Raw genomic sequence first — 72,089 nt, 5'->3', positions numbered from 1 at the left:
TGGAATAGTCATTTTAACCCCTAAGCTATCTGACACTACCCCTACTGTTGCACCCTCTGAAGTTGGAATAGTAATTTTTACCTCTACGCTATCCAACACTTTCCCTACTGTTGCACCCTCTGGAGTTGGAATAGTCATTTTTACCCTTACGCTATCCAACACTTTCCCTACTGTTGTGCTCTCTGGAGTTGGAACAGTAGTTTTTACCCCTACACTATCCAATATTTACTGTTTTAGCTAATGTACTGACTAATTTCTTTTAATTATTTTTTTAATATATTATATATAGTTTTGATATTTTTAATTATATTATTGTTGTATGTGTATGTATTTATAATTTATAAAATGTTTTTTAACAATGTATAAGTTATTAAAGTAATTAATTGTAAATATTATTAAGTAAGTATATATTATATTTTATGTGTATATGTTTTTTACATTATATGTATAACTTATAATTTTAAATATATTTTAACTATGTTTATTTTAATTACATGTATTTATTTATTTTATATTTTTTTTAAACATTTAAAAAACGATATTTTTCACAACAATATTTTTACAATATAATTTTTTTCAATATTTTAGTATTTACCTTAATGTAGATAGGAGTTCAATATTCTTGATGTCGACATTCCGCCTCCAATATTTTTGACGTCGATATTTTTGACGTTGATATTCTGTCAGTGATTCAAATCAATCATACTTAATAGCATGTGTGTGTGTTCTAACATGTTGATGTTCCTAGTACGTAGATAGTATTTACATGCTCTTAAACCATCATCATGTCTAATGCTAGTATACAAGCTTTCAACATCCACACAAACTAACCAACATTCCCTGCCCCAGAATAATTTCTGGATCTTTTGTAAAAAAATCTTTAGTGTCTGTAACATAAGAATTAAGGTTTCGTACAAAGGGAAAGAGAAACTGGTGTATGCAAATTTAAGTATTCTCAAAAAGACTGTTCTTCGAGGAGAAAATCGGTCTTCCCGGAGGATTGATTAGATATTTGTGAACCTTATAAAGCAGGTAGAGGGTTGGTATAGTCGAAGTAGTGTTTTTAGAAAGTGTAACTCATCCCACATTAGGAGGTGTGTTTCATGCCCACGCTGCAATGTTTTATGATATACATCCTACAATTTGACAAGATAGTTCATCTCAACTTCAGCATACCATTTGGTATTTCCTAGTTGTCGTAGGGCTTCCTTTACATAGTTTTCTCTACACAGGAGGACTATGTTGCGCCCCTTGACAGAAGGTTTGTAACATCTGTATGTCATTGATGGACAGGTTAGATTGAGGAGGAATATTGGGAAGGAGGTGATTGTGTTAGTCAAATATTTCTGATGGCGTACCTTATAGAGTTTGAGCTTACGTGCAAATTTATATAATTTGATTCTCATCTGAGCATATTCAATCCCCTTAGTAGGACAAGAAGACAGACCTAGATGTAACATTTGGATCTCATTATCCGATAATTTACGTTTTGATAGATTAATTACCGTTAGTTCTGAAGTTTGTCCTCTCATTATTCTTTTTTTTTATCCCTGGCCTCTTGTTTCCACACCAGCATTTTGCTCTCTTCCTACGCTCTCGTTGTTTGTTGATTTCAATTTTCCACCTCTGTCACAGCCTCTCTGTTTTCCTTTGTTGGCCTGTTCATGTTCCTGTTAAATCATACAGTATTTCTCAGAAAAAGAAGCCCTGCGTGTTTGATTGATTGAAAGGTCATCAGTTGATCCCAAATCCCAGCTTAAGTCAGTACTTGATTTTCCTCTGTCTCTATCCTTTGCTCCCATGGTGTTTTCTTTGGTTAATGCTCATCAGCATTTGTCAAATATTCAGCGAAGGTTATAATATTGCTGCTTGCATAGTCATGTTCATCGTGTCAATAATTCTTGTTGTTTCCTCTGGATAATATTCTTTTCAAATATTTAAATTCTCTCTCCCACATTTTCTAATGTGACTTCTACTACCTCTTAAGCATCTTTAGTTTTGAACTCATCCAATATAGTTTGAGTCTGCCTCATTCATTCTTGTGTTCTTCACATGCATGGCGGAGTCAAATCTCCAGCATGACTTTAGAACAAGCAGTGGTGTTTTCCGGCCATTACCTCAGTAGTTGTGGCTAAGGGTTGGTCAGTGTTGGAATAATGAATACCGGAGGCCTCTGGTCATATGTCCAACTTCCATATAATTTTGCAGTAAAGTTGACTCCCACCACTGGTGTATTTCGCATTTCCGTAGTGTTTCTAGAAGACAACTTTTTTGCTTAATTGTTGCTGCCGATCCCATTGTTCCGATATATAGCGAAATCGACTTTTCTGCGCATCCGCCGCTGAAAAAAACAAAGGTTACAGTAATGTTATAGGTAGGTGAATACGTCAGTAACAAAATTAACATTATTAACAAAAAAAAACACAAATTCACTAGGTATAGTTATCAGAGCTAACTATAACTTGCACCCCTGCTATGCACCGTTTATGACCTCATGTATTACATCACTGAAGACATGCTGTATGACATAATTTATGACATCACTAATGACATCTCAAATTACATCATTGATGACAAGGCCTTGCAGTCAACTACCTGGAGGCATCCAATCCTCTCCCCTTTTCAGGCAGCCATCCTTATGCTGCACACGCCCTTTTGTCACATGCAGTGTGGGGTTGGTCACAGGGCTTGGCTTGCAGTCAGACCCTATCTCTAACTCCAAGCAGGCAGCCACCCGGCGGCAGCCAACCCCTACTCTGCAGGGACTTTGTTTGTGTGTGGAATGGGGTTACCCACAAAGCCTGTGTTGCAGCCATGTGGCGACTATCCCCAACTCACAAAAGACGTTGGAGTCTCCATCCCACAGTGCCATCTTTTTTTAAAAGGTGATCGGAGGCAATGTCCCCCCCCTCCCCAAACCTCATTAGGCCATGGGAACTCCATCCCCCAGGGCAGCATTTTTAACGGGGAGGGGGCCATATGACCCCCACTCCTGAGCCTTATTAGGCCCTGTGGACCCTATCATTTGGGCCACCTATTTTTTTAAAAGGAGAGAGGCCTCATGGTCTCACTTCTCAAGACTAACTAGGCTCTGGGCACACCATCCCCCAGGGCCTGTGGCCAATGACCTGGTGGCAACTAACACTCTTGACTGGGTAGGAGTATTCTGCATCATTCAGAAACTCTGTCCATCACCTTTTCCAAAATTGGCAACTAACACCCCAGCAGGCAGCCAACATCACGCCGTGCATGGCCTTTCATTGTAGGCAGTGTTGTATTGGTCATAAGGCATCGAACTCCCCGCAGGCAGCCCAGAGACAGCCACTCACACCGCGTACTGCCTTTACTCATGCAATTATGGGGAGTTAGCCACAGAGCCCACCTCCCCCAGGCGCATTTGGCTCTTGGCACCCCATCCACCTGGGCTGTATTTATTTTAAAGGGGAGAGGGGTGAAAATGGCCCCTCCCTGAGCCTCATAAGGCTCTGGGGACCACATTCTTCAGGACCTTGTATATTTATAAGGAGAGGGGATCCGCAGGGCCCTGCTCCCCAACCCCATACCTCAAGGCTGCCATATATATATTTATTGGGAAGGGGGGTGGCCCCAGGGTTTCATTAGGCCCTCTGGACCCCAACACAGAGGCTGTATCTAATTTAAAGGGGGGGGAGCCTCAAGGCCCCCATCTATGAGCCTACTTTGCCACAGAGACCCCATCCCCAGGGGCCTTCATTTTAATTAGCTGAATTCCTACCCAGGGCACCCATACACACATTGAGGGTCACGAGAATAGTCCCAGGGCCCTTGCAGCTACAATCTGCTCCCTGCATGCTGTGTGAGTTGACATTGCTCCGATCCGGAGGAGGATCTATTTATGCTGCTCCCTTCAATGGGAGCAATCTATTATCCTGTTACCCTCCCCCCATTAGTGCGAGCAGGGAAACTAATCGCAAATCTGCTCCCAGCCAATGGGAGTATTTTTAAAGCCTCCACTTATTGAGGGAGGCTTTGTGTTTGCTCCTGTTTGGCCGGAGATTAAAAACTGCTCATGCCAGGCTGGAGCAAAGCGATACCAAAGGGGATGATAGTCGGAGCGTTTGAGCACATCAAACACTCACCCCCAGTCAACTAATCTGGCTTTAATCCATCATCATTCTTTAGCTCACTCCTCCACCCCAGTTCAGACATGGCCATATGCAAATCAGTCCCAACCTGTGCCTCATTGGAACAGTCCAGCCCGACCTGCCAAGGCTAGAGCAAACATGTTTTCCTGCCTGCGTCAGTACGGGAAGTAAAACTACTGTGTCTGGTGGGTGGGCTCCCCAGGACACAGCAAGTGATCCGGCCTGCGGAATGGAGTCCAAAAAGCACTACTCCCGGTTATCCAGTCACACTGACGAGGTCAAAGTCACAAGTTCAGGCCAACCTTTATGGAGCGTGGATTGGATACAGAGACTAAGGGCCCCATTAGGATGTCGGGCGGACTTTGTCCGCCCACCATCCCGACGTAAAATGGGACTGCCCGCCATAAGGGCAGCGGTCCCGTGGGGGGCATTAGGATGCACCTGCCACCCTGTCTGGTGCATCCTGCATTTTTAACATTGCTTTGGGTGGTGCAGAAAGCGCCGCCCGCCGCAATGCTAAAAATACATATTGCGCACTTCAATGTACAATGTAACAGGCACCATCAGGTGCCTGCCACGTTGTACAGTGAAGTGCAGGGGGGTAGCATAGGTACCCCCCATGTGCACCCCACACCCCCCAGAGTCCCTGGAGGGCCACAACAGGCCCCCACAAGACATTCCCGCATGCCTTTCCGTGGCAGCAACGCTGCCACGGAAAAGCATGTTCCCGCCCACATTCTAATATGGATGGCAGTGTCTAACAGACACCGCCACCATATGAAACCCTTTTCCGCCCGATCAACTCGTTGACCGAGCGGAAAAGTGGCAGACGATCTCTCTGTCTGGCCTGGTCCCTCGCCAAAGTAATATGGCGGGTGAAAAGGGTGGCGGGTGGGGAAGGATGTCGGGCAGATCGCCACTGCCCGCGTGGCGGTGGCAATCCCCCTGACATCCTAATGGGGCCCTAGGTTTGTCCCTATGAAGAGCCTAGCTTCTCACACTGTCAACGCCCATTTGAGAAACTTCAGCCAGAGCTTCACATTGCTGGAAGCCACAAAGAGATAATTTACTGCATGAAGAGCAGATCGCTGCTGGAGTTTTGAGTTGGAGGGAGACATAAGTGGGCATTGCTGATGTGAAGAGCAGTTAGTCATTGGATCTTCACGATGTAGGAGACGTGCCGGTCATTGCTTATGCGAGGTGCAGATCATTATTGTACCTTGCATAGCTGGTTGTCAGTCGCAGAGAGCTCAACACATATTGACTGAAGTTAATTTATTGCAGATTTGAAGCAGAAAGAGTACATTCTGACAATAGCTAAGGCTACAGGTTAGGCAGGTTCAGTTGCTGCTGAGAGCTGAGCAGTTGCAGGGAGGACGCTGATAGCTTGCTGTGCCACTGAACATCAAACAGGAGATCAGTCAATTGACCCTTGAAGTCACTTATGGGTTCCTTAATTGAGGGCAAGCTGGTCCTTTGTTCCTTCTTCAGACAGCCGGGCAGCCCTTCATCTGAAAATTCCAGCGGTCCAGGAGTGTTCTGAGATAGGTTTTGAGGCTGCCATTTTTACACTTAGTGCTAGTTTGTGCGTGCTGATACTTCTCTTTTTCTACAACTGAACTGGTTCTAAAAGCTTTGACCCTTACACAGGGTAAGCGTAGGTATTAGCTGCATTTGCTAATGACAAGGTTGCCATCTTCAATCAATCAATCAATCAATCAATCAAAGACATTTATAGAGCGCACTACTTACCCGTAGGGTCTCAAGGCGCTTGGGGGGGGAGGGGGTGCCGTTACTGCTCGAACAGCCAGGTCTTGAGCTTCTTCCTGAAGGAGAGGTGGGGGGGTCAGGCGCAGGTCGGTCGGGTGGGAGTTCCAGGTCTTGGCGGCCAGGTAGGAGAAGGACCTTCCTCCTGTTGTCGCTCTTCAGATGCGGGGGACGGCGGCGAGGGCGTGGCTGGCTGATCGGAGGTGGCGTTTGGGAGCGTAGAAGTTGATGCGGTTGTTGAGGTAGCTCGGGCCTTGATCGTGTAGGGCTTTGTGTGCGTGGGTGAGGAGACGGAAGGTGATTCTTTTGTTGACGGGGAGCCAATGCAGGTCTCTCAGATGTCCGGAGATGTGGCTGTTTCGTGGGATGTCGAGGATGAGTCTGGCTGAGGCGTTCTAGATCCGCTGGAGTCTCTTCTGGAGCTTGGCGGTGGTTCCGGCGTAGAGGGCGTTGCCGTAGTCCAGTCGGCTGGTGACGAGGGCCTGGGTGACAGTCTTCCTGGTCTCGGTGGGGATCCACCGGAAGATCTTCCGTAACATGCGCAGGATGTTGAAGCACGACGAGGAGACGGCGTTGACTTGTCTGGTCATGGAGAGGTAGGAGTCCAGGATGAAGCCCAGGTTGCGTGCGTGGTCCGTCGGTTTGGGTGCGGTGCCCAGGGCGGGGGGCCACCAGGAGTCGTCCCAGGCGGAGGGCGAGGAGCCCAGATTGAGGACCTCCGTCTTGTCTGAGTTCAGTTTCAAGCGGCTGGTCGTCATCCACTCGGCTACATCTTTCATCCCTTCGTGAAGGTTGGCTCTGGGGTCGTTGGCCAGGGAGAGGATCAGCTGGGTGTCGTCGGCGTAGGAGATGATGTTGAGGTTGTGTTGGCGTGCGATGGCCGCGAGGGGGCTCATGTAGATGTTGAAGAGGGTGGGGCTCAGCGAGGATCCTTGAGGGACGCCGCAGATGACTTCGGTGGCCTCTGACTTGTACGGTGGTAGGCGGACTCTCTGTGTTCTTCCGTCGAGGAAGGAGATGATCCATTCCAGTGCCTTCTCCTGGATTCCGACGTTGCTGAGGCGCTGCACTAGGGTGCGGTGGCAGACAGTGTCGAATGCCGCGGAGAGGTCTAGGAGGATGAGGGCCGCTGTTTCTCCGTTGTCCATCAGGGCTCGGATGTCATCGGTGGCAGCGATGAGGGCGGTCTCGGTGCTGTGGTTGGCTCGGAAGCCAGACTGTGAGGGGTCGAGGGATCCGTTCGTCTCGAGGAAGGCGGCCAGCTGTTTGTTGACTGTCTTCTCGATGACTTTGGCTGGAAACGGGAGGAGCAAGATGGGGCGATAATTCTTGAGTTCGGTGGGGTCCGCTGTTGGTTTCTTGAGTAGAGCGCTGAGTACGGCGTGTTTCCAGCTCTTTTTGAAGGTGGCGGTGTCGAAGGAGGTGTTGATGATGTCCCGCAGGTGGGGTGCGATGACAGCGTCGGCCTTGTTGAAGACGTGGTGAGGGCAGGGGTCGGTCGGAGATCCGGAGTGGATGGAGTTCATCATGCAGACGGTGTCTTTGGTGCTGATCGGAGTCCAGGAGCGGAGGGTGGTGGTGGGCGGCGTTGCTGCAGTCATGGCGTGCGTCGGTTGAATGCTGAAGCTGTTGTGTATGTCCGCGATCTTGTTGTGGAAGTAGGAGGCGAGGGAGTTGCAGAGGTCTTGCGATGGGGTGATGTCGTTGTTTCCGGCGTTGGGGTTGGAGAGCTCTTTCACAATGTTGAAGAGTTCCTTGCAGTTGTGTGCGTTGTTGTTCAGCCGGTCCTTGAATGCAGTTTTCTTGGTGGCGCGGATCAGTTGGTGGTGCTTCCGGGTGGCAAGCTTGAGGGTGGTCATGTTGTCCGGTTTTGGTTCCCTTCTCCAGACTTTCTCGAGGGCTCGGCAGTTCTTCTTGGAGCTCTTGAGTTCGTCGGTGAACCATGGGGCTTTCTTGCTGCCGGGTCTGCTGGGCGGGGTCCTCAGAGGGGCGAGGTCGTCCGCGCAGTTGCTGATCCACTTCGTGAGGTTGTCGGCGGCCTGGCTGGGGTTCGCTGAGCTGGCAGGAGGGTGCTGGCTCAGGGAAGCGCCGAGCTGGTCGGCTGTGATCTTGTTCCAGCTTCTTCGGGCAACCTGTTGCTGGTGGTGGTGGATCCTCGTTCTTCTGAAGGTGAAGTGGACGCAGCTGTGGTCCGTCCAGTGGAGTCCTGTGGCGTGGCTGAAGGCGATGTCTTTGCTGGATGAGAAGACGGCGTCGAGTGTGTGTCCAGCGAGGTGGGTGGGGGTGGACACCAGCTGCCTGAGTCCGAGGTTGGCGAGGTTGTCGAGCAGGTTGATGGTGTTGCGGTCGCTGCTGTTCTCCAGGTGGAAGTTGAGGTCCCCCAGGAGGATGTAGTCAGCGGAGGGGGGGGCATGCGGGCTGACGAAGTCGGCGATGTCCTCGCTGAATTGTGTGCGTGGTCCCGGGGGTCGGTAGATCAGGGTGCCTCTGAGGGTAGTCTTCGGGTCGGTGTGGATCTGGAAGTGCAGGTGTTCGGCGGTGGTCAGGGTGTCGTCGGTGTTGGTCGTGGTGCGGATGGTGTCCCGGTGGATGATGGCGATGCCTCCTCCCATCTGGTTGGCGGTGCGGTCCCTCCGGGTGATCTTGTAGCCCTCTGGGATGGGGATGTCGGGCGCTGAAGAGTCGTTCATCCAGGTTTCCGTGAGGAAGGCAACGTCAGGGGCTGTGGTGTCGAGGAGGTTCCAGAGTTCGATGGCGTGTCTGTGGACGGAGCGGGTGTTGAGCAGGATGCACTTGAGGTTGTTGCTGCTGGTGTTCGGCTTGGCGGGTGCTGGTGCGAGGCAGGTCCGGATGCAGGTGAACTTGCAGGCGTGGCAGCTGAAGGGTCCGTGGGTGCGTCTCGGGGTTGCTCGGTAGCATCCTGGGATTCGGCCGGTGTTGAGTGCGTTGATGGTGGCGGCGGTGTACGTCAGGCGGGTGGGCAGGGGTCCTCGAGGGCCAGGGGTCCTGGCACTGGGCGCGGTCCTGGCGTGGACGGGCGCAGACGGGCTTACCTTTGGCGCGCCTTCGGCGCACAATCAGCGCTCCTGCCGCGCGTGACCGCTGCGCGTGACCGCTGCGCGTTCGCATGGTCGCCATATATGGCGAAGTGCGAGGGGGGCGGAGCAGCTGGGAGGCGGGAGCGGGGAGGGTACAGAAGAAAAAAAGGGGCGTGGTTAGCGGCGGTGGCGGGAAGCGGGGAGCGGGTAGGGAAGAGACGGGGGAAAACAGGCAAACGGGCAATCAGGCACAAAAAACAATATAACAACACAATAAATTACAATAAACAGAGGGGCACACGTCGAGAAAGCGGGGAACAGGAGCCTGCAGGACAGGCGAGCTCAGCGCTACACGGAGACCACGCTGCTCGGTGGCAGGGGGCGTGGTCTCACAGCGGCGGCCGGGGCAGCGAGGCAGACAGGCGGGAGGCACACGCAGCAGCAGGTGGCCGTGCGACGCGGGGGGTTTCCTAGGCTAGGTCACACTCACCTGCGTCGCACGGTCGCCATATATGGCCAAGTGCGAGGGGGGCGGAGCAGCTGGGAGGCGGGAGCGGGGAGGGTACAGAAGAAAAAAAGGGGCGTGGTTAGCGGCGGTGGCGGGAAGCGGGGAGCGGGTAGGGAAGAGACGGGGGAAAACAGGCAAACGGGCAATCAGGCACAAAAAACAATATAACAACACAATAAATTACAATAAACAGAGGGGCACACGTCAAGAAAGCGGGGAACAGGAGCCTGCAGGACAGGTGAGCTCAGCGCTACACGGAGACCACGCTGCTCGGTGGCAGGGGGCGTGGTCTCACAGCGGCGGCCGGGGCAGCGAGGCAGACAGGCGGGAGGCACACGCAGCCGCTGGTGGCCGTGCGGCGCGGGGGGTGTCCTAGGCTAGGTCACACTCACCTGCGTCGCACGGTCGCCATATATGGCCAAGTGCGAGGGGGGCGGAGCAGCTGGGAGGCGGGAGCGGGGAGGGTACATACATCAATTAGGAGGTAGGCCCAGACCTCGCACTACCCTTTGAAGCTCAGGAAGATCTGAGTTCAATCCCACAGGCAAGCCCAGTACTAGCATTCCACTTATGGGCCTGGGTACATATAGTACTATACACTAGGGACTCACATGTCAATTAAATATTCTGATCAAATGTATACCAATTTTATGACGTTTAGAAGGGAGAGTTCAAGCACTTTATGACTGGTTAGCAGGAGTAAAGTGCACAGAGTCCTAAAAGCCAACAAAAGTGTATTCAGCAAAGGAAGGCAAAAAATTGAGGCACGCTAGCAGAAACAGCCAGATCCAGGCCACACTACTAGGCCACACTGCCCAAGTGTTAGCTATATGGCTGAACCATGTGCATCATATTTTCTTTGTATCATGTAATTTGTGAGGTTGACTTTCTCCTATCTCTCGGCTCGAATCGCCCAGCTGAAATCCTTCCAACTTCAAACCCCTAGAGACTCCTTTGCTTACTACTTAAATCATATTTTTCCTTCCTCCCTCAAAGGAATTTGTGTTTTGAAAATCACATTGAAGTTATTGAGTTTTGCAAGTATCTTCTGTTAGCGGTTACCTATAACTACATCTACGTAAAAAAACATTTCTTGTATCTCCTACATACACAATATTATTGACTTGTGTTGTGCTGTGTCACATAAACTACTGGTGTCTTTTCAATGCTTTGAATACATTTGTAACAAATGCATGAGTCATACTGTTAGACGCAATGTGCTTGCTGCTTCTCTATGTTAATTTCGCATTGCTTGATTCCTCTATAAATTAATACAAAGTTACAGACTATTTCATTTTTTCAGGATGTCACGCGCAATGAGATTACCGCAGACAAAACAAAGCCCTCAGTATTAGCTGTGATCCGCTACAGCCCTCAACAAAACACTACAGGTCATACTTTCTGTATGTACCTCACACATAAACAACCTGGACCACAGGTAAAGGCGGTAAGTTGTTTAGGTCTCAGAGAAGGCGTTACAAAGGATTTCATGAGCGGCTTTAACTGAGCTTAGTCAGCAATTGTTATGCTTACAAACGCATTAATATGAAAACGCAAGCTTGTTGAAAATGCGGCAGTCATCCTGCCTGGACTCATTAATGTCCCTTCAAGCCGCTAACGACTTCAGATCACACTCTTGTGATGAGGGTAAATCAAAGGATCGTTTAAGTGTTGAGCTGAAAGCAGTCCCCCGGGCCGTGGTGTCAAAGGCTCTGCCGTCGGCCATAACATTTACTGTACTAATCCTTTCTTTGCTTTATCAATGGAATGTTTGAAGACAGAACAATGAGCTGTTCCAGATGTTTACTATGAGGCTTAGGGCGTTTCCGGCACACTGACATGATTTGTTTGACATTCACTTGCAAGAAAATGCCTCCTGAATTATCATTAGTTCTGATCAAACATCTAAGATGAGCTATTATATCACCCATATGTTTTTGAAGAGTGAGGAAGAGTAAGGATATTGAGAGCCTTATTTACATTAAAGCGACTCAGCGCGGTACCTTAAGCCATTTTTCTGCACTGTACTGAGTCACTTGCAAAGCACAGGGATGCATCATATCTACACCAATATGATGGATCCCTGTGATCCGCCTGTGCTGGCGCACAATTTGCTGACATGCGCCGGTTCAGACACCCTTTGCACCATGGAGCAAGTCTGCCTGCATTGCAGGGAGATTTTACTTTTGTGCACAACAGGATACCTTCCTGCACAAAAACAATCACGGGAGATAATGACCTCTTTCTATGTGTGTTGCAGATTGCTGCACGCATAGAAAGTGGAAACAACGAGGAGAAACTAAAACATTTCTCCTCGTTGTGCCTCCCTTAGCCCCCCTGGAGTGGTGTAGCATTCTGACACATTCCCAGGTTGACGATTTCTCTTAAATTTGGGAATGCTTCATATTACATGAGTGTTGCATGAGACCACCCACAGCAACACCCATGGGACTCCCCTTTCACACAATATGCTGCACGTAAAGGGGCCATATTTACAAGGACAGGAAAAGACAAACATGATTTTTCCTGTCCTTGTAAATACGGCAGCAAGATGCGCTGCTGGTGCATCACAAAAAGTTAATATTTTTAGGAATTATTCAAAAGTAAAAAAACTCTTACACTCTCTCGTTCATTGTTTTTCATTGTGATTCAAGCCGAATAGACAATATCAAATGGGATATTGCCAATGTACACTCAAGTTACGTTTCTTTTCAGATTGCCATCCACTGTTATGCCAATATTCTACACACAGATTATTTTAAGGATTTTTAGGATCCAGAGAAAGACATATTTAGGGCCCCCTGTTTGGAACAAATGATGATTTTTTTTACCTATGTCATCTTTTAGAACGGGGCAGGGCAAAACAGTAGAATGTTCAAGCTGTCCTGCATCTGGTAGACAAATAGTAATAGATGAAAGCTTGAAAGTGCATCACTATAGCCTTTTCTTTTTGCAGTTGTATCCAGTTTTTGGTTTGCATTAACAATCATTTACTTGGATTCCATATCTAAACAGACTGTTTGTTCCACTGTAAGCAAGATGTAGTAAGGACGACTTGGTGGATCTTTCACTAGTGCATTATTTTAAAATAAGATATATGGTATAACAGGTGACGTTGTAGCTTCCATGTCTGGATATTCAGAATTACAAACAAATTCTCCTTTACAACAGTCATTCTCGCTGCAATACAGGAAGTCAGAGCATTGGTGCATGGCTTTTTATCGTACTGTCCGTTGGAATTAGATAATTGCCTACATAATGTTTTCCAATTCCTTGTCCCTTTTTCCTCTGGCAAAGTGTACACTTCTGTGGCTAGATCGTGACCAGATTATACTAAGTAAAAGAAAGAGGGGCAAGCAGAAGCAACAGAGGTATAAAGAGCACTTTAGGTTAAAAGAGCACTTTAGTGAAAGAGGTGAATTTGTAGGAGAAGTGAGTTAGAGAACTTGGGGCCAGATGTAGGTAAATGGCATTTACCGATTCGTAAATACTGAATTTTACCGATTCGGTATTTACAAATCGGTAAATGCTATGTAGGTCTTTTTACCGAATAATTTAACGAATCGGTAATATTCGGTAATTACCGAATCGGTATTTACCGATTCGGTAATTGCCTATAGGAAGCAATGGCAATTACCGAATCGGTAAATACCGATTCGATAAAATTACCGAATTGACAAGAGGGACAGGGTATCACTTTGACACCCTGTTGCATCCCTGATTCAGGCTTGTTAGCCATGTAACACACATACATGCCCTTAGGGCATGTATGTGTACAACATGGCACAGGTGTACATGCACAGATGTGCATGTACACAAGAATTCGTTATTTACCATCAAATAGTATTTGCTGGTAAATAACAAATTCTTAAGGGCCTGTGGCATTGTTTTCAGTGCCATGTACATCCAGATTTACCGATTCGGTAAATTTACAGAATCATTAAAATTAGGGCCTCCTGCATCTCAAAAACCAAATACCGGTCAGTAACGGCCGAAATCGGCCGTTGCCGACCGGTATTTGGCCACCTACATCTGGCCCCTGGAGAGGTATACAGAGAGGTAATTGAAGAAACAAAGGTGACGAATCCAGAAATAAAGATACTGAGAGATTAAAATAAGTCAGGTAGGGAGAGACAAAGAGGTAAAGAGATGGGTTATAATTTAGAGTCTTTTACAGAGGTAGATAAAGATATGGGGAGAAGGAAATGTAGAGAGAAGAAGAGCGATGGGGTACATTCAAGGATCGGGTTGAGACATATGGTAGGAGCAGAGGTAAGAAAGTGAGAGAAATGAAGCAAGAAGTTCATTGACATATCTTAAACTCCTTTAGCGAAATAGTGTATGGTGTAGAAACTGTACCCATGAAAGGTAAATGTCCCTTATGGACTGTATCACATATTGTACCATCCACTAGTGTGACAAGGAAAACATGGTTTTAGGGCTACCAATCGAGCCTGAGACCTGCATGTGAACCTGAAATTCAACTTGTCTAAATAACCCTAAGACAGGGGAAACACCTTCCATTTAAATACTAGAAAGTCACTCCTAAGTAGACCTCATAGCCCACATTAGTAGGGAGTCTAGTGTTAAAAAGTGTTACATGTAAAAATGTTAAGTTGACATGGCCCTGCAGTGACAAACCCTCAAAAAGCCATTTTCATTGTGGAAGGCTCTGATTGCTGATGAGGAAAACAAGAGTTCATATTAGTCCATTAGAAATGCTATCTCAGGTTTGGGACAAACTATAGAAATGGTTCAACCACAATTTTAATACATATTATATTTATTAAAAATCAGTTCAAAGGCGAAATTAGATTTTTAATAAATATTCAGGAAAAGCAACATTCAGGACGTTAAATGTCCTTATCTGAAGCTCCTGCGTGGTATTTTGCATTAGCCTGCCAGTATCTGATCTTGCCAATTCTAAATCTTAATAAGGTGATGGAACAGCTCCCACAGCATGGAAATTGGCTTAGCCAAAGCAACAGGATGAACTAGTGGTGAGATACGTGACTCCTGTCTGCCCAGGAAGAGCAGCGAGGAGGTTTCAGATTTTTTATTTACTTCAAACTAGAAATAGTGAGTTCAGCCCATTCATGGTTTAGTGTAAGGAGAGACCTAGGAGGTGTAAAACCCTTTGACTCCAGTACACATGGTAGTCAGCCTGACTTCATCCCAGTGGGAGAGAAAGCTAGCCCAAGATCTAGTTTGGTGTAGCTTAGGAGGAGGGCTCTGCTTATTTCCCTAAACAAACCATGACTAGCATGCAAGCTGCCTCAAAGGTGGAAGGCCTGTGCCATCGTGGATTTTCTTTAGAACACTATATTCTGGGATAATTTGCAGTAGGGTACGCAAAATGTGCTGCAAAAGTGGGTAGGGTTGCTTCCAGGAACATGTACCTCATAGGTTAGGGAGTGCTCAGGACCCATTGCCAACTGCTGGTTACTGAGCTTTACAAAAATAGACCACGCCCCCAGCTCATCAGAACACTTTGTAGAGTTGAAGAAGGAAGAAAAGAAGAGGGCTGAGCCTGCTGTCTGAAACCAGTGAGGAGACCGAAACTGCAGGACCTGTTCCCACATGTACCCAGGAAAAAGAATTGGACTTCAAGGGTCAGTTGTCTGACTTCCTGTGTGACTATAAGCTACACGTGTTGTTTTTCCATAAGTGCCCAGCTTCCCAATAGCAAGTGGGAGTGAACTGGGTCATGCGGGTAGCCTCTGCCTAAGTTATTTGTGCCCCTAAGGGCTGCCTCTGAGGTCCTGGGAGTCTTTTAAGTAATCAAGAGTAGCTTCTCAAGTAACTCTGAAATGCTGAGACTTCCACAGAGTCCAGATTATCATTGGGACCTCACTGCAAAGGTGTCCAATTTTGATATAAGCACAAGGAGATGATGGATGTAGCGCTAAAATGTTTCAGACACTCACCGCCAGTCACAGATCTGGGTTGAATCCATCTTTGTTCTTTAGCTCACTTCGCCACCCCAGTTCAGACCCAGCTATATACAAATCAGCCGTGAGCCTGTGCCTCATGGGAACAGGCCAACCCGGACTGCCAAGCCAGATCTTTCCTGGACCGGAAACAAGCATCCTGGGATGGATTTTGGGGTAACACACCTAATCAGCCAGGCTAGCTTGAATCCAGTGGTAAAGTGAGCAAGCGACCCACGTCTGGCCATACCCTGCACACTTCAGGTGAACAACGCCATTTTGATGTGACTTAATTGGATACAATGTCAGATTTGTGCAACTGAAGGATTTTGTACTCCATAGGAGGGATGTGGTTGACGGTGCGCTGGCCCTAAGGCTATGGACGTTTTACCACTGCAGAGGGAGGCATGGCCTCTGGAACCAGGACCAAAAGAGTGTAAGAGGTGTCATTTTATCTCGTGGAACATAGTAGGGCTTGTGAGCAAGACCGAGGATCCCGCTTGATTACTCTTTCTGAAACACTTTGACGTGATATGCCTTCAGGACACTTGGGCTGTGGAGAATAGATCAGCATTGGAAGGCTACAAAACCTTTCTCATGCCAGCCACCCCCTCTGGGTAGGATGAGCCAAGGGGGTCTGGTAACCTTTGTCTCAGTAGCAGTTCGAGGCAGCTCTGTCGTCTCGCGCTACACTTCTTCTACCCTACATGTGATGCTGGTTTCGATCAGAAAAAGTAAGCTTTGGCTCCTAAACTTTTATAATGCTGGCGCGGTCCACAGGGAAGAATGCTACATAACACTGCTGGAGTCTGTATTATGGAACATCATTCTAAAGGGGCAGAGCTACCATAGCATCTTTCTAATAGGGGATTTTAACATTGATATGTGCTGAGATATCAGGCTTGGGGGGTGAAAGCCATGGGTTGTGTGCGAGTAGATGGTTTGCACCTGGAACATTCCCCTCAGGGAATCAAACTTAATGCCATATTGCATGAATTCTACTTAACATCTGCACTGAATAAGCTGCCCCGATGAAAACTGACTCTATCCCCACATTCATTGGAAAAGGGTGCAAGTCTTTTATTGATTTCACCTTTGTCTATGCGCCATTTTTCCCCCCTGATTAAGGCCTTTTCTGTTAAGGCGAGTGTGCATAGTGACCACAATCCCATATGCGTCTTAACAGAATGGCCTCAAGTTAACAAGTCTACTAAGGAGGCCTTGGGGGCACCTCTATTAGCCTTGGATGGTGGAAGGAGATTAAAGTGGAGTCAAATTGTTCCGGAGCAGTTTCATGAATCCCTTTTTATGCAATGTCACAAGGAGTATGCCAACCTCCTAGATAGTGAGGCCACCCCGACAGACATTAAGGATGCCTTTGAACGTATTTCCAGTGGCATAGTGAAGTTACTACCGGTCCCAGGGGGATGCTCAACGCCTTTAGGACTGAGATGGTTTGACTCTGGGTGATCTTGTGCCTCCAGAAAACTTAAACAGGCCCTGGGAATGACTCCTCATGACCAGGTGGTTGTTAAGAAACTACACAATTGTGTTAGCAAAGCGCAAGTCTGCCCTGAAGGAGGCCTGGTTAGAGCTAGTACAGTCAGTACCCCGAGCAATAGCGATGGAGTATCATTAATAGCCCATTCTTATCAGGAGACACTGGCAAACTAATGGATGCCCGCATCCCAGAGGAATACTGGATAAACCACTTCGAGGGCATTTTTCAGACCGATACCCCGCCAACAGAAGGGCAGGAAAGGGAGGAAGGCAAGTCTGAGGTTGTTTTTTCAGCTCAAGAGGTAATAGATGGTATTATGGGACTGTCCAAAAACAAGACCCAGGTCCCAGATGGGATTACTCCAGATCTTTACATCGTGAAAGTCAAAACCTGGGTGCCTGTCATTAACGCATTGGTTCAGGCTGGTTGCCCAGATTTTTTTACACTATCGACCAATGTCCCAGTTTTTAAAAAAGGAGATCGGGATAGCACTCTGTGCTATAGACCTATCTCTCTATTGGATTCCATGGTAAAGGTGGTGGGTCGTATGGTTTTGGACAGACTTGAAACCTGGGCGGACGAAAACAACATATTAACCAAGGTGCTGTAAGGTTTCCTCCCAGGGCGTTCCACAGTGGAACAATGTTTAAACCTTTATATTTTTTGAAACAAGTACACTGTGGCTCACTCCGGCTCTATCCATCTAGCCTTTATGGATCTATCTTCAGCTTTCAATTGTGTTAATAGATCAAAGCTCTGGCAGAAGATGTCTTCTATTCGTTTTTACAGGGATATTGTTTTGTTTCTAAGGGACCTCCACGGAGACTCAAAAGCGTTTGTATGCTACTCAAAAGTTCTTAAGGCAACCAGCAAGTTTGATATTAGGAGAGGGGTGCACCAGGGGTGTATCCTGGGCCCCTTCCTTTTTAATATATATATTAAATCTTTGGAGAAGGCCTTCCTGGAGACGAGAGCTGACTGGCCCACAGGTGAGCAAGCGCAACCGGTTAGTTCTTCTACATGCAGATGATGGTGGCCTCATGGCGTGGACAGCCAGGAGGCTACAACTTCTGGTGAAGTCCTTCGTCCACTTCATGGAGGACCTGCATCTGCTAGTTAATCACAGCAAATCATTTGTCATGCAGGCATTACCTCATATAAGAAAGCAGTTTATTTTTAAGATGGGAACCTTATCAATCTTGATGACAAATGTCTTTTCGGACCTGGTAGTAGTGTTTGACGACACTCTGTGTTGGTCCCCCCCTGATTACCAGGAAGAAGGGGGATCTGGTCACAGCGACCACAGCTGTTTTTAACTTTGCAATAGGGGCCCTTTTGAAGATTTACAGAGGAAAACATATTGTAAAGGCTAGGTATGGGAGCAAGATATGAGGCCACACTGGGCTGGAGTTTCTGCAAGTTGCAGAAAACACACTCCTAAGATGGGTACTTTCATTACCGCAGACTGTTCTGTACTATGTTGTGCACCAAGAGCTGGGAATGGTTTTTCTCTCAGATGATTTGACGTTTCGTCCAATAGCACTGTGGTTAAAGATTTGGGCTAAGAAAGAAAACGCCCTTGGTAAGGGCATGTTAATCGCATCCGTTGGATAAAGTATGCAAGAGATGGCCTCAAGAGCCTGGGAAGGGCAGATCTTTTTGACAACCCAGATGGAATATGTAAAATGGGATTTTACTGCCTAAAACAGTGTTTTTTACAAGGCGTTGTTGTGATAGAGAAGAAACAGAGAACAGAGCTGAGGAAGCCCAGTGTGCGCAGGTACATCGGATTAAAAACGTGCCAACCACTGACCATATCTTTTAGGGATCAAATGCAACCTTGATCGCTTCCTACTGACCAGATTTAGGCTTGAATTCTTTCACTATCTCCTGGCCCAACCCTGTGGTGCTCAAAGGTCAGTGCCTCATGCCCTGTGGCTGCGACAGTAGGTCTCCTCAGGACATGATGCACTTTTTATTGTTTTGTAGTTTTTAGGAGGTTCCTAGAAAGTCTTTTATCACTCCTATTCTTACAATGGCATAATTTAGGAGGGTGAGACCTGCTTTTATCTTTTTACAACTTCTTTCAAACGATACCGTACTGTATACGTTTAGCTTTTTAAGGGCTGCCATCCCACTTAGGTCAAACTGTGATTCATTTTGATAGTGAGATTTATTTTTAAACTGTAATTAGATCACACTAGCCACATTGTTTGACTATTCTGTATATATCTGGAGTTTTTTGATGTCTGTATGACTTTTATGGTTTAATCTGAAAAAAAATGAATACAGCTTGCTTTGATTTGATTTGATCTCCATAAAAAAGAACAAAGGTAAAAGTCATGACTGCTCTGAGCATTTCTCATTAAAAACTAAATGCTTCAGTGGGACCTCGTCTAGCAGCTATCTGGCTTTAAGACCACTTCTGCACACATGACTGCAACCTTGCCCTTTTGGAGGATTTTGACTTCCATTTCAGAGACAAAGGGCCTAATATAGTTATGGTGGACTGCCTGTTTCTCCTTCAGGATGACAAAATAACATACTCCATTGCCCTAATGGAGTGGCATCCCCCAAATTTCAAAATGACTGCCAAGCTGGCAGTTTCAAAAGCATTTGTAGGGATCGTCACCACAGCAGTTCCTGTCAATGCAGTTTATTGTTTGGGGTAGGTCTCCGTCAACATAATTAAACCTCAGGTCAGCCGGGATCTAAGTTTGTCAGATGGATCACAATTGTGTTGGTAAAGATACTCTGTTGCCATTGTGATGGGCCATACATTGCACCAAATCCTAAATTGGGCCCTTAGGCAGAAGATAAACTCTTTTCCAGGACTGACCCCCTTAGTGTATGTGACCAGTGCTACCTCGCTTTCATCATGAAATCATGCATGGGTCCTGTTCAACCACAAATAGTAACTGCAATGGGGCTTTACCTATTCTTGGCACTTGGACTTAAATGTTTAAAATGTATACCTCTGGTTCCCCTTATTGGATTTTTGTTATTTGCTCTCATTTTCTTTATTACATTATTTTCATGAATTGGAGCGGAACTTTTATTGTGTTGTGCTTTTTGTTTTGAACAGTTTTTCGCCCTTATAAATGCTTTTTTTATTTTCTCTGAAGTAAGCCTGTTTACTCTGTACCATAGCCAGATCCACTGGAATTATGTATCAGAGAAAGACCAAATTGTGTAGCAGTACAGAGATCTCCCCCCCGACTGCTAAGTCTCCCTGTAGTAAAGTATAGGGAAAAGTAAAAAAAGTGTATTAAACTTGAAAAATGTTCCTAAAATATTTTTATGTTAAATATTAATGCAAAGTAATTTTATATACTTACTAGCTTACCCGTCGCGCGTTGCTGCAATCTCAGAAGAAAGGAAATTTAAGGAAACTCGTTATGATAACATTACATTTACATTGTGCCATTGTTATTGAAACTTATTCATTTTATTTTTGAAAATATTTCTAAGTGTGGCTTGAGCAGTGCGTCCTCGATTGGCTTCCAATCTTGATTCTGGTTGCTCTCCTGTTTCATTCGACTGGGCTTGAGCAGCGCGTAATCGATCTGTTTCCAATCTTCTTTCACGTTGCTTGTTCGTTTGAGAAGAACGGGCTTGAGCAGTGCGTACTTGATCGGCTTCCAATCTTGATTCTCTTTGCTCGTTTGTTTGAGAATTACGGGCTTGAGCAGTTTGTATTCGAACTGCATTACGGGCTTGAGCAGCTTGTATTCGAACAGCTTCTAATCTTGCTTCCCGTTGCTCGTCTGTTTCTGAAGCTCGTAATGCCTTTTTCTTTCGTGCTTCTGATGTAGATTGACCAATAGATTTCCGTTTGCGGGTCATAACTGTCGACGATGCTTGCAAATTTGCTGTCTATTTCAGTATTCTAAAGATTATGAGGGCCCTGGGGGACCGATTTAATATTTTGTTTTTACAGAAACCTTTGCGGGAGTGTACTCAACAACTTCCCAAAGTTTCATGGCGATCGGATGAATGGTGTAGTAATGCATAAAGGACAAACAGACAGACAGACATACTTTTGTTTTTATATATATAGATTGTAGATGTAGAACTAAAAAACAGCATGCTACAGCACTATTAAGTGAATGTATAATTTAATATAGTAATGTAAGCATAGTAGATTATAAAATCCAAACTAAAAAAATATGTATTATACAATAATAATTATTAAAAGGAATGCCTTGAATGTTTTACAAATAATTTAATTAGATGTAATAAAACGATTTGTTACATTAATTTATTTCAAATAGGTTATTAAAATATATTCTAGTTAAAGAATAAATGTGCTATTTTCATGTTTTTTCAACGTTAAATTATATTTATTTATATTTTAAGCTATTTCAATTAATGTATTTTAATCCAACATTCTTATTTTAATGGGACCGTCTTGCAATACAAGTGGTTGGCCATGTGTGATGCTGGACTAATTTCATCTCTAAGCTACAGTAATGTAATACTGTTTTGGGTCTATTTCTGGTTGTAGTAGCTTTAGAAGTGCAGTTTGTAAATTGAAACGGAATTACTCTTTTACGTGTAAGTGCACACCTATCGCTAAAGCCCTTCCTGCCCTTCTTTAACCCCTCCTTAGACCTCCATTTTCTGTCCCCAGTAGTAGTAAGTATTCCACATTTTTCAGCCACTATTCCCTGTTCCTCACACATCTACTACTAAATGTTATACATACATGTGTGGAAAAGCTGCACTGTGGGCGGAAACCTCCACATATTAAAAGATAGGAGAGGCGGAGGCGCAAACTCTGCATGTAGGTTTATGAATACAAAACGTGCAACAAAAACCAATGTGTGAATAAGCGCCTAAGCCCAAAGGTAGAAATCTTAACTGGGTGAAGGCATGAAAAATGTCAGCCCGATGAGAGTACTACGTCAGAAACTAAATTTGAATGTCCCCCACTGACAATACCAACAGTTTCAGCCATACCTTAGCCAGCACCTATCTGGCTTCGATAGAACTTCTCCTGCTGGAGGATTTTGACATCTATTTGAGAGACTAAGGGACAAATTTATTTCTTGGCAGATGGAGTATTCTCTCTTGTTCTGGCAGATGGCTTTACATCCACCAGATTGAAAGTACTCAATCTGCAAGATTAATAAATGACCTCATAGCTGGCAGTCATTTATATAGGCATTGGCAAGAACCACCATCACAACTGTTCCTGTCAATGCATTTTACTGTTTGCTACAGGGCTGCATCATAAGAATGCATCGCTGTAACAAATAGCATTCTTTTTTCGTTTCAAGAAGAAAATCTCAAAATGGGATTACATTTTTGAAAAAGAAAGAAAGCATGGCTCTCCTCACCATTGGAGACTTTCCCATGGCGGGGGAGCATTGTAATTGTTTTACTGTTCCTTACTGGATGTAAATGCAGGTTGTGGATCTCATTCTTGGTAATAAGGATACTCCATCGCTATTGCAACAGAGTATCCTTACTGCAAAGAAATGCATCGGGGCTTGAAGCCCAAAACCAGTCCTTGGGTTCTGTCCATCACCTGTCGTTTTTGCATTTGTCACCCCGAGTGGGACGGGTACGCTCAGATGTGAGTTCCGTGCTCTCCATGCCACTGGAATCAAGCTATCCAGGCTGATGAGGGCTGAAAGCCCCAAACCGGTCCTTGGATGCTTTTTTCCAGTCCAGGGAGGACCTGGCTTGGCAGTTCAGGTTGGACAGTTCAGCCAGGGAGGACCTGGCTTGGCAGTTCAGGCTGGGCCGGTCCTTGGATGCTTGTTACTAGTCCAGAGATGACCTGGCTTGGCAGTTCGGGCTGGACTGTTCCCATGGGGCACAGGGTCAAGACTGATTTGCATATGGCTGTGTTCAAACTGGAAAGGCATGGTGAGCAAAACAACGATGCATTCAGGCCCAGATCTCTGTACTGGGGGGAATGTATGACATTGTTCTGCATTCTGTCCAGAACCTGTTGTTTTTGCATTTGTCACCCCGAGTAGGATGGGTATGCTCAGACTTTAGTCCTGTGCTCTCCATACCACTGGAATCAAGCTATTCAGGCTGATGAGGGCTGAAAGCCCGAAACTGTTCCTTGGATACTTGTTTCCAGTCCAGGGAGGACCTGGCTTGGCAGTTCGGGCTGGACTGGGCTAGGCATAGTCCATACCAGGAACTCCCAGCATTCTGCCCCCTCCCACAATACCTCGGTATTCAACTTAGCACCCCAGGGTTGTATTTTGTCCCTCATCATATTTCAACCTATATACAGAGTGGTCTGGAGCTCTACTCATAGAAAATGACATTCGATTTCACCAATGCGCAGATGACACCAACTACATTTGAAACTACTCTTTGCCCTCTACATCAAAAGTCTCAAAGACTGTTGGCAAACTACCAAACCTCGATAATCAGCAACTATATGAAATTTAACACCACTAAAACAGAATTCCTTCTGTTTAACAAAAAACCAAACAAAAACTAATCCAAACAAGGCTTAGTGACAGTAAAGTGGGCTGATTTCAATCATAACTTTACCCAACTTTACCCAATGCAAATTAACTTTGATTCGCCCTGGACACATTACCAACAAAGCCATGACTTGCACCAGCCAGCTCTCTCTACTTAAGAAAGAGAAATCATATCTCCCAGAAGACTGATTCAGAAGTGCTGTTAAAGTCATCATACAATAGCAATGCCAACCTCCAAGACTCGGGAAATCAGAGGGGGAGGAAGAGGTGGTGCTGCGTGGCACCAAGGTGGGCACGTCCTCCTCTTGCGAAAGTAACTGTAATCAAAAGGGTTCACCTCAAAGAGGGTTAGTGTGTATCCTGTTGACTTTGGAGTACACACACTTTGTTAAAATACCCCTCACACACCAAAAGGGCCCTTGGTGTCATGCTTCATCATCGGGGTCTTCCCGCCCGGCTGCTGGACGGGGCAGTGCTGCGACAAGCGACTACGCTGGAGCACCTTTTTAATTGTGGGTGCTATGTGAGTGAATTTGAGTGAGTGTCAGTGGGGTCAGGGGTGATAGAAAAGTGATGTTAAAAAATACCTGGCCTAGTGATAGAAAAAACTATTTAATAAGCACTAGCTGGTATTGTTAAAAAAGTGGTATCGGATCTTGGGTGCTTGGAGATGTTGTTTGCCCAAGATAAAAGCTGGAAGGCCAGGGGGTTACCCTGCCCTGCCTATTCCTGGTGCTGACGGGTGTATGATGGTCCTGGCCTTGGCATGGGTGCAGATCGCCCTGTGTGACCCTGTGTGACTTGCTGGCGTGCTATGTAATGTGTCACCTCCTTGCCCCACCCAACAGCTTAAGGAGTCTGGGGAACAAAGTCTCCCCCAGACAGAGGCCAACAGCAAATTAAGTGTGAGCAGGGACCCGCGCTGCAGGACTCTTTGGTGCTCTATGTAGCGTTTCACCTCCAGGCTAAGCCCACCCGACAGCATTAAGGAGTCTGGGAAACGAAGTCCCACCCCAGACAGAGACCAACAGCAAACCAAAAGCATGCAGGGAAACTGCTTCAGGGATCTGTGCTGTGGGACTCATTGGTGATCTATGTAGTGTGTCGCCTACTGGCGCTGCCCAACAGCAGTGAGGAATCTGGGGGACAAAGTCCCAACGCAGGCAGAGGCCAAAAGCAAAGCAAGAGCAGGCAGGGAAACCCTTCAGGGACCCCATATTTAGCTTGACTACCAGCCCCTAACATATGATGTAGAAAATGCATCCAAGACCTGCAACATGTTGAACATGCGGATAACAAGGTGATAGGTGTTGTCTACGAGGCTCTACCTTTGAAGAATGTGTGACTACAAAGGGTTCCCCCCACATACCTCCATGGAGTCTGAACCTGTTGCTATGTAGAGTTTCATAAGAAATTAGCTAGCTTTAATCTGATACTTTAGAATGTAATAATTGTGAACTGTATGAGGGCCTATGACTACATGGGTCTAGAATAACTGCACCATAGGAATTCTGGCCATTACCAGACCGCCGGTGCAGCAGGATCCTTCATCCTGGCAGAGCCGGCGGTCTTGTGGCAGTCTGACTGCCACACTCATAATATGATGGGCAGACCACCAGTGTAGCGGGGGTCAGACCGTCAGTGTGGCTGTGGTCAGACCGCCACCACAATTGCAGCAGGCCTGTGGACGGCCATACTCGTAATAAGGTCCTAAGTAAAGATGTAGATGAGACACCCTTGAGATTTTTAATTTCTCATACCCCATCTTCCATTTCCTCCAAATAAAGCGCTCCTAAAATTTAATGACGCCATTTATTATTACAAAAAAAAATGTACACAAGAGGAAGCCCGAGGGTGAAGCAAGTTGTCACCTTGGTGGTGTTTGAGGACTTACCTAATACTATTTTGAATTGCCTATCTCTTTCTTGGACACACACACACACTGGATGACGTTTACTGCAGTGTACAACTAGGAAAATATCCTCGGTAGACTATTTGTTTCATGGGGATTGCTTTTGTCTTAATAGTTTTAGAAGTGACCCTGAAAAGTCGGGAGTTAGAACTTCTCAGAATTCCAGAGGGAACTCATGGCAAAAGTGTCCCATTTACTTGCCTCCCTTTCGGCTACATCCTCATTTTTGCCCTACTGCAGGACTTTGAGCTCCATTTATGCCTAGGACCCAGTTTACCACGTCTATACAGACTCATTGGTGCTTAATGCTTTTTGAGAAATTTTTATTTTAACTTTAAAAAATAATATCTTTTCTTCCCCCGATTGTCTTTTTGTCATGTTAGTGTTATTCTTTTTTATTAACATTTTACTCAGTTTTCAATTTGGTTTGGGAATTGTCTTGCTTGGTGTTTTGACTTTATTAGAGCATAAATACTTTAAAAATTGCTCTGAGTTATGCCTGTCTGGTCTGGGCCACAGCCCAGTGTTGAGCTCAGGTTAATTTAATGACTTTTGACTCTGACAAGGTTGTGCTATCATTCCTTAAGCCAGGGAATCAGTGGGCGATCTCCCACCCCAAATAATACACGTTTATTAACACTTTATTTAGGGCTTGTGTTGATTTTGGTAGTGTTTCATCCACTTGAAAGTTATATGTTACTAATTAAGATGCAGAAAGATTAATCAAAACCTGAGTTTGTAGGCTACATTTATCAAGCTATCTTAAGCATTTGATTGTGTGCATGCTTAGAATTGTGATTTAAGGTGATTACCTAAGGCATCCCTGCTGTGCTACTAAAACCTCTAAAAGATAATGAGATCAGGCTGTTTATGGGCAATACAAATACATTTACAGGACTGATTCTCATCTAAATGGATTAAAGTAGAGAATTGTTTTAGCACTCCTGGTTGTCTCATTATATTTAGCTGATCTGCGGGACAGGTAGAGTTGGGTGATAACGTTTGATTTACTAATCTGTGCACGTGACATTAGATTGATGGCCTCAAACCATCTGCCCTACAACTCAAATTGATTTTCATTTCATTTCGTGAAGACATTGACGATCGTTAATTGCAGGTCAGTGTTAAAAATACCAAGATTATGTGACTGGGAGGACTAGGAAACTGATGTAGTCGGAAAGTTAATCAAGAAAGCATTGGAGTGGTAAATGAGTATACTTATTTCAGCGTCTTAATAAGATACAATCTTTCCACTAGGAAATGTGTGCAGGCGACAAGGGCCTCATTGATTATCCAAGTCTTGTTTTCGTTCTTTTGAGCAATGACTGGACAAATAAATAGTTGCCTTAGTAAAGCTATGTACTTGGTTTGCAGCTACTGTAATTTTACATGGCGCAGAATGAAATACCCTGAGCATAATGTTTTGAAAATGATTGAGAGTAAACGTGTAAAATTGTTTCCTGAACTATTCAATGGAAGCTTTATTTTTAGACCTTGATATTGTTGGGATACTCTTTTAGGAAAGATGCACAGATCTTGCAAACGTGGATTGCCATTAGGAAAGCTGCATCAATTACACTCAATATCTATCTATAATTATAATAAGGAATTTTATAAAGCGCATGGTTACGCCAATCGGTGTGTCCCCGCGCTAAGGTAAGTGGAGGTGGCAGAGCCATAAGCAAAGGACGACATCAGAGCACAGCTTTTAAAAAGAGAACAGGTAAGTTTCAAGATCCCTTCTAAACTTCATCTCAGATGACTCCAACCGGAGGTTCAGAGGGAGTTTATTCCAACTCTGGGCCGCCAAAAGTCGGAAGGACCTACCACCCATCCTGGCCTTCTTGACCTTTGGGATTGACAGCAGGCCAGTCCTGATTGATCTAAGAGGCTGTGCAGGGGGTCAGGAGATAGGGAATCTATCTATCTATCTATCTATCTATCTATCTATCTATCTATCTATCTATCTATCTATCTATCCATCCATCCATCCATCCATCCATCCATCCATCCATCCATCCATCCATCCATCCACCATCCATCCATCCATCCATTAAATTTGGTTGCTGTGCTGTGTTGTGTGATAAATGTCTAAAACATGGTGCACCATTACATCAGATTTAACTAAAGAATACCTATCTGTCTGCACTGCATTGTCCTGAGGGGGAAACACAGCACAGAGCCATATCTACTAGGATTGGCATGCTTCTTCTATTGCCACCAACTCGGAGTGTTAATCTAGGAATCTCAGATAGTAACTTCTGCTATGTCATTGCACTAATTGGTTGCAAAGGAAGTGGCAGAGAAAGCTATTCTGAAATGTGGCTCTGTTCGTGTGAGGCCAGAGACGAGTTTCTGAATATTGCACTTGAACGGTTATGCCAATATAGGGAATAAATGGATTTATAGCCGAATAGGGGCATAAGGTCACAGTATCGATCAGGGTCCTAGATTAGAACGCAACACCCACTCCACGAATTCATGTCCATCAAATTACTAAAACTAGACAATAAGATGCATGTGTAACATTGCCCACCCCAAAATACATATATGCATTTGAAATAGGCGTATTTGTAATATGTGAAAATTTAGGTACTGTACGTTTTTGAAGCATAGAAATCATTCAAAAATTATAGCATATGAAATCAATGAACGATTATGCAAAAATAATTACACATGAAATATCTCTGAAACAGAAGAAGGGCGAGATAATTTCATCACATATGAATGCATTGCAATAAAATGTGCTAGAGGCTGGTGTAAAGTTATTATGTCTCTAGATGTATTTAGAAATAGAAGTTGAAGCTTCTGTTCTCTATGAATAGTTTTACTTTAAGCAAAGATTTTTTCGTGCCAAAAGGGTGAATATTAAAAAGTGTTCAATTCAAAAGAATTAATGCTTGAACGGGAAAAATAGAGTTCCAACGCTTTTAGCAGTTTTTGTTGTTCAAAACTGAAGGCCGAATTCAGAGTTCATGGGAACGCTGTGTGTCGGAATGCTTCTCTAAAGTTATTGTTTCTGTTCGGGTGAGAACATCATATCAGACAGGCTCTCAAAGAATTGGTCTACAAAATCAGGTGACAGTTCGACCAAATTCGATAGTGCTGTAACTTGGCAGGTGTGAGAATGATTGCTGTCATCAAAGTCGGGATCAGCAATGCTCACAGAAGGTCGTACCTGGGTGATGTTGCTTTTGTCACTCGCTCCACTGTTACCACCTAGTCGTAGCACAGGAGTCTCAACGAATGCCATCATCAGGATTGGTAGCCGCAGGGGACAACACAATGCGTGAGCCGTTATTGGACTGAGCAAAATATCGATATCCATTGGTACTGCTGATGGAAGTGAAAGACAGATGTCCAACAAGCACGCACTCATCTCCGCATAGCATACATCGTAGTACAGGTAAGATGCAATTTTGCCATATCCTTCTGAATGAAAGGAACCAGGTCATGTTTAGATCTCTCAGCCTGGCCAATCCAAGGACTCTAGTTATTCTGTCCCGGTAGCGAACTGCTAGGATTGTTTCTTCCATTCCCATAGGAGTCATGTCTGAGCTGTGGCTTGCCATAACGAAGCAGGAGGGTCAAAAATAAAATCCCTGCTACAAGTCCCAAAAATAGGGGTATGCCGCCAAAAACAGAGTGGATAAAATTTGGAACGATTCCCAGAATTGCTTGAAATGGTGTTAGCAGTCCCGTAAAAATCGTCTTAAATATGCCTGGGATGCCTGTGGCACTAGACATGTTAAGGAGTTGGCTCAACATTTCTACGAAATGCACGGGGCAATTTGTTGATAAAAGGTCATGAACCTCCGTAGCTGTCCTTGCAACTAGGAGATCATACGTCTCTTTTGATGACGTTATGGGCACTGTTGTCTGTAAAAGCACAGACTTCATTTTGCTTAAAGTATCAATTCGTATAGAATAGAGATTCAGACGAGGCCAGATGGGAGTCTCTATGTCTCCAGGCCCGCTCGGGAACAATGCTTGCATACAGCATTTGTCCATGGAAGTTACGCTTACGAGATAACTTTTCCCTGGCACAAGGCCACAAAATCTGTGATCCGTTCTTAGAATGTAACTCCCATTCGCGAGTTGCATAAAGAAGGGCTCTATCTGCGTTGCAGGTGTGACAAGCTGGTGGCATGAAAGGTTGTTAGAATTACCTTCACAGGCTCCGTGTAAATTAATACCCTGGCACAAAAGTATACCGCTTAGTGAATGTTTACAGTTTTCACCACTAAGAAATACATTTTTGTCGCTGTCACTATAGCATGAATGTGTGGATGGTAATTTCCATGCTGACTTAACATATCCTTTACCCAATTGTTCATACTGGCCAGTAGGTATGTATTTAAGGCACTTTTTAAATCGGAAAGTTGTTATCGGAATAGTGATAATTCCGTGTATTATCCATTCAATGACAGGACTTTCTGACATTGTCAATGGTAATCTCTCAAGTTTTTCAATGCTCAGGATTGTATAGTCTGCTCCTTTCTGTGCCAAGCTGATTTGTTTATCAGTAAGGTTAAAAATGGAAAATAATGACGTTGTGTTGATTAAACGCCAAGGCACATAGCCTGAACGAAGATTTTGCAGCATCCAGCCTAATTGTACAATAGAACGTAATTGTGACTGGCCATGCTGTAACATTAGCAAGTCCCTGTCTAATATGTCAAAGGCAGAGGATACAATATTGTCCAATGAATATATTCTGGAGGACAGAGTCATTAACCCATTGTCCACTACAGAAAGTGATTTTTCCAAATTAATACGATCAATTTCTCGTATTTTTTCTGCTGTTTCAATTTGTGTGACTTTCCAAGCCTCGTTATATGCAGCATAGATACTGGTCGCTATGAAACGCTTTTGACGCTGTTTGCGTGGTCCAAGAATGAAATCGCACAAATCAGCACCATCTTTAAGTAAAGAAAAGTGTTGCTTAATTTCAGCCAGTGTGGATGATCCTAGCCATTCGAGGCAGAGTTTTCCTACACTGTATGTTGTTACTATCCCTGGATGTTGTCTCTGGGAGTATCTAGGGTCTTGTCTGGTCATTTTTAACCCCTGTGTTTTGTTCAGGAATCTGTCTTGACAGTTGTTTGTGTCAGTAGGCCAGATTAACCACTTTTTCCAATCAGGATGTGTTCTGTTAAAATGTAAAATTTTAGTTACGTCTATCTCAATATCTGTTGTTGCATTCTCAGGTATTGGCTTCGGAATAGACGGTTTGTTTAGGTCTTTGATCTTAGCTAGGCCAAGACAGGATGTTTGGTGAATTGTGTCATTTAAAAACATCATTTGTTCTGGTATCATGCAGGTTCTGAATAGTGCTTCTAGACCTTGTACCTGCCAATCTTTTGTACCCCAAATGGTTTTTGTTTCAATGTTATTTTTCCAATAATCAAAACCAAATGTCATCATTTTTTCATAAAATGCTTCTGAATATATTAATTTGGTGTTTGTCAGCATTGTTTTCATTCCTGTTTTGTCTAACAGTTTGTAATAAAACGTTTCTGCATCACTGGTGTTAAACCCTGAGAAGTACTTGAATTTCTCAAAGAATGTTTTAGAACTGCTTTTAGGTGGTGTAGCACAATGTTCCCATTGATTATACTTAAAAACATTTCTAGGCTGTGCAGATTTATACAAATAATGATCGCCATAATGTGTAAAACAGAACAACTGTTCATAACTAGACGAACCTTGTAAATAATCATGTTCTGTAAATCTAGCTGACATTACTAAATCAGACATCATGTCATTAATACTGTTAAAGTCCCAATCATCAGAGAATGTACTAGGTTTTACAAAGTCACTTAAGGAAACCTTCAGTTGATGAGGATACTTCAGGATCTCGACTGGACCATAGATCTCATAGTCAGTTTTCTCCCATACTACCCCACCAGGTATTGGAATGGCTGTGACATTTACTGATGACAGTTCTCTTTTCTTCACGTGGGATGATCTGTGTGGTTTGAGGACTAAGTTGATGTTCTGACTTGCTGTGTCCATTCTACTATATTTTCCCTCAATGAATTTTCCCAAACAAAGTACCATGATGAGCCAAAGCAGGAGGAAAAATACACCTAGGCCGAACCAGAACTCTAACCATGGGGAAATAAGGTAGATTTCCTTCAGTTGATGAAAGAGTTCCGTTGCTTTTTCTTTTGAAGTCTTTTTTGTTTCTGGCATCACTTCGGGGTTACTTTTGATCCTCGGAAAAGTTGTCGAAGTCGATGAAATAACCAGAGGCAGTTCTGTCAATTGTCTTTCGGTAGCACTTTCTGATGCCACATTATTGTAGACTGGTGTTTCTTGACGAACTGTTTCAATCTGTGTCTCAAGAGGCACGAGTTCCATGGGGATATATGATGTTACCACGCGTACTTTTAGCACGCATACCATTACCACGGATTTATTACAACGCAGGTCATGTTACAACGGATTCCCTTACAACGCAATACACTACAACGCACCTACTAATACAACGCATACCATTACAACGTAAGTATAGGTAAGTATAAATATATTTTAAAAAATTATTTATGTAATATTTAATTTAATTATTCATTATTATATTTTAAATAATTATTTTTGTAATATTTAATTTAATTATTCATTATTTAATCGTTAAATAATTATATTAATGAAATTAATTTTAATTGTAATATTTGTAAATATATATTAAAAATACCCCTGTACCCCCAAAACCCATACCCAGCCCTAAAACCTAAAAATACCCCTGTACCCCAAAACCCAAACCCAGCCCTAAAACCTAAAAATACCCCTGTACCCCAAAACCCATACCCAGCCCTAAAACCTAAAAATACCCCTGTACCCCAAAATCCAATCCCAGCCCTAAAACCTAAAAATACCCCTGTACCCCAAAACCCAAACCCAGCCCTAAAACCTAAAAATACCCCTGTACCCCAAAATCCAAACCCAGCCCTAAAACCTAAAAATACCCCTGTACCCCAAAACCCAAACCCAGCCCTAAAACCTAAAAATACCCCTGTACCCCAAAACCCATACCCAGCCCTAAAACCTAAAAATACCCCTGTACCCCAAAACCCAAACCCAGCCCTAAAGCCTAAAAATACCCCTGTACCCCAAAACCCAAACCCAGCCCTAAAACCTAAAAATACCCCTGTACCCCAAAACCCAAACCCAGCCCTAAAACCTAAAAATACCCCTGTACCCCAAAACCCAAACCCAGCCCTAAAACCTAAAAATACCCCTGTACCCCAAAACCCAAACCCAATACCCCAAAACTTACCTTTAAACTTACCTACACTTACGATGTAATGGTATGCGTTGTAATAGTACCAGCGTTGTAAAAAAATGCGTGGTAAAGGTATCCGTGGTAATGGATCCTGCGTGGTAATGGATCCGTGGTAATGGTACTGCGTGCTAAAAAATCTGTGGTAACAGTTACATACCGTTCCATGGCATTATTGCATAGTCCTTCTCTGTGCACTGCAGGCTGATTGAATGTGATTAGTCTTTCAGTTTGAACCTCTTGGATTGTTGCAAGTTTGGGTATTCTGTTGTTTCTTGGGAGTCCACTGGGCCTACTGTTGATTATAGGCCACATGCTTGTGGTTTTACCAGGTCGATTGATACAACTCTGTTCTCCTTTTTACCAGCAAGGGGCGGTAGTACATCTGATCTTGTTCCGGTGACTGCCAAGACATGTACTGCTTTTCTGTAAGAAGGCCCAAATTCCTTCTTTACCGCTATTTTTTCTCTGACTAGATCCCCAATCTTTGGAATCCAGACAGGCCTTGCTGGGGCTGTTGCTTGTGGTGCCTCGTCAGTGGTATCTGGCTGTTGCTTTAACTTTATGTTGCTTAAGGATTTTCTTGTTTCATTCAGTTCCTGTAAAACAGCCAAACGATCTTTGATGTCAAAGTCTGTTTTCTTATCTTGTACCACTGATACCTGACTATCTAAGTCCTGAATTCTCATTCTAATTCCGAACAAAAGTTCGTATGGGCTGAAATATTTTAGAGAATTTCTTGGCAAATTGTTAAGACTGGTTTGGACACTTATTAAATGTTTGACCCACCCAGCGCCTGAACCTAATACCTTCGCTGTTATAGATCGCTTTATGTCTCGTTTTTTTCTTTCTACCACACTATTCCCTTCGGGGTGCGACGGACAAGAATACCGCAACCCAATTCTCATGCTGGCCATGGCCTCCTTATAAGCTCGAGAGCTGAAAGCAGGACCCTGGTCAGAATGGAACGTGGTAATTGCGTATGTGCCGATAAAGACTCGCAGATCTTTTATAACCGTTCTAGCGTCAGCCGAGCGCTGGGGCCACATCTTTTAAGTGTGTTTAGCCTTAAGGATTAATAGGACGCAGGATGGGGTGTAGACAGCGTTACACTGTTTCTGATTGGTAGCCGGTAGCATAGTTCACTACTGCGATCCCTGTTGCAGTTTTCACAGTTGTTTGCATATATTTGGTGTTGTACACTCATTCCCGGCCACCATTATACTGATTGTAATTCAGTCAGGGATTCCTTGATCTTTCTGTGCCTAGGACCCAAACCCATGTGTGTGTCTGCTATTAAAAATATTCTCCTGTTCGTGTTTGGAATTACCCTATCCCCCACTCCAGGGATTCGAGCAAAAGGAACGGAGTTTGCATCGATTATGTATGCATAATTGAGTGGATAGTTCACGGGCAGTGCTGCACAGTCGCCTTTTACAGTCGTTTTTACTGCCAGCATGGTTTCTCCGTCTATGTATTTTTCTGCACGCTTTTTTGTGGCTACGGAAGCCGGTTTAGTTGCTTCCGCTGTGGCTGTATTAGCCAATGAATTCCCTGCAACGTGAACACCATCACGTTGAAGACTCTGTGCGTGTATCACGTGAGTCTTTTGTAGTTCTTTCTGTAAAAGAGTTACCTGTTTCCAGAGCAATTTATGCTTTATTGTGGCATCTGTGTCATCTTGGTAATCGTTTTCAATCCAGCTCTGCAGTTTATTATTGTAAGAGTTGACGCATAAATGAGAATTGCACACGATTAGTGTCGGGAATTCACGTTCTGCATTTTCAAGCGCCATCTTTAAACATCTGATTTCAGCTCTCTGAGCCGAACAGTTTCTTACTGATTCAGTTTTTGTTACTTTCGGTCTGAATTTACCGCACAGCCAACGACCGATAACAATCGCACAGGCTGCATCGTAGGATTTGCTCTCTACATTGAAATGCTGTACAAATCTATCTGTATAGATTATACAGGCATATTGTGGGAGAGGCAGAAATTCGATTGGCAGAGGATATTCTTCTTCATATTCTAAATCATTCAGTTCTTCAAATTGCGGGGCGAAATAGTATTTCACATCTTCCGCTCCTAGAGAATCTACACACTGTATCCATTTCGGATCCAGTGACACTGTAGGCATGTTTACTGGGCTGAATAGCGCCTCGAAGGCGGATTCCGCTATGAGGATATTAATCCTTTTACCATGTGCTAGTTCTCGTTCATTTGCTAATGCAATTTGCACTGCTTTCACAGTATGTTCTGTGTGACTGAATGTTTTTCTGCTTGTGTGTACAAGTGAGATTTAATTGAAATTGGTACCTTTTCTCCCTCATTAGAGGTCAGGTACGTGAATCCGCATCTTCCTGGGATGACTCGGATTACAAGATCGCGTGTGTTGTCACGTGTGTCTAATTTTGTTTTTGCTAACACCTCTGTTTTCAATGATCTCAAAATTTCTGTGTGTTTTTGAGTCCAATTGATTTGTTTAAAATCAGATTTTATTAGTTCGTAGAGAGGTTTAACACTCTCTGCGTAATTTAGAATGTAAGTTCTTCCGAAATTCAGAAAACCTAGTATGGATTGTAAATTCTTCAGCGTTTTTGGAGCTTGGAGTACAGCGCACTTCTCTAAGAAGTTGTCCGCTAGGCTTTTTCCTTCACTTGATAATTCGTATCCTAAGAATAGTACTGTCAGATGGGCAATTCGAGACTTTTTAAAGTTGAATTTGTAACCCTCTGCTGCGAACCCAAGTATAATGGTGTTCACTCTTTTCAAGTGAGTATCCAAGTCGTCATCCGTGAGATAGATATCATCTACGTAGGATAATGCCTCCTCATCATATATTTGTAGTAACTCTGTTACCCTAGCTGAGAATAGTCCTGGGCTGTTCTTGAACCCCTGTGGGAGTCGACAGAAATTTTTCTGAGACCCCATTACGAAGAAAGCGGTCAAATACCTGCTTTCTGGTGCAATGTTTTGACAAAAGAAACCATTAGATATGTCTAATGTAGTTTTGTATTTTTTCCTAACTATGTTATTCATTAGGGCTGCACTATGCGAGTTTTGTACTGCAAAAGTTTTGCAACATGCATTAAATTGTCTGTAGTCCAAAACTAAACGATATGAATTGTCTGGCTTGGAGACAGGAAACAAAGGATTGTTCATTTGAGAGGTGCATGTTTCAATCACCCCCTCGTACTCAAGTTGATCTAAGATCTCCCTGACTTGCTTTTTAGCTTCTTGCTTAATAGGATACTGCCGTTCGGCAGTTGGTTCACTTTTTAATTGGATTTTGTGAGGAGGTGAGTCCTCATCCCATCCTACATGATTTTTATATAATGCCGGTGCCTGGGCTACTGTCCATTTCCTTGCATAAGTATATTTTTTGTGAATCGTAATTTGATTCGCGAAGGCAGGCATAATCATTTCTTCGCCATGAGGGCACTCCCTGGCAAACTCTGAGGGCCAATCCTTTTCAGCGAACAGAATATCATAGCCTTTTGAGAGTTTATCCTAAAATAGACCCTTTATTTTCCTAGCCTTATCACCCTCTATACGCAATGTTATTTCGTATATCTTATGGGGCTCGCTAAGTCTGGTGTCGGCAGTTTCAACCTGAATGAAATCATTCGTGTCCACTGTCTCCAGATGACTCATCAAGATCTTGCGGGCTATACTGATTTCTGCTGCACTGTCTAACATTGTCTGTGCCCACTCCCCGTTTTTCAACTGTGTCCTCAGTATTCTCGGCATGGTTGATTACTCTAATACTGGCTACCTTCTTTTTTGGAAATTGTGATTTTTTACTCTGAGCAGGTTCCTTGTGTTTGGACTTGGTGTGCTCTCCTGGGTCTGACCGTCCTCTTCTTTACGATTTCTGCGAAAAAGATCGAGAGGGACGTGTATCAATACTTTGATATCCATCAGGTTTTTTTCAAATTATCCCTATTTCTAAGGTTGTATCTTTTCTCAGAGGGCTCCCTCTGGGGAGACTGGTGTTTTCGAGTCGGAGTTCTTTCCCTCCGTCGAGGAGACCTTCCTCTGGACTGGAAAACTTTTTCCTTGGGAGTGGATCGTTTATTTCCATCCCAGCTCTTTTTAGGAGTGTTTGAATTATTTTTAATAAATAATTTTTCAGGATTTTCGAGCAGTTGAGGCTTTACTGGTTTTCCACCCAAGCTGTCTCTACCTAATTCTTCATAGCATTTCTCTATGATTTTGGCAAGCTCAATTGGCTGATCTGTTATATCTGTTTCCTTCAACTTCTGGCGGATCGCCACATATGCTGCTTTTCCCTTTATGTTGGCTAATAATATAGCCGAGACCTGCTTAAAGTCTTTCAGTAATTTCATACCAAGAGTTAAAGCAGGTTCTGGACCGTATTCATTTTGAATCTGTCTTAGTACATCCGGTATTACCGCCATAGAGGGAACACCATGTGTTTTTGTGTAAATGGAAGCAACGACTGTACCCCAAGTGTCACAGTCCTCCACGTGTGGTGCGATTCCCATAGGAAGGCAGATGGGCAAGATTCTGTGTTTCTCGTTAGGGGTAGTATCCGGAAATACTGCCTCTATTTGAGTGATTTTATGCGCTAACCAGAAAGGAATTTGTTCCTGTTTTACGGGTGTTTTACCAAGACATGACTGTATGTTCTGTGGTGTAATTTTATTTGTGTTCCCCTGATGAGGGGTCAGCTGTGGTACATTAACAGCTGGTTGGACTGTTGCAGTCCGCATTACATATTGGACTAATTGCCTATGTATTTTAATTAATGTTTTTAGCTATACTAACAGCTCTTCTTTTGACATTTTTGCAATGTCCGGATGTGGTGTGTAGCTGGCTAGAACCGTCCACATTGCTCCTGGTCTACCTAGTGGACCGAGCCTGGTAATATGATCATTATGTTTTAGGGCGCCATTAAACCAGAGCAGGTGCTCTTGGAATTTTAGTGGGATTTCAGTCTCCTCGAAAGGAGCGTACTCATCCAGTGGTTTCTCTATTTTGTAATAGTGAAACTCTTTTGTTCTAGCGTTTGCCGCTGGAAAGTTTATCCATGAATAGAATACCTCTGTCTGCCGATATTCGTGTACCTCTATCACGAAAATTACTGTACCACCTTGTGGTGTCAGTCCGTTTTCTATAAGTTTTAAAGTTATAGATTTTCTTAAATGTACCGGGATGATAATTGCATCCGGGTCAGTAGTCCCGTCGGGACCCTGCTGAGTCGCATCTGCTGCGGCATCAGCTCAGTTTTCTAAGTCTGCCATTTTATTGTCAGACAAGTTTTTGCAGAATAGATCTCCAAGGAGACAAAGATTAGGTGCACAATATTTTGGAACACTGTATCCTTCAACGTTGAATAAACCAGAGCTTTACAAAGGAATCTCTTCCTACTGAGTTCGGGCGGATTTTAACCTTTCACCCACTCCAGACGTCTATTGGAGTATTTACGGGAGAAAGGGGTCTGTGTGAAAAATGCATGACTGAGTTACTCTAACGTCTTGCGTTAGTTTATCGCCTTACCAAACGTTTGGGCGCCATGTAGTGTAGTTCCTATTTTCCCAATAGGCCCTGCGCATTGGAATAACATAAACAGTAGTATCGACGTAGAAGTGCGGATCTTCCAGGCCTCCACTGACTATGCTAAACTTAATTGGGGTTGTTACCAACTAGCTCAGAGGTCACTGGAAACTTTCTTGACTAAAATAGGACGTGATCAGCTTCCCTGGCACAGCCAAGAAGGGATTCAGTTTTCCAACAACCGTGCAACATGACAACTTTGCTCCTCAGATCAAGAGTCAATCTCTAGGGTCGTGTGAAACAATAGACAGTTATTTTACTCAGTCAGTGGTTGTGCAGTTTACTTTCACAATATGTAGAGAATAGAGAGACGGGCGTTGTCAATAAAGGGTAACATTTATTGAACAGTCTTTCTTCTCGTACAAGAGAAATGAATTGCCACAATTGCAAGACTTGTTATTATAAAAAGTACGTACAGTAAGATAAGTATTGCAAAATAATACTGTAAAAGCATTGATATGGTTTCTTAGCCATACAATGGTTTAAAAGGAATAAAACATATATACATTCATATATACATTAGGCTAAAATACTCAATTGGTGCTTCTAACTACGCCTACCCCAGTGTACCTGACCTAAGCCTAATACTTGGGAGGGGAGTAAGTAAGTAGCTTTAAGTTAAGTTGGTTTTGCCAAGGTTTGCTTCACAAATTCTCTTTAAGGGTTTAGTCAACACCATACCTCTGGAATAGAATGATGGAGGTCTGGTATCTCCTTCAGGGGGTCGATGTCCCAGTCACCCGCAAGGGTAGACTAGAAACGCCGGAGCTGGATTTTTCTGCAGGAGAAAGACAGCGTCTCTTCTCAGCGCGTAGAGGAGGAGGAGGAGGGGCAGCGTCCGCGGGCAGCTTGCATCTGCTGGGCTCTTTGCAGGGGACGGCTGTTCAGCTCCTAAGTTCACCACACCATCGTTCGCTAGTTAGCAGCGATAGCAATAGCGATAGCAGCTATGGTATCATCAGCATGACAGCTTCTTCAGCGATGGCATTGATAGCTTCAGCAACACAACAGCGATTGCTTAAGGCAACGTTGGTAATATTTATACCTGAAAGGTGCCTTGTTTGACGTAAGTTTTTGGACATAAGACGTCAATAAAGATGTCACTAGGAAGTGATCGTCTATCAGTGCTCATTAGAGTTCTATTACTAATCAAAACACAGCAAGCGGGGATTTCCAGGTTGCTGAGTTTTTATCTTTTTGAAGAACTCGGAGTGTTAATCTAGGAATCTCAGATAGTAACTTCTGCTATGTCATTGCACTAATTGGTTGCAAAGGAAGTGGCAGAGAAAGCTATTCTGAAATGTGGCTCTGTTCGTGTGAGGCCAGAGACGAGTTTCTGAATATTGCACATGAACGGTTATGCCAATATAGGGAATAAATGGATTTATAGCCGAATAGGGGCATAAGGTCACAGTATCGGTCAGGGTCCTAGATTAGAACGCAACAATTTACTCAAAACTATCAATATCTTCTATCATTTATAGAATAAAAGGACTTTCATAATTTAATCATGTAAGATGAATGAGGAATAACCCCTCCCTGACAACTCGTTTAAGTACTTTCTTAATCTTGCTTCATCTCCCAAGAAAAAATCCAACCTGCAAACCCTATGCCATGTCATGTCATCCTCTTATATAGAACCCCCATTTACTTCCTTATCACCAACATGGATCCACTATATGCTACCAAAATCACCTTAGAAACTTCAGCCTAGTTTGCTCATAAAATTATTTACCCCCAGACTCTATCAAAAAAAGTTTCTAAGACCCTAAAACACAGTCTTGTCAAATCGCACCCAGAAACACTGCTTTCTGACCCCTAATTTTTTCACCAACAAAGGAATGATAATAAACAACCTCATTTTCCATACATATAGGTGCGCACAATGTAGTAAAGTCCTGATCTATATGCTTGTGATCTCTACCACTAGGAAAAACCCACATGGTCTCAAACTTTTGGTAGCCCCTTCTCCGGCATGCAAAGTTGGGGGCTCCATCACATCCTACAAGAATGGCATTATCCTTATACAGGCATCAGATAGCCAGCCTAAATTATTAGAAAAATTCTTTCCACTCATCAAGAAACTGTTGTCGACCCCTGACTCCTCTGCAGCCACATCCTTTCCTATTATATTTGACATCTCCAACACACCACCATCCACCACTGACTTTGTAAACGCTGCCCACCACGCTAGATCACCGACTCTTCCAACACCGAGAGTAACATTTCCGAACTTACATAATCAAACATCCCTCCCCTTCTCTTTATCGCTCCCTTCCCTTCAACCTCTTTCACCCCAATGCTGCTTCTCCTATGTCAACCAATGACACTCCCAGAACCCATCTCACGAGCTCTGCCTATCCTAATTCACTTTGTCATTCAAGCCACAATCCACCCTTTCTCATGCTTTCTCTCCAATATATCTGCACCCCAGCCTCACCCCCACACATATACCTCCATGTCCAATTCCTCAAGACTTGTCAACCCACCCCTATACCACACTAGATTCCAAAGTGGATGAGATTACAAAAAGCCACTTTCAAATTTGTCATATCATAACTAGTACAGAAAAGAAGTTATAAGACATTCTGTTCCGTGAGACAAAATCCAGCCTTCTAGCAGTCTCCTCTGATTGGTCAGCTCTAACTGGCCGCTTTGATTAAATGATAAGTGGTCTGGCCGAAGCAGAGGTTATTTGATGGTGGGAGCTCTGCAGCTGCAAAGGCCAGGCCACACAGGGGAAGGGGCAATAAAACAAGGGCTTCAAAGCAAGGCGGACAGTAAAGGAATGCCAGGCCTACATACCCCTACATCCTGTACCCTCAGCCAGATGGCAGGCTTAGGACAGGAATTTGTAGAGGTCAAGAAGAGAAAAGCTAAAGGAAAGGAGCTCAATTATGGGTTAGTTTAGCCAGCGCTTACTTCTCCGGAGAGAATTAATCCAAGTTGGATTTTGAAAGTGCATTGTTTTGTGGAACAAGAAGATGACATACTTTGGAAGAAACCATCATGCTTTTGGGAGGCACCTTGCATCGCCCTGCTTGTCTCCCTAGACACTGAATAAATATGTGAGAGCTGTATAGCCTCTATGGTCTGCTGTCTGAAACTGTAAGGAGAAGGACTGCCCTGCCCTGGTGGAATCTGGATCTGCGCCCAAAGGATTGCACTGTGAGTAACTGCTCTTGCTGCACAATCAGTACTACAACACTAAGGACTTTGCCTTACTTCAAGAAGGATTATGGAGGGGACTCCCTCTAAGCTTCAGGTTAACAGAGCCCACCTGCATTATCTTAATCAAGAGTCCCCCGACTAGAGTGAGTCCATTTGTCTTTTAAGGCTTTGGGAAGAAGCATTGTGGAAACTGTAGTCCAGAAATCCCAGAGATCATGTAGGGGATTACAGACATTTGCATTGGTGTTTTGGGCACTTGGAACTACAAGGAAACCTTCTGGAAAGACTTCTAGAAGTTTAGAGAAGTGTCGATAACTTTTGTGAAAAAGCTCGATAATGTGACTGACCCAACTTCAAGAGTCAAGCCGGCCACCTTAAACCGTGAGTGACTCAGCCTGCATTTCAGGTCTGTTCCACTAAAAGTTCCAGAGCTCCAGACTTCCAGGATTTGACCAGGGTCTTGCAGATACTCAAGCCGGCAAACCCACACCGAATCAGGCCTGACAAAGTGACTTGCCCGAAGTTGGAAGTAAAAAGTGTGAAGGTAATATTTAGACCGGGGCATCCCACTTAGTGTATCTGACCCGGGCTTCATCGTGGTTGGCTTAAACTTTGACTTTGCACTGGTCAAGTGCAAACAGGTGTCCCAAGTGAGCATCATATGTTTTTAGTCACTATAATGTGGTTAATTTTTTTTAATTCATATCTGCGGTTCCCTACATTGTTTTTTTGTGTTTTGGTGTTATTTTAAAGATAAGAATATTTCCTATTTTTATATATGGTTGTGGGATTTTTATTGTGTGTTGTGTTTTACTTGTTTAGTGTATCAATGTTTTTATTGCTTTATATACCTGTCTCCTAAGTCAAGCTGACTGCTCGCAGTCAGCTACCAAGGTTTGAGCAAGGGGCAAAATTCCTGAAAGCCTTACTTTGACCTTGTATTGTGTTGGTGGCTTTATACCTGGTGGTAGGTACATACTTACCCTTACCTATAACCCACTCTCCAACAGTGCCTGAGGCCTGTTCCTTGGTCAAAAGACAGTTGGGCTTTTTGTATTCCTCCGACACAGCCACCTACAGTGGAGTCCTTATGCCTGTCTGGATGGGCCACCACTGGCAGGATAAGATGGTGCAGCTGGGTGCAGCCCTTCTTACACTGAAGAAGGTTGTGTCCTGCCTCCACACAAAGGGCTGAACACCGTTAGTCATTAGTCTGGTGAAGGGCAGGGAAGGTCGGAAGTCTATGAACGTCAAAGGGAGACCTCTGGAAGCTTTTCCCACTTCAAAGGCAGAACTGGTTATAAAAATTGGACCTCAAACACTTCAGGTCCTGTGGATACTCTGCCATCAAGAAGGACTGTTGTGCTGACCGGAATGACTGCCACTTAATGGACTGCTGCTCTGAAGGACTGCTACCCCGCTGTGCTGACCTACTGTCTGCTGCCCTCTTGTTTGTCTGAGAAGGACTGGACCAGCATCTGACATAGGACTCCAGGGTGACATCAGGGGCTAGTTGACCGGCCTCCTGACTAATGAGGTATCGAGTTGTAGACAGAAAACTGCTATGGTACATTACATTTTCTTCTGATATACTTATGGGGTACATTTTGATGCAATAATGTATGTCTTCGCATGAAGAGGCAGGTGGGCTCATTTCAATAAATAAACCTGCTGTAGCTGTAAACGTATTTATCCTCTAAAGCAAATGACAAGTCTCTGTAAGTTCATTGCGAGCGAGCCACGTCTGAGGTGTAATCTCCGAATTAGAAACAAAGTGTATGACCTAGTAAGATTAGTTACAATAATAGTCATTGTAGTACTGATGATTTATTAGGTCAAATAAATCGGCTTTTATTTTGGCCTCATGAGATCATGGGTGGGAATCATTCAATTCTCCCTAACCATCTGGAAGTCTACTCGGTAGAACATCATTATATAGTTTTTTGCCCAATATCACTTTTGCAGTTTGACAACAACCAAATGTAAATTGATTTTGACCCAACCCAAAAAAAGAAGCACATCCCTAATGTGTGGGCTACATCGTGGATGAGTTTTGATCTTGTTCATAGTGAGAAGGACCTTCAGTCACCTGGATGAGTTTTGGTATTGTTGATGGTCAGATGCATTCAGTCACCAGGCACAACAAGGTTGCTTCCCATGTCTATTACATATTGCTCATACTAGGAATATGAGACAATATTTAAGTTATGGATTAGTGAATTTAAATATCTGAAATTCTATTTCATAACATTTTAGCTCACCTGCCTATATTAGTGATCATTCTTTAAGCACCAAATAGAACAGGTAACTAGCCTGAAAAAAACAAATGAAATACAGACTACCCCCCCTGTAAATTTCAATGGAAAGCCATAACTCAATCTTAGTTTCTTCTAGCTCGATCACAGCACTTCAGCAAAAGATATAATTTGCTCATCTTAAAGAAAAAATCCCCCTCCCCTTATTATTCTTTTATTTATTGAGAGTTTTAAACTCAAAATATATGGGCCAGATGGACCAATATTCTTCTGATAACCAAATATTTGTATGCAATGACCAGGGGACCATTAAGTTGGTTCATAAAAACACAGTCAGAATGAGTCTCAACCCTACCTAATAAATATTCATTCTGGCGTTAGCAAGTTGTGACAGTTCAATGTGCCACAATCACAGTAATAGTGGTGTGCAATGGTCCGAAGATAACAAAATCTGTGTTTGATTTCCAATAATGTATATTTTTCTTCATTCAGCACATTTTCCTTTAACAAGGCTGCATTTAAAAACAGGTTTTTTTTAAGGTTGATTTGGGAATAGGATCTGGTCGTCTGGACCACTGACTACTCTTGAACAAACTTTTCTTTTCATTCACAAACGGGAATGAGTCCTTAAGGGAGCCCTTCCCTTTTGCCGATGGATTGTCACCTCTTTGAGGTGTCAGTAATATTTCAACACTTTGTACCCTCATTTTGGTTACCAAGCATTGATATATAAGATATTGATTCAGTATTGGGAAGGATGACTATTGTAGGCCCCACCCAGATAATGAATCAGTATCTATTCAGCATCCCATTTTAGAAGATCGAATAACTTTTCCTACTCCTAAAATTCAATTAGTACACAGGGAAAAGCAATGTAATGGTTTCAAATGCTGAATCATAGTGTCATCTAGGGTCATATTCTACATTCGCCCCGGTGGTGCAACAGGCTGTGCACCAGTGTTGTGCTCCCTTCTGAAATACTGATAGAGCTGGCAGGCATATTGCACCACAGCTAACATAAGAGGGCTTTCCCTAATTTGTATTGGGGCGTCGCCCCATGTAGATGAGGGAATTACTTTGCCTCTGCATCCAACTCGTAATATTGACATGGCTGCAGTGGCAAGCATGCCCTTAGGAGGCACACTGAAAGTGTCCCACAAAAAGGTGGTGTCCTTTCAGTTTGCCTCCTTAAGGCAGCCCTATGGAGAGGAGCAAGGGGGTACCATGGACCCCCAGACATTCTCCGTCTGGTCGTTGCCGTGACTCAATGCACTCACCTGCATGGGTTGTCTATCCCTTCTTGAAAGTGCTGGCAGGTTGTTGCCTGCACTGTAAAACATGGAGTAGCTTTTAAACAGCTGTTTGGTATTTCACTTGAATGCTCTGCCCTGTGGGTGATGATGACAGAAGCAAAAGACCCACAAGAATGGGTCCTAGACTGATACGGTCTAGTGTTTGGAATACGTATATGGACGTCTCCCCACGTGGAAGATTACGCTTCCGGGTTGTGCTGACCGCGTGACTTTGAAAGGCATATTTTCTGTCTGTAACTCACTTAGAAGCCGAGATAGATGAGCCCCGTTTGAACCGGCAATGAAGGAAAGAATATCTTGACCACTCTGTCTAAGTTGGGTGAGTGTATAAACAGTATTGGCACTACTTTAAGTGTCCACCATTTGAGATATTTTCTTGGGCATGATGTCAATTGCTATCATGATCCCCATAGTGAGAGATTGGGTACTTTAAGTCCCCTGTTTTTAATCATATGCCTGTCATTGCTCTATGGGCAGGTATTAGGATGAAGCGTTAGGGCCGTAACAAAACAATTAGCTTAACTGTATCTATGTGGCTTGCTGATCTAAGACACAATATTTGTTTGAGGTACAATTATGGAGGTTATGCAAAATGCAGCACAGTTAGGTTTCATGGGGGCACATGCATCAACCTAAATACCAGTTGTAAATGGGTCGATTTGCAGAATTGACTCTTTTGGGACCAGTATTGAGGCAATTGAGCTGCATCAAACCAAAACCTATTTGCAATATAGGTAATCGCAAATTTTGCGATCACCTGAATTGCAAATGCTTTTAGGGAAACGTAAACTGTGATTCCCTATTTGGGATGCATTAAGCCTTTCCTAAATGAGACCTCGCATTTAGAAAACGTGAATTACCATCAACTGCAAGTGATGGTAATTTGCAAAAACTTTGAAAAATGAAGAAAAGTGTATTTTTCAAAGTGCCATTTGGTGCACATATATGCCCTCATATATGTGCCTCACATGTGCACAAATGCCAAATTTTGGGGTGCAGCAGGGGGACCTTTAAGCCCTCTATCACCCTTCAAATTGTGTTTGCAATTTGCGGGTACCTAATTGGTACTCGCAAATTTCAAATGACTTTCCATTCATTCCTATGGGCCTCTAGGACCATGGGAATGAATGGGAAGGTATTTCTTGATAATAAGTCACAATTTGCAAGTTGCTATTAAGGAATATGCATAAGTAAGTGCGATACCTAAAAAGCGATTTCTTAAAAATTGCTATTTAGGAATCGCAATTCCTTACTTTGATGCATGTGGCCCTCATGCTGAAGAAACTCTGGGTAACATGTAATTCCTAGTATGTTGTTGATAAAGGCCTCATGGCACCTCCCCATATGTCTCTATGGCCTGTTTGTGATTTAAGAATATAATAATATACAAATTTGGAGAATTGCCGATTAGTGAATGTAAAATTTGACGTTCAGCTGTAATATATACAATGATAGGTTTAACCTGTGAATGATTGGTAAGTGAACTGCTTCCCCTGTTTTATCCTGTACAGAAGTGACTGAAAAACGTATTGAACTGTATGGGGCTGTGACAAAAGGTGCGAGGGCATGACTGGATCTACTTCCTCGCGAATTTTGTAGCGTTGAAAAATGTGGAGTTACTGTCTATAGCAATTTTGAAAGGTTTGTGAACTCTGGAGAAAACTAGTATTGAACATTTGGGAATAATGCTTCCCCTATGTGTGTAGCGGTTCTAGACCGATATTAATTGTCGTTCTTGGACTCTTTTTACTTTAACTGATTACACTTGACTTTACACTGAAGAAAATCTTTGTTCTTCCAGATTGTTTAAAACATTATGGTATATGGATCACTGAGAATGAAATCTTTCAATATTTGAGCTTTTGTGTATACACTATTTGATCATCTTAGGTAGTAAGCCTAATATGGGTCTGTCTGCATGAGAAACAGCACCTTCATATTTTAGGGATTCAGTCTTTCTGTCTGGAGTTCTCCAAACAGAAGGTTGGACATGCACATCCATTTATTCATCTGTGGCTGTCCAAAATACCATACATTTTTTGGAACACTGGGGCGTATTATCAAGAAAGGTGATAAAATGATCGCCGATTTAGCGGCAGGAAACAGCTGCTAAAGCAGCAATAATGGGCTTGATAATATTTCCTTGTGAATTCCCATAGCAGCCCAGTGCTATTACAACGCAAGTCCTTACAAAGACTTGCGCTAGATGGTGCTCTAGACTAGGAATAGTATGATTTACTATTCGAACACCTTCCCTACTGTAGCACAAACTGGAGTTGAAATAGGAAATCATACTATTCCTAAGTCCAGCGCGCCATCTTGCGCGAGTTGTTGTAACGACTTGCACTGTAATGGCACTGCATGATAACAACGCAGTTGTTGTAACGACTGCGTTGTGAATGTATCACGGTGTAAAATCTGCATTGCAAAGGGCTACATTCGTTCATATCGTCTTGTTTTGTAAGGTGAGTTGTTCACATGTATGTAGGGTTTTATCACCGGCCAATTCCTCTCACAACATAGTTCTGGGTCACAGAAATCCACATGTGTGTGTTTTTTTAATGCGATTGTCAATATGATTGTCTTTGTAAATGTTTGTATGTTTATATGTAATTCTGTATAGTTGTATGTATATATATATGTTTTTGTTATGCTTGCAGCCCTGATGAAGCTTTTTTCAAGGTGAAACCCGTTGTGAGAAAAAAAAAAGAAAACAATTAATGAAGTAAAGCTAAGAAATGAACTCATCAACCAGGACTTGCGAATGCGTATTTACTCATCTCTTGATTCTATGATATTTAATAATTGACTGTGGTTGCCTCTCTTTCTGTTTACAATTCTTTGTAATATTCTGCACTGTCCCTGTTTGCACCTGGCACACGTTTTACAAGGTGCGCCATAGCACAAACAAGGAAAATATACTATATTCATAATAGCAGCTACTCCTATATATATATTTTTTGTTTAAATCTGTTTTATTATGTGTCCCACAATGTTAACAAGTGTTTGCAAGATAATATCCAGCATTTCATTACCACCACAATTAGAGTCTGCAGGCAGTGACGCACAGTGCTCACAAACAATCTTGAGGTGGCCTCTATGTTTTCTGATGACCCTATAGCCACAGTTCCATAAGGACCACAACATATGCGTCGATTCAGCAGAGGTAAAGTCCACAATGCCGTCATAATGTGGATCCGGTAACATATTATGCAGAGTGTTACAGTTCATACACCGTGTGTGAATGCACATATGTTATATAGAAACAAACAGTAACTAAAAAAAAGACCCAACCAAACACAGCAGCTGAAATCGACTTCTATTTACCCACTTTCACTTTGCACTGAGTCCCCTCACCTTCCCCTCTTGTAACTACACCTGTCGCCCCCTCTCCGCCCCATTCCTCACTCCCCTTCTCACATCTCTCCGCAAAGCTGCTACGTCAGCCAATACCCAATTGCATCACTACTCAGCCAGTAGATAATATAATTTACCTGTGGGACGGGAGGAGGGTGCCCCCACCCCTTCTCAAGTTGCAGGGGAGTCTCCCCCAGCTTGCGGCCACTGTTCTAAGTTGTCCCCTTCCATGTGCATCAGGCCTTGAGACCCTCTGGGTATGTAGCGCGCTATATAAATCCTTTGAATTTGAATTTTGAATTTGAACCCTCCCATTGCGCTGCTATCGGCGTCTTACGCAAGCCCAGTGTTTCCTCCTGTATGATGGCAATTCCTTCTGCTTTAGCCTATGCTATGAGGGAATACCTCCATGCCCTAATGTGTGGTGGGGATTGCGACTTCCATCTCTTTGTTAAGAGGCGCTTGGCAATGATTAGCCCAAGGTCGAAGAAGCGAGAAGTGACTTTTGTGGACGGGGTCCTACTGAATTGGTGCAGTAAGTAGGTAGGCCATTCAAATGGTATATTGCGACTTGTACATGCACCCAGTGCTTCACTAATAGTCCGCCAGTAGGTGTGTAGTGTTTGACAGCCCCACAGCATGTGCACCAGGCCAGCGCCAACCTCCTCACAATGGGGACTGGCTGCATCCGCACTGTGAAAGTACCTATTGATCTTTTCAGGGGTGATGTATGCCCTGTGAACTTTGAATAATTGAATTTGATGGAACCGCATATTTCTGGGAATTCTCTTAGGGCGATTCAATATCTTTTCCCAGTCTCTATCCTCCAGCTGCCTCCTCAGGTCTTCTTCCGACCCACGTCTAGAAGAGGGTAATTTTATCGCTGCATGCATGCGAAGGGATGCCGCGAACGACCGTATTAAGTGTCGGCCTCGACCCATTACATGTAGATATTGTATGGTGAAGTGTTGCCTCGGCTTCTCCAACATATCTCCCCATCTAGAGGCCAGTGTGGTGATCAAAGAGCGGTGTCTTAAGAAGTGTCCCTGTGGTAGCCCCTGCTCTTCGGTAAGCAATTAAAATGGCAGAAGCATGCCATCCCGGTACAAATCTCCCAGATTCTGTATGTCTGCTTCATGTCACTCCAGAAGCTCCAGGGACGTGAGCACTCCAGGCCCACTGGGAGAGCCCGCTAGTGGTATGGCAAGTGCATAAGGGACTAGGTCTCTAATAACGTACAGGCAGCGACGGAAGCATTTGTAGGCCACCGCTAGGAGGAGGGGAGCCGGTGTTGGTAACTTGGCAGCCGGGTGAAAGAGCCCCTTAATGGAATCCAAAGAGAAAGGAGGGGCTGTGGTAGCCATATCTTCACTGCCCCTGTCCGTGAGCAATCGGGCTATCCACTGCAGTTGAGCTGCTAAACAGTAGTGCTCAAAACAAGGTGCAGCTAGGCCCCCCTGATCAGTGGGCAAGTATAACTTCGCTAGCGCTATCCTATGGCGCGCATTACCCCAAAGGAAGTCTCTGAGGAGCTGCGGAAGGACCACCATTTTAGACAGCGCCACCCTGCCTGTGGCTGTGAGAGGAAGCGACTTCCAGAAGTTCATTTGTGACTTGATGGCGTCATCGCACGACCTAAATTACCATCAAAGAGGTCAGCCGGTTCACTGTAGATCTGAATTTCCAGATAGCGGATCGTGTCAGACTTCCACTGCACTAACGCACCAGCCAGGACATAGCCCGGGTCCTGAATGTCCTCTCCGAATGCATATAAACAGGATTTACTGGTGTTCACCCGGAGTCCAGAGAGAGCAGCAAAGTCACACAAGATGTCTTCTAGCCAAGCCGAAATAGCCCCCACATCACTCACAAAAGACGTTACAGTGAGACCTGATGTGTTGCATCTCGCAGAGGTATTCCCACACCTAATGCTGTTCGCAGGGCCACTACCAAAGGCTCGATTGCCATCGCGAACAGGAGCCACGATAGTGGGCAGCCCTACCTAGTTCCCCTACATATCGGGATGCATTTGGAAATAAATGATCCTAATAGCACCCGGACTGTGGGATTGTGGTATAACAGGCCCACCATTTGTAGAAACCCCAGCCTAAATCATAACATAACAACACCGCTGCCAGATAACTCCACTCCAAGCAGTCAAATGCCTTCTCAAGATCTAACACCAGGCACCCCACCCTGGGCCATTCCTTCCCACTGTCTGCCGCAAACTGAAAGAACCTCCGCAGATTCAATGACGTACTGCGCTTAGGCACAAACCCATTTTGGTCAGTATGGACCAACTCAGGGACCAGCGGTGCCAGGCGTTCCACCAGCAGCTTAGAGAAAATGTTGTAATCCGCATTCAGGAGTGCCAAGGGCTTGTATGACCCCAGGCTTTCGGGATCTCTGCCCGGCTTGAGACAGAGACAGCAGGTAAGCCTCCCGCATGGACGATGGCAACCCGTTGTCCGTCAAGGCCTTGGAGTAGATAGTGTGCAGACGCTGGGTCAGAATGTCCCGGTGAGCTTTGTAGTACTCAGCGGGCAGGCCATCCGGACCCAGCGTCTTCCCGGATGCCATGGACCCAATCAACCCCCTATTTCTTCCAAAATAAGGGGAACATTAAGGACATCCTGATGTGCCCTGGAAGCAACTGGTAGCTGAAGTGATGCGAAAAATCTTTCCAGGTCAGATTCGGAGCATCGCCCCCTAGATTGGTACAGTCGTGTGTAATGTTCCGTCAACACCCTGTGTATCTCCCTTTGCGTGTAGACCAGGGAGCCCTCTGGCATGTGTAGTGCCCCGATTGGTGCATGCGTACTCTCCTGTTTCAACAGCCAGCGCAGTAGTCCGCCTGCCCAGTCTGCTTTGGCGTGTGTGCGAGCTGTGTGAGCAGCATAGTTATGGCAGCGCAATTTCTCCATAAGGTGTGCATGCTGTGTCCACCCCCACCCTCTCTGTCTCTTTGGCGTTGGAGCAGCTGCATTTCCAGTTTTGTGAGCGCCAAGGATAGTTGCTTACGCAGATTCCGCGTGGCCCCAAGACAGTGCCCCCTAATAGCTACTTTCGAAGCTTCCCACTCCACTAGTGCAGAGCTCGCGGTCCCCTCGTTGTGCTCAAAATATTACAGGGCAGCTGATTCCAGTGATGCACAGAATTCTGGGTCCTCCAGTGCAGCAGGCTGGAGGCGCCAGGTGGGTACGGGGGGGGGCGACCGGGATCCCAATTCAGTCAGAGCCATAAGGGATTATGATCGGAGTGCGTCCTACCTAGGTATTCCGCTATCTCAACCAAGGGGACAAGAGCCTGGGAACCCAAAACCCGATCCAACCTCACATGTAAACCATGAGCTGCATAAAAATAGGAGTAAATGCGGTCTGTAGGATGCAACATACACCATATATCCCGTACTGCCCAGTACGTCAACCAATCTGCAAGCGCCTGCGCATTGGAGGTTGCAGCCGTTGACCGAAGGGGCGGGAAGGATCTGTCCATGTGCACATCGATGACTGCATTAAAGTCCCCTCCCAACAGCCAGGGCAGCCCAGCGTAAGGTGCCAGTCTTAAGGATAGTAGTGCTAGGAACGAGGGTTGGTCTGTGTTTGGGGCATATATAGAGCCTAAAAGAACCAGCTGTCCATTAAGTGTACCCTTCACTAAGGTGTATCGCCATCAGAGTCTTTCACAGTGTCCTCGCAAACAAATGGGGTACCTGCCCTTATCCAAATGATTGTGCCCCTCGCATGAGCTAAGTATGTTGTGCCATAAATGTACCCTCTCCAGCGCCTACGCAGCCTATCTAGTTCTAGCTGAGTCATGTGTGTTTCTTGCAGCAGTGCAATTGCAGCAAAGTGTGTCGCTGTAAATAAGCATAGATGGATTAACAGCGCCTAGGCATGTAAATACCACGTATATTCAATGTGATTATATCAGACCTCGCCAATCCTGCTTGTAATGATCAATAGGGATACCAGGACAGGGCCTCAGGAGGAGCATCTCGTGGGGCACAGGGGCTCAAGGAAGGTAAGTGTGTCAAACTGCTGCACTGGATAGAACCACAGAGAACTAACAGTAAACAACTGAACATCTGGAGCAGTCATTTCGTAATGGTCGTCAAAACTGTTAAAACACAGATAAATCCTGAACTAAGGCAATGTGTTACCTATGGGAGTTGCTTGTTAGCGATAGTATGTTTTGGCCTTCTCCTTTGTTATGAATGTGTTTAGTGTGCCAACTATCTGAGCTACAGAAATGGACATATGCACAGAACCTCTAGTAGAGCCACGTTTGTTCAGAAACAGGTATCCCACCAAGGCATCAGCTCAATGTGAGGGATGTGTGATGCGCAGCCTAACGGTACCTACCCCCTCCAGTGTACCAGCCAGCCAGATTATACAGTACAGTAAATGGCATTCTACTCACGTGACTAGTCCGCATTAAAGTACAGCAGTCCCTCCTTTCATGCAATGATGTCATCAGCCGTTTCCGGGGAAGTCACTGGCAGACCTAGCTCTTCAGAGATTACAGTGGATGGTGATGAGGAGCCGCTGGATACCAACACCAATTTACTCCTTCGGCGAGACGAGCAACGACCGGAACCTGCACCACCAGGCTCTGCAATCACATGGATGTACCCGCCCGTTTGATCCACCATTTCCCTGACGGCCACTCCACAACTGTTTCTGCGCCTGTACACCGGGTTGGAATTATCACCGGTTCTGCGATACCCCTTTCGACGAGATTTCAGCCCTGAAGAGTCACAGACATTGATCTGTTGTCGAAACACGTGTCGGCTGGCATTTGTTTTTCTTATGAACATCTCAACATAAACAACTCCCAAGAAAACCACTGGTGTTGACTATAACATTTCTTTCAACATTGTATCAACTGTTAATCATACATGTGTGCCCAGGATATGCTCATGGATACCAACATAGCTTGTCTGTCACAGTCAGTCCGTTCACGAGGATGTGGGGATCAAAGGGTCGCACCTGCCTCCAGCACGTCTCGTCGTTCCTTCCTCATGTGATCTAGGGTAGGAGCCGAGGCCCCTGGGCTGGTCGTCTTCAGTTGTCCCCTCCATTGCCGCGGTCTCCTGCTTGATAGATTGTCGCCATGAGTGCCCGAAGACCGCACGCCAGACCACAATCCGGACTCCTGCAGCCAGTCCCACGCCTCCTCAGGGGAGTCAAAGAAGCCGGCCCCATCCTCTGTGACCACTCGTAGCCGGGCAGGGAACAGCCGCGAATAGGGGAGCTTCAGGGCTCAGAGCTGACTTTTCACCGCTGTGTAGTTGTTCTTAAGCCGCTGCACAAGAGGTTACATTTTCCAAGTTTCCCGAAGCACCGCATCCCTGTCCCTGTAGTTGAGCAGTTTGAATATGAAGGGACGCGGTCTGACTCCAGGTTACGGCTTCTGCGCCGGGATACGGTGAGCCTGTTCGACCAAGAACTGCTCAGACAAGGTTCCCTGGGGCAGCAGATCTCGCAGCCAGCGTTCCGTGAATTGCTCTGGGTTCCTACCTTCCTCGCCTTCCGGTAGGCCCACCACGCGAATATTGTTGCAATGGGAGCGTCCTTCTGAATCTTTTGCCCGATCTTCCAGTATGTGGACACGGTCTATCAATTCCTGAAGCGCTGCAGCATGAATTTGCATCATGGGCTGGAGCTCCTTCAAGGTTTGGTCGTATGTGGCAACTCTATCAGCGAGCTTCTAATGATCTGCATGAAGCAAAATGAAGTCCGAGGTGATTTTGTCGATTCTGGTCTCCAGGGAGGTCCTAGTGTGTGCTCCACCGTCACGAGGACAAAGTCCATTTTGGCCACTAGGGCCACGGACGCTGGCTCCGGCATCTCTTCCGCAGTACCCCGCACAGGATCAAGGCTGCAGCCCTTAAGTATCCTTGCTGTGTCTTGGCCCGTATCTGGCCCATCACCAGTTGCTGCGCTGTGGGCATTCAGTGGCAACTCTCTCCGCGCCTCCGGTGTGTCGTGACTGAAACACTATACCCTGGGGCCTGTGTATCTCTTTTGCCAGTACAGCCCACCAGTCGACAAATAGGTCCCACCTACCTGTAGTGGTGGCGCACCCAGTGCCAGTGGCGTACGCATCTCAGAACAGGCAAGACATAGCCAATATCAGGTCTCCAGCAGGCAGCGGTACAACATCAGAAGCATCCTGGTGAGGGAAAAGATGAGGCACTACTACTGCCTCCTTCGGGTAATGTCTCATACTTGTGCCCCTCTGGTCATTATTATTATTGTTATTGTATTTCTTATATAGCGCCAGAATCGACCCCCGAAGGGGTGTCTCCACGCTTGCCTTGGGAACCCGTCCTGGTTTTTCCCTGTGAGATAGCCCCTACAGGGCATCCCCAAGGTGAAAGCCAGGCATCCCGCCGCGGGGGGCCGTTGTGGAGATTAAGCAAGCCTAATGCCCAGAGTTGCAGAGTGTGAACCCATGATTAGGTCAGGCACCGAAGCGAGAATTATCGAGTCCGTGGACATTTGAGCTCAACACCCTGCCGCGTCGGGAATCGAACCCTGGTCCCGGGTCTGACCTCTGCTTCAGGGTCTGCCTGCTCTAACCAGTGAGCCACACTTCTCCTGCTCAATCTCAATACTTGCTTCAGTCCGGGGCCGCACCGGTAGCCTTTGTGCAAATCGAGTCCCACTGCTACTTCTCCTGTCGCGCTGCCAGGCCACTGTAAGGTCAGCGGCTCCTCACATGATCCCACCGGGTCCAACTGCTCCGCTCCACACTCGTCTCCGCTCCTTTGTGCCCTCACAGGGTCCCACAAGGTCGTCTCTAACCTGTCAGAGGATTGTCCCCAGAGTGACCCTAATAACAATCTGCTCCTAATAACTGTGCAGTGGTACCTGCCAAGTTCCTCACCACTCTGTGGGGCCCCCCAACAATTCCAAGCCTCTCCCTCACAGCGGCCGCCTCAGCCCTGGGCAATCTTCTCGCTGCACCTCCACCCGCTGCACTCAGCCACAGTACCAGGGTCCACACATGGGGTGTCTGTAGCGTTGCCTGTCTCCTGCAGGGGATAAACTCGAACAGAGGCGCAACACCACAGCCACTGCGCCCGTAACTCTGGGCGCGTTGCACTCCAACACCAGGTGTGTCCGTCACCTTCAGCCCCAAATGCCGGTAAGCGCGTGTCGTCTCTTCTTAGTCCCCGGCCTCCACACACCAGCAGGGAGGACAGGGGTATACCACAGTGGAGCACCGAATCTCCAAAGGTCAGGGGGAGCTCCTCCGTGCCTGTAGGCTACTCCAGAAGCCACCTGGGTCTCACAGGTCTTCATAGCTCTTGAGGCCTCACCCCATCCAGTTGTGCAGGACCCCAGGGGACACCAATCCTTTTCCCACGCCTGCAGCTAGAGGACCACACACTGTCTACGCCATGTAGTCACTGACCCCACTCAGCCCACAGCTCCTGGATATGCGAGTGGTGCACCTGTAGTCCCCAGCTATTATCACAGTGGGCAGACGGGGCGAGAGCCTGCTGCCTCCTCTGTAGTGCTCAAGTGCTTGGCCGTCCCTGGCACCAACACGGGGGTGTGTCCCCCTCACCCAGCCTCCGCTGCCTTGCAAGGGTGCCCCCCGTGCACAACTTCACCATTCACTTGTTGCTGTGGCTTGAGGGGCTCCGTAGCAGGGCACCGGAATGTCAGCGTTGAGGGAACACTCCTGCTGCCAAGGCTAACCTACTTCTGGGTTCCGGCACCATTATAGTACTGACAGCGCTTGCAGTGTGCCAGTCCTGTGCACAAAATGTCCACGCGCGGCCCGTCTGCCAGCAGCGCCACGCGTTTGTCAGCAGCAGTACTCCGCGACCCGCCGGTCAAACCGCTAAATACGGCTCTTCCCAGACTCAGCGCGCTCACCGGCATCCAGGCTCCGGTATCAACTTCACAGTCGGCACTACCAGGAGAAATATACCGGGTAAGCGGGGAGCAAGGTACGGAGCACTATCTAGGTGCGTCCGCCATGTTGCCCTGCAGGCCACGCCCCACTCCTATATTTTTTATAAGGCAATAAATCATTTCAGATTTGCATTTCCACAAATCTAAAGCATTGGTATGTATAGATCTCAAGCAAAACTTCTATTGTTTATTTCAGTTTCTGAATCTCATAACTCAATGCTATGATATAGCAGCATGGTTACCGTTCATAATTTCCTTCCAGGCCAGGCTGACAGGTCGCTCTGAGTGCCGGTCAGCTCTGCTTGGCTGCTTTGAATTTAAGCAGAAAGCACAGCAGCTGGAGGGGGATGGGAGTCAGGGAAGGTGCAGGGGGTTGGTCAAGGACACCAGCTGAGATTTTTATTGACCTTTGACATGGTGAACGAAAGCCATATTATGTATGGATCTCCTACTACAATAGCAGTTGAAATCATGTGTATATTATTTTAGGACACATAAATAAAATAAAATTATAGGTGGGCAAAAAGAGAATGATAAGGAGGTTTTGCACTTTTGGGTTCTGAGTGACATCATAGACAACTCAAGCTTCACTCTGGTTGTTTATTTGATGTCAGGTAAAAAACATCCCCGTAAGTCACTATTTTCCAGCTTTAGTTCTATATATGATGCATTGCTTCATCTGTTTTTTCCCTCAAACTACTTATGTTTTGAATTACAAGCATGGAAGGCTTGTTCATCTTTCACAATACATGAACCTAATTGCTTTTCTATGTCATTGCGAATAGGTGGCTCAACAAAGGAACCGAGTCAGTCTATGAATGGAAGGAAGAATATTAGCCCTACATCTCATTAGAAGAGCAGATATAACCAAGAGCATTTTTAAAGGGACAATGAGAAAATCTTTTTCAAGAGTCTGATTCAGAAAGGTATTTTTGAAGGTTGTAAAGCTACTGTAGGCAGATTTAAATATATGTACGCCATGCCTTTTATAATAGAATTTAAAAAATATTTAAAGTTACACACATGTCTGAAAATTAGATAATCAGGTAAGGACTATGAACAGAAAATATACCTATGGCAGGTGATTCATAAGGACCCCGTAACTCGTTTTCTTTTCTTCTCCATATAAAATATTTTGTACCTGTGGAGATAGCTGGGCCTCCAAACAAATTGTATATAGGAAGATGCCACAGAATTCGCAAACACATTTTGAGCACTTACTCCAGTGGTGTAACAATAGCCCCTGCAGCCCCTTTGGAGCGGGAGGGCTGAGCTCCAGGGGGCCCCCTCTAGCATTGTGCACAGACAGCGCACCCCTGGCCTGAGAGCTCCTGAATGGGTCTGGAGCAGTAGGGCCCCTCCATGTACTTTGCACCCATTACGTTGTGTTACACCACTTACTTACTCAAGTTTTTTTCAAGAGATTCAAGTGTGTAGATTTGATGTAAATGTCGATTGGACATATTTCATGACATCCCATGAATGTACAAATTCGGGGGCAGAAACTACATTTTTGAACAACAGAACCCAATGCCACTTCCTTCATTGGACACACACAGATTCACACCTCTCCATACTAGCAGAAAATGCGCCACACTGGAGTATTTCCCACTATAAGGTTTGCCCTATACATTAATTTCTTGCATCTACGAGACACTTGAGAGTGTAAAAAATGTAGAGAGTCAGTGCCCATAAGCTCAAGGGAGATCTACATGAATCCGAGCAACTGAGAGTTCTTGCATTTTCTAATAACATTTTAATATTTTGACTGTTTCTCCGGAACTTGTAATGGATGGTTAGTTTGAAAACTTAGAGTATGTTGCATCAAATTGTGTTTCTTTTACTCTTTTACTACATTTTTGTTATTCGCTGGAATTGCCTATAGAGCTAGGTGAAAAAAAGCATTAACAGAGGGATATTGTGCACCAATGCCGGGAAACAGTGAGCAGCACAGTGCACATTTGCACCGAGATTTGCTCATACTAACCAGATAAAAAACTAGATTATATTCGAGTGACAATTGTGCAAATGACAGTGAAATATTGCTATGAATCGCTGTAAAATGCTATGCACACCAGCACAGGTGCAAAGTATCCATCACCTGCTCAGTTTACATGATCTGACCTATACAGTGCTCCGAGATTATTTTCATATTTTTTCAATTTTTTCTAATTTTCTCTCTTCCTGAAGCCTGGTGGTAAGAAAATGTACCCAGTACAATCAATATGCCTTGTATATCCTTATAACTGTCCAATTATTAAAAATATGTAATGGCTCAGACCCCAGAAAACCCTTTCGGAATATACCCTTACTATTGCAAGACAGCATGAATAAAGGAATTGAAGGAATTTCTTCTCCCAGCCTGCCTATATTCCATAAAACACAATGTTGTTGTTGTAGAGTCATAGCATGAACACGGTCTAGTGTTCAGGAGTGATGTAACCCACTTTACACCCACCCACCACAGACGTCCTGGTGTCACATGACGCTGGCAATAAAAGGGGCCGAGCGCACGTGCTCGTGGCCATTCCCACTACCCCTAACTGGTGTCTGTGTGCACATCATTGCTGCTATCTACCATGCGGGCCTAGGGCCCTCCCCAACACTACACTAGCGACGAGGCCGGTAGTGTAGCCCATGCGTGCCACTACTCTGTGCTCATTTACGAGAAAAAGGGGAAGAGAGCTGCCCGCCTAGAGGGCATCCCTGCAGCAGGGCGCAGCGCGCCGAGAAGCCGGTGGGCACATCCGAGCCCCACAGCGGACCGCCCAGAGCCCACCTGCGACGACCGCGAGGCTGAAAAACCCCACCGGAGAGGTGCAGGGGCCGGGCGGAGCCCACCCGCCGCAACCGTGACGGAGCATCTAGCCCGCTGGCCGAAGGTGAGCCCCAGGGGCGAAGTGCCCGCCATGAACTGTGCCAGTAAATAAGCAGCGCCAGCGGAGCCCACCCGCGGCCTGCCCCAGTCGTCCCCTGCCCCCACCGCGTGCGTGCTTAGAAGCGGCGGGGCACAAAGACTGAAGACGGCGTGAAACACAGTGCGGCCGGACCCGCAATCACCAAAAACAACGAGGGGGAGGGAGCGGAGTAGCTAACCGCCTCCCGACCCCCCTCGCAATGTGATCCGGGCCAGCGGAGCCCACCCGTGGCCCGCCGGTAGCGCCCCCCCCAAAGGAAAGAAACTGCAGAGCCAACGGAGCCTACCCGCGGCCTGCGACGTCCGTGGCAGGTCTACGCCGCGCAGCGTGTGGAATGTGAAGCTGCTGCGGCGGGAGACCGGAGCCTCATCAGCATTTAAAAAAGGCAGAGCCGGCGGAGCCTACCCGCGGCCTGCCTCAAGCACCCCCCGCCTAGGGAAGAGTGACTGGAGCGACGCGCTCCCCCCCCCCCCCGCCAGAGCAAAGAAGCATCGGCACACCCCCCCCTGCCCGCGTGAGGACTGCAGAAAGCTGCCGCGGGCCGGGAGGGCTGAGGAAAGTGAAGGCAGGACAGGCGCCGGCAACAGGAGTGTGCCCCCACCTCCTCGTTTCCCCGGCAGGACAATAAAGCGCTTGTAAGCGGCCAACGCCGCCGAAGCTAACTAACTGTGCCCCAGGGACCCTGGCTGCCAAAACACTCACAAAATAGAGAAAGTGTAAGTGCCGGTGCACCCGGCAAGAACCTGAACATGTGCCCCTCTGCAGCAATCAACCAACTGTGAGGCGCCTGTGCCTTTCTGCCCCCAAAAGTGAAAAGGAAAGAGACTCACCGGGAGGACAGTTTGAAACAAGTTCCCAGCAGCAGCCCCAGCCCCCTGTGCACTGAGTGAAACAGTAGAGTGCACCTCAGGGAAGACAAGACCCACAAGACAGGCTGCTAACAAATCCAGTAACACTGCCACCCAGTGGCCAAAAGCAAAAGTGCACTTACATCCACCAGTACTAAAACAAGCATTGTACAACGCAAGAGAAATTAGCAGCATCTAGAGGCAACAGACTGAGTAGCGCCCCCAGGGAAAGCATCTGAACTCCCGCAGCAAGAAAGTGCACAACAGCGCAGAAGACACCCACACACACCAGCAAGGAGTCGGCGGCTGCCACTTCCAACGCGACGTGGGAAGAGGCGCGAACGTCTCACTCAACATCCAAACACTGACGTCTGGAGGAAACGACTGCCAAGCACTGGAAGAACGTCCAGGGAAAAGACTGCCGCGATCAAAGGACGGAGAGAGCAGCGACGCCTTGTGGCCACAGGCGCTCACCGCAGCATCAACTACTCCCGCCAACGGTCCAAAGCATCAAGTACCTAACGACAGCCAAAGCAGCAAGTACCCAACGTCACGCAACAGGTGTCCCTGAACCCTGAACAGTAAGTGCGCAATCAACGCGCCACGTGGCGACGCACAGCCACCGCAAGCGAAGGAAGAGCGCAGGCAGCGCCATCGCGCAGAACAATTATCACGCACGACCACACGACGTGGCGCCTCCCAGGAGCCGATCCGCAGAATGATTGCCCATCAAGTGCTGACCCACAACGGGTCCCCCAGGAATTGTTGTAGCGCAAAGTCCGACAGGACGACCGAAAGCAACCTGCCAGGCATCGGCTGAAGTGGACCACCAACCGGTCCAGGACGTTCAACCATGAAAAGGTCTACGGGTGTGGACCCCCGAACGTCACCAACAAGCATCAAGAAAAGAAAGCATCAAGAAAAGAAGGTTTGCGACACCAACTCTGGCTGCTGAGGAAGAAGGAGAAAGTGTCCCCGACGGGGACAAGACCAGGGGTACACATGCAGAGTGCGCGCACTGCATGGAGGACCCAGGTCAGGAGAGAAGACACAAGATCGGTCCAAGTGATGTCGCGAAGCAGGAGGAAGAAAAGGAGAGATCCGAGTGGCACATCTGCCCCCATGAAAAGGAAGGAAGAAAAGAAGAGATCTGAGTGGCACGTCTGCCACCGCGAAAAGGAAGAAAAGGAGAGATCCGAGTGGCACATCTGCCTACGTGAAAAGGAAGGAAGAAAAGAAGAGATCTGAGTGGCACGTCTGCCACTGTGAAAAGGAAGGAAGAAAAGGAGAGATCTGAGTGGCACGTCTGCCACCGTGAAAAGGAAGGAGGCATATCCATGTGGCCTGTTGCCACAGTTAAGAGTAGAAGGAGAAGTCAGTGCAAAGCAACGTCCCCACGGTGAACCAACTAAGGAAAGAGAGAGGAGTGCAGGAAGACCACTCACACTCCCGAAGAGAAGGACGGCGACAAGTGCCCGGACAACGGTGCGAGGAACACGAGGCCGGAAGAACACCAGTGGCAAAGAAGACCAGCTGACAGACGATGTTTCCGCACACCCAGGATCTGCGGAGAGGAGCAAGCGAGACCGTTTGTGACATCCACCTTTGGGGTCACACGGACACTGGACACATGCCAGCCGTGGTGACTCAGGGGCAGAGGCCTCCGGGACGCAGTCCCCACGACGAGAGACGGTCCTCCGACGCCCATCCGAAAGGTCCGGGGAGGGCGAAGACATCGCAAGCAAAGACAGAAACCAACAGCTACCTTGGGATGAGGCTGCGGAATCTGAGGTGAGGCACATGGTCTGCTACATACCCCCACTGACGGCGGCGCAGGAGCAACCTGATGTGGCACATCCAGCCCAGCGCAAATCCGAGAAAGAGGACCTCAAGGATATCCCGTGGCAGGGGAACACCGACGAGAGGGGTCATCCTAGTGAGAGGGATGCCTTGCAACGGATCTGCCTTTTGCCAAGTAGGACACAGACTACAAGTGAAGCTAAGGCCGAGACCGGAAATCGTGCATTATTCCCCGGCGAACGACAAGAACTCTAACTGCACCCGTCGCCATGGAAGTGAGCAAAAGAAGGACTGTGAGGACAATCTTGTCGCAGAGTCGTCAATAGACTGGTTCCATCGAGCACCCCCAAACCGGTGCCACTGTGAACTGATGTTCCCCGCAGCAGATTGTACATCGTCTGTGATTCCAAGCAGCGGCGGATAAAAGGACTCAGCGGAAGTGGAACACTTTACTGCATCCTGATACAGTTTGTTTTTCCCACAGGTTGATTTCTGTATGTGGGTTTTTTGCGATTAAAAAATGGGAGGGATGTAGAGTCATAGCATGAACACGGTCTAGTGTTCAGGAGTGATGTAACCCTCTTTACACCCACCCACCACAGACGTCATGGTGTCACATGACGCTGGCAATAAAAGGGGCCGAGCGCACGTGCTCGTGGCCATTCCCACTACCCCTAACTGGTGTCTGTGTCCACATCATTGCTGCTATCTACCATGCGGGCCTAGGGCCCTCCCCAACACTACAGTTGTATTGTATAAAACACAATAGCTTGCCAAAAATCACCTGGCCTACGGCCCTTCCAAATCCATGACTTCATGATGCAATTTTGGAATTGGGAAAACACTGACTGTGCAACAATGGGGTCTGTCTTGACTCCTGGAACAGTGAGGCTTGATCTGTTATACATTGTGAAGAAAAAATGATTGCAGATTAACAGACTTCTCAAATTACCAAATTGTAGGTAGAATGAAGATTGTTCCCCTGAGCAGTCCTTCATACTGCAAATGGGGTTGTCATGGCACAGTTGTCCTGTTCCAGCGCTCGTTTCTGTCATTGTCGCTAGTGTGGCCCGCTCCCCAATTAAGACGTTACTTGGAGTAGGTATTCTTTAAAAGCAATGGTAGTGTAAATGCAAGTATGTCTGTGTTTTATTCGCTAGTGCTTTTGTTGCCCCTACAATGGCTCTTGACCTTTAAAAAATCAGAGCAAGTTTTTAGGAGACATTCATGAATTTTTCAGTATTATTGTATTAGCCATTAATTGTTCCCTGTCAGTAATTGCTGATGACTCACTGATTGTTTCCTGCTGGTAATTGTGGATGACTCACTGATAGGTAATTACTGATGACTTGCTGATTGGTTCAAGCTGGCCCAATCTAATTTCCGAAGATTCATTGGCACCACACTTGCACCTACTATCTACTTAAACCTGAAATGTGTGCTTGGCCTGTTGCTCAAACCCACTCATCTGAGCTCCGAGTTTCTCCTGCTTTGAATCCTGCTCACCTTCTCACAGCAGCTCCAGCTCTTCTCATCGCAGCAACTCCTGTTGTCTTGCTTGTCACCCGGCCCAGCATCCTCCAAGCCCCCACATCAACCACTTAGTTCTTGAACCTTCTTTCAGCTGTGCTCTTCCTCCCCAAGCTGACTCAGTCTTCCTCCAGGCAAAGAGAAAGAAGGAAAGAAAAAACAAGATGAACTACACACGAACCGCCACCTGATGATCAGATCTTAATCGACGTTCAGGTAAACTAATTCCTCTTCTAAAGGGAGGCGCAAATAGAACAGTGCAAGAGTTTGGAACTTTGTAACGAAAGACACAAAATGACTGTTCATAAATTTTGGGAATCATAATTAAATTGTAAGAAACAGATAGATAAATAGACTGGAGTGAACTGTGTTTTGCATATACTCTTGGCAACTCTTATCTCTTAGATTCATTTGGAAAAAAGCATATTTATGCTAGATAGAAAAAAACTCTATCTAAGGATTTGTTAAGACAGTTTCATTGTAAATATAAAGAACTCTGGATTCAGTGAGAACCAAGTTTGGTTTTGACCAAGGCTGAATCTTTTGCTAAATCAGTTAAAAGAACCCTTTTTTTAATTTGCCAATGTCCTCTCCAAGGAATGTTTTAAAAGGGTAATCAAATGTTCAATTAGCAAAAGTAATTAGTCAATATCTGTTTTTGCTTAACAATTGTGTATTAACATAACTTGTTCTTTCCAGAGGTCTTAAGCATTACCCTCCAGCCAAGGCGATCCAGTGTTCTGAGAGACTCGTGTGATCTGTTTGTTAGTCTCTCATTCCCAAGTCCCCTTTCCCCTTGGAAACTTTCACTGGGGCAGTGTGAATGCCATTCATTGCTACCAAGAAAAGGTCCTTCGTGGTAGTCTGGTTCCATCGTCACCCCATCAGAACTTCCCAGTGTTCAGGAAAGTGGCTTGTGACATGGGGTTAGTACCCATAGGGCCTGGCAATTGATTTTGAGGAAGTAGGGAATAACACCAATGGTCAAGGATCCATTAACCGAGGTATGAGAGGATTTGCCTGTTGAAACAATGGCCATGACTCACATTAAGTGCTTCTGATTATGCTTTTTAGTCCTCATGTGAATCTGATGATTTTGTTGCACAGCATATTATTAATTTTGTTTGCTCTGACTGGTCTGGCACTTTCATCCAATATGGGATATCACACTCTCAAGGTTTTCCTAAGGATGAATTGAAGTTATTTGTTGAAGTCCATCAGAATAAACGTCTGTGGTCTGTAGTTAGTGTATGATGCAGTCTTTACACTCGGTGTGAGTGCTGTCTGCCACTTTTCTAGACTTGCTACACAAGTAAAGGGGGAGGAGCTATTGCTGTGAAGCCCCTTGATAGCTCATTCTAGAGTAAAGGAGTTACTCAAAGGGAGTAAAGGTTTTCTTTGCAGGAGACTCAGGGTTCTAACAATTAACTGCTTTTTGTGGGAGGTGGACCCATCTTTTGATGTAAGGACAGTGGTGAGGAAGGAGATGGATGAGAAAATAATGAAAGGGAAATCTATGAGATCCTCTCTCTTTCTGTGGTAAGTCTCAGCCTACATCACTGACGCCTACAAAATATATTTTCCTGGCTCTTAAGGCATCACATTTATTTCTCTGAGGTTTAGTGGGATTGCACCGTTAAAAGTCCATCTGGCTTATATCAGTGTAATCAGGGTTGGACTGGGAGAGGAAAAACAAAAGCTAACCACATAGCTAAAAAATTGGCCCACATTTGCAAATAGGGCAGTTCTGAACTGCAAACACATACTGTCTGAGTGTTTTTTAAAGTGGGGGAGATAGCATGCATTTGAACTTGCTACAGACAATGTTTATGGTAATACCAGGGGAAACAACAGTAAAAACTGTTCCACTAAACCATAAAACAAGCCCACAAAACACCAGAAATCCGGCCCACATACAGACCTATCATGCTAGTTCTAAATGGCACTTTCTGGATGTCCTATAGGCCCATGTGAGCCAACATGTAAATGTATGTGATGTTCTTGTACTTCTCTTTTGCTTTCCTGGCCCGGTAGCTTGTTCACCGCCTCCATATTTATTAATTTAACATGGAAGATATTATCTTTGCTTAAACGGTTACACAGTTAAGCAGCATATTCATTAAGTGGTTCTGCAGCCCGGAGATTTTATTAACTAGGTTATTTGCTCTATCAATTAGCTGTCAGCTTTCTCTCTTTTCCCTTCCCATTATGCATTTGAGGAAGTGCTCTGCTCCTGTTCTCCATTGCCAGCATTAACTCACCTTCCTTATGCTTAATGGATTCAGCATTGGCTCGGTAGTCTTTACTGCTGCTACAAATGTTCCCTAATCACATATGGATTAGTGAGTTGACATTTCTACGCTTTTTGTTTGAAGCCCACTGTGACACCTCATATGACTCACAGCACTACATACTATGTGTGACATTAACAAAATAGATATACTTGTTACTTGCAGTCATTTGCATGGTGTTATCAGTCTTACAGCATAAATGTCCTCTCTTTTCTGACTCACCTACTATCTGAGTGCTCTGTTCTTAGTTGTGGAGTGAGGCTACAGAGTACAATGTATCTGGGGTTGTCGCAATAGGGCTTTGATCATTTCTACCTTCTAAACAAAATTCGTTTTGATCCAATGTATTTTTCAAAGTACCGTTTTTTGCTAATGACATGCAAGGAAATCGCAAAACTTGCATGAGTCTCGGCTATGTTGGAGCCACCTTTGGAGGTTATAATTGTCAGGATCGTGTTTCCTTGGCCCCTACCTAATGTCTAAGACTACAACTTCCATGAGCCTATTGTAGTGGGAGGCACATATTGACGACACGCGCTGAAGCGGATGCGTGTTATTCTGTTGTTTCCTGTTTCCTGTTCTCGCGTCTCGGAGAGCTGGTCTCTCGTTTCCCTTTGAGCTCCCGGGTCTGATGAAGCAATCCTTTTCCTTGTTCCGGATTGTACTCCGAGGTTGGTGAGTTAATCCTGTGCGGCTGCACCTTCTGCATAGAACGGAACGCTGTGAGTCGGCTGACCACGCGTTACCGTTCAGAACCCCGGTGTCCTGCAGTACCCTGGATCAGTGAGTCTTTCCTGCGCTGCTGTACTTGTGGCTTAGAACGGAACGCTGTGAGTGGGCGACCACGCGTTACCGCTCAGAATACATTTGGCCTTTTTGTTTAGGTTGCGGTGCATTGTGGTGAGGTCTACATGCTGCGGTGACATCGAATTGTTTTCTTATATGATTAGCGGAGCGCTGTGTGTACGTTTGCCATGCGTTGCCGTTTATGGATATTTTTTTTCGACGATTTTTGAGGAGCAAGGTGTGTTTGGTGACCACTTGCTGCTGTGTTTTCTTGAAGATTTATTTAGTGCTTATACAGCGGAGGACTGTGGTGGCCACTACGTTCTACCGTGTGCAACAGGACTACATGTGTTGAATACTAAGTACATTGAACTTGCAGGATTATGATGGTACAATATTCCTGGAACCAAAACTTTGAATCAGAGTGTTTATAGAGATGATCTGTGTTCATGCCAATCTGTATCATTCCATGGATTGCTGGAAAAGCCTCAACCAATATTGAAAACAGAGTTTTTCTTTATTTCAGGAGTTGAGAACTTGCTTGTCTATTTTGTTATAGTTCCTGAACTGCTGTCTTGGTGATGGTTCTTCTGTTGGATGTGTGTTTATAATCCTTCAGGTATACCTCCTCATAGCGAGAATATATGAGAGTAGCAGTTTAATTGTATGCATTACATAACACTGTCTTTTATGTTTATGTCATTTCAGAGCCTATTGTCCCAGCAGTTCCTTCCCCTTCCCTTTTATCCCTCGCCTAATGGTTCGAACTCCCTGTATTTTAAGGTCAGGGAGTTGGTAACATTTGGAGGTGGACCCCTATGAGCAACAACCGGATCCTGTGGAGCGTAATCCCAACAGTAATGACATTGGAATCCTTTAGAATCTTAGGAAAGACTCTTTCCTTAACATACTATGGACTTGATTACAAATACCTCTATAAATTTGCACCCGCTTGCACAAATAGGTGGGTGGTAAACTCCACTCTGCTGGTTTAGTTCACTGACATTTGCCCACTCTGCGGTCCGCATGGAGAACAGATTTCTCGAAAACCTCTGTCTACCGCCACTTGCCAGAGCTTTTCTCACGTGCGGCTTGCCAATTTTAAGTTGGGGAGCGAGAAAATCAAGCGCTAGGACAAGGTCTGGCATGATTTCTTAACGAGCCAGGCCTCAGCATGTCTCTACTCTTCGCATTGCAAAAATTGCTGCTAGCGTTGAGAATGGTGCCACTTGAGTAGAAAATCTACTCGAGCAGAAGTAAGAAGCAGCACCCTCTCAAGCACCTTGTGGTGTCATTCGCACAAATTTTAAAGCGTGGGACTAGCTCCCAGCACTAAAAATCAGTGCAAGCAGCGCAGCATACTGAAATTCCATTACAGAACTCTAGGGACTCTAGCTGAGTTTCACTCCAAGGAATTCCGTTGACTTAAAAAAACTGCAAGATTCTGTGGATTTATGTGAGCGGCAACAGTTCCGTACACCTCTTGCATGGGTGCTGATGAAATTGCAAGTTGTGCTGGATTTACTGTACAGTAATTTTCAGGGCAATGAAGTCTGCACCTCCAGATAAATTTCAGCAGCTCGAATCTGCTGAAGCTTCCCAGGAAGAAAACAGCACAGAAAATACTTGCACATGTGAATTTTGGTCAATTATACACCAAAATCCATGTTTTATGGCTGATTTTCATGTGCATAGATTGTGACAGGAGGAATTTATTGCAGTTGATCATTTACAAATTCAGGGGCATATTATCAAGGGGGTTTATCTCCGCTTTTTTGGCTTTAAAAGCCAAGAAAGCAGAGATAAAATTATCTCCCTATTACCTAGCTGTCGCTAACACCAGTTAGAGACAGCTAGTAGGAGATAGCGACCATCTTGGGCCCCGCTTTGCATGTCAGTGATATTTATCACTAATGACATGCAAAGTGGGCGTGCCAAGATGTTAGCGACTGGAAACAGTCGCTAACATCGCTATCTCCTATTACCAACTTTTGGAGATATCCGCGCTAAGCGCGAATATCTCCAAAAGCTAACACCTGCCCTGAGCAGTTCTTAGTCATGTTATCCAATGGGAGGTGGATAACATGGCTAAGAGCATTAGCTCGCTAATGCATGAATATCGCTGACTTCTCAGCGATATTCATGCATTGCAGACGACTTGTATCGCATTTGCGATAAATCTTGGTAATACCAAGGTTTATCTGCGATAAAAATCGGCGCAGCTCAGCGATACTTTTTTCACGCTAACCAAGCAATAGCGATAATTATCGCTATTGCTTGGTAATATGCCCCTCAGTTATTTCCAATTTTATCGTGTTCTATAAACTCCTCCAGGCCCAAGACTTGTCACATATTCTTTGCAAAGGAGGCTTTTAAATAGGTTCATAGCTTGAAGCTTTCATCTTGTGGTTTTTAATTTATTATTTGCATGTCTTTTTAATGTAAGTATGTGTTGAATGTTACTTATGCCATGGAATACAACCTCTCACATTATGTTCACATGCTGCATTTGCATTTGTGCATATATCTGTGAATAATGCACACAAGTATAGTGATAACTCAGTAAGAAGCGCTATGGTTCTGGTCCCTCACACTGTTCTGATGAGCTCATTTACAACTAAGATGTACTACATTGCTATCTTATGCCAAAGGCATTTATTTCTTTGTAACAGTATAAACCAGCCTTGCTTCACTTGAATGTTGTAGACAGGCACCTGTACAAGCGCTGTTCAGCCAGCCAGCCAGATGCTCCAGGAGAAGTGGTGCTACAATTAGAGTTAATACTAGTCATCTCCATTACTCAGAACTTCCTCTTCCTCGTCACAGTACTCAGCATCTGAGGTATGATCACCCCCTGCAAATGGGAACTCTTCACTCTTCCTTCCTGTCTGTCATTTCAATCTCAACCCCTGCCTCCCTCTGCCCCTCCATCCTTCACTGGCATGTAGGTACTGTTCGGTAAATAAAGGCCTTAACAAAGATGTAGTCCAGTGACTTTGTGCTTCAGACTGTATTTTATGTAAACACAAAAGGAAATACATGTAGCTGCACGCCCACAACTCACACGTGGAGCACTTTCGAACTGTGAGCAAAACAAACAACTGCTGTAATGACTACTCTCTTCCTGGAAAGCTCTTTATACGTATTGTGCGTTTCCTCTTGATCTTTAAGAAAAACATTCAGCGTTGAAAGAATCTACCTCAAGTAGAGGATAAATACAAGGGGTAGGAGTCAATTTACATTGTCTTTTTGTTTTCTTATACTTTTGACTCGGCGGCTACGTAATAGCTGCATTGACTAATTCAAAAAGGATTGCCACATTTTCTATATAAATCTCTAACTAAAAAGATGCTGCCTTACACATGTACAAAATTAATGCTATAACTCTTTAAAAAAAAGGGGCAGTAAAGAAAAGAGGCAAATAATATTTTGTTGCTGATAAAATATATTTTAAAAAAACAGAAATGTAGAAATAAAGGTCTGGGTTTTGGTTATTAAAATTAACACTGAAAAACTTCATGTGAGCCTTTCCACAAAACAAGACCAGAATTTCCCAATCATCTGGCAAAAGTAATGGCACTGGGATATAGGCATTAAAGGTAGATAAATTATCAGAATCATTCAGAAGTGGTTCAAATGAAGGGTGTGCCAGAAGACACGGAAGTAAGGGGCATATTACCAACAAGTAGCAATATTTATCGCTAAATGGGCTTAGCGATGATTTTTTTATCGCTGCCTATTGCTGGATATGTTAGCGGAGAAAACATGCTATTAGCAACGTTTTTCTCCATTGTGCCAAAAATATCCAGCGATAGTGGCGAAATGCGTGAATATCGCTGAAAATACAGCGATATTCACGCATTAGCGACAAAATGCTCTTAGCCATGTTATCCACCTCCCATTGGATAACATGGCTAAGAACTGGTCTGGGCAGGTTAGTATTTGGAGATATTCGCGCTTAGCGTGAATATTTCCAACGCTATGCCTGCCTTGCTAATAGGCGATAGCGACGTTAGCAACTGCTTTCAGTCGCTAACTGGTTGGGTACGCCCACTTTGCATGTCATTAGCGATAAATCGCTGACATGCAAAGCGGGCCCCAAACAGCTCGCTATCTCCTAAAAGCTGTCGCTAACATCAGTTAGCGACAGCTTGCTAATAGGACAATAGAATTATCGCCGCTTAGCGGCCAAAAACAGCAGCTAAAGCAGTTATAATCACCTATCGCCCCCCTTGGTAATATGCCTCTAAGTTTCCAGTTGGCAGCAAAGATTTGTGAGGTAAACGTAGATGCGAATTCTTGGCCTTCATCTACTTAGCTTTCACCCACGAACGAGCATAGTTCTTTTGTCGCGGATGCTAGTTTGTGCTGATTCAGGATGTGTGGTACACCCACAGGTTTTCTGAAACTGCGTCTTGCCACTAATTTACACACGTTTTGTACCTGACTACATACCATACTAAGCTTTTCCTCTTGAGTAAATAAGGACTCGCGAGGCAAAAGTAGGCGTACTTACAATAAAATGCAAAATTAAATGTTGAAAATCTTGAAGAAGTAATACGAACACATCGCATAAGTCATGCTTTTTCAGGCCAAAGCCCGATGTACACAGAAATGTGAGACCTTCATGCATGTCTTGTAGATTTTGTGAGCCACATAAAAGGTTTGCTACTTCGCCCGCCACCATTCAGATCCTAGCTCGGCAACGACAATAGAGAGTGCAAAGAGTACCAGTCATGACCTTGTAAGCCTCCTAATCACAAGTCCAAATAGCACCTTCTGAACAGTGTGACAACTTATAGACCTCCACTGAAAACTACCAGGAAAAACTGCAACATATAAGATTAGCACAGATTAAATAATGGAGGGCTTGCGTCTCATACTGAGAAGAACACTATGCCTGAAAGTAGATGGATGACTGCTCGTTAGCAAAATTCTCTTCCAAGGAAACGCTAAATCATTAGAGCCCAACATCCCAGTTTACCAGTAATAGCTCAAGTTACATGATTGCTTACGAGGGGACGAGGGGAGAGAGATACCGGAAATATCCATTTTCGGCATTACCTAAATGCTTCTGAAAAGCAGCACATAACTTGAGCCATTCCTGGCATGTGGGGCCCTCAGTACTCATTTCTGGATACCAGACCTTTTTCTCATCATCAGACTTTGACACAGAGCAAGAGAGGGAACATAAAAAAAGTGTTGAAGAAGGAGGGAGAGAAAGATGACAAATAGTGAAAAAGGAAAAAGGAAGGATGAAAAAGAACCTGCGAGAGTGAGATAAAGGAGTAAGGAGTGATGGGTGGTGGAAGAAAGAGGCATGAGGTGGAATTTTAACTACGCAGTCGTAGTATTTGGATAATGCCAGTTGTTGGCTTCTGTGCAAAATGTTGGTTCCCCGCACTTTTCTTTTTTATTAAATACTACAGGAAAGAAAACTAAATGTAAATGTGGGTGTACTTGTAAAGCGCACTGTGACTCCAAGGAGTATCCTGGCACTGAAGACCGCTGGGGAACCCGTCCTGGTTTTCCCTGTGAGATGGTCCTTTCTGGGTATCTCCAAGGTGAAACAAGGTTTCCCCGGCGTCTGTGGGGGGCCGTTGTAGAGATGAGACAAGCTCAATGCCCAGAGTTGCCGAGTGTGTTCCCTGGTTAGAGTAGGCACCGAGGCGAGAATTATCGAGTCCGTTTGACCTTGGTCTACGACCCTGCCGCGTCCGGGATTGAACCCTGGTCCCGGGCCGTTCTCTGCTTACGGGTCTGCCGCCTCTAACCAGTGAGCC

This window comes from Lissotriton vulgaris, chromosome 4_1 (assembly GCF_964263255.1).
Source record: "Lissotriton vulgaris chromosome 4_1, aLisVul1.2, whole genome shotgun sequence".
NCBI lineage: Eukaryota > Metazoa > Chordata > Amphibia > Caudata > Salamandridae > Lissotriton > Lissotriton vulgaris.
This window is presented reverse-complemented; position numbering follows the sequence as displayed.